Source organism: Gadus macrocephalus, chromosome 18, assembly GCF_031168955.1.
Source record: "Gadus macrocephalus chromosome 18, ASM3116895v1".
Classification (NCBI taxonomy): Eukaryota; Metazoa; Chordata; class Actinopteri; order Gadiformes; family Gadidae; genus Gadus; species Gadus macrocephalus.
In genome coordinates, this window is record NC_082399.1 from 1231483 (window position 1) to 1291482 (window position 60000).

General features: G+C 45.5%; 6 protein-coding genes across 8 annotated transcripts in view; all 6 read right to left on the bottom strand.

The window, feature by feature from the left end:
- plekhm1 (pleckstrin homology domain containing, family M (with RUN domain) member 1) overlaps window positions 1-939 on the bottom strand; it is a 14146-nt gene extending 13207 nt beyond the window's left edge. Inside the window, exons 1-2 of one of the 2 annotated variants that reach the window (XM_060037408.1) lie at window positions 766-939; window positions 6-95 (exon numbers count right to left, since the gene is read on the bottom strand). In XM_060037408.1, coding sequence (XP_059893391.1) covers window positions 6-59 — 54 coding nt within the window. In that variant the 5' untranslated portion in view covers window positions 60-95; window positions 766-939. Of the gene's footprint in view, window positions 1-5; window positions 96-734 lie in introns of both variants that reach the window. The other variant, XM_060037407.1, reaches the window with a different exon arrangement.
- Window positions 940-6088: 5149 nt separating this feature from the next.
- LOC132446928 (platelet-activating factor receptor-like) lies at window positions 6089-7256 on the bottom strand. The gene has a single exon (XM_060037533.1). The coding sequence runs from the start codon at window positions 7251-7253 to the stop codon at window positions 6204-6206; it is 1050 nt and encodes a 349-aa protein (XP_059893516.1). The 5' UTR covers window positions 7254-7256; the 3' UTR covers window positions 6089-6203.
- An 8740-nt stretch (window positions 7257-15996) lies between these two features.
- On the bottom strand, window positions 15997-23819 carry LOC132446958 (B-cell antigen receptor complex-associated protein beta chain-like). Its single transcript, XM_060037571.1, has 5 exons — window positions 23679-23819; window positions 23010-23318; window positions 17006-17124; window positions 16827-16880; window positions 15997-16369 (listed from the first exon to the last, which is right to left on the bottom strand). Exons 1-5 carry the CDS (start codon window positions 23728-23730, stop codon window positions 16277-16279), a joined length of 627 nt encoding a protein of 208 aa, XP_059893554.1. The 5' UTR covers window positions 23731-23819; the 3' UTR covers window positions 15997-16276.
- Window positions 23820-24436: 617 nt separating this feature from the next.
- LOC132446960 (uncharacterized) lies at window positions 24437-28737 on the bottom strand. The gene is made up of 5 exons (XM_060037572.1): window positions 27531-28737; window positions 26900-27208; window positions 25610-25728; window positions 25429-25482; window positions 24437-24758 (listed from the first exon to the last, which is right to left on the bottom strand). The coding sequence occupies exons 1-5, from the start codon at window positions 27580-27582 to the stop codon at window positions 24666-24668; spliced, it is 627 nt and encodes a 208-aa protein (XP_059893555.1). The 5' UTR covers window positions 27583-28737; the 3' UTR covers window positions 24437-24665.
- A 125-nt stretch (window positions 28738-28862) lies between these two features.
- On the bottom strand, window positions 28863-55711 carry scn4aa (sodium channel, voltage-gated, type IV, alpha, a). The gene is made up of 27 exons (XM_060037373.1): window positions 54914-55711; window positions 48817-49126; window positions 47653-47773; window positions 46705-46792; window positions 45931-46059; window positions 45005-45096; window positions 44272-44529; window positions 43379-43442; window positions 42970-43111; window positions 42490-42687; window positions 41817-41981; window positions 41305-41446; window positions 40197-40435; window positions 39394-39567; window positions 38827-39183; window positions 36226-36699; window positions 35918-35953; window positions 35606-35759; window positions 35068-35222; window positions 34422-34595; window positions 33978-34100; window positions 33071-33352; window positions 32488-32541; window positions 32237-32374; window positions 31935-32039; window positions 31457-31727; window positions 28863-31370 (listed from the first exon to the last, which is right to left on the bottom strand). Exons 2-27 carry the CDS (start codon window positions 49078-49080, stop codon window positions 30100-30102), a joined length of 5670 nt encoding a protein of 1889 aa, XP_059893356.1. The 5' UTR covers window positions 49081-49126; window positions 54914-55711; the 3' UTR covers window positions 28863-30099.
- A 3255-nt stretch (window positions 55712-58966) lies between these two features.
- LOC132446954 (LIM and SH3 domain protein 1-like) overlaps window positions 58967-60000 on the bottom strand; it is a 6156-nt gene continuing 5122 nt past the window's right edge. For both annotated transcript variants that reach the window (XM_060037566.1, XM_060037565.1), the window contains exons 5-7: window positions 59946-60000; window positions 59760-59842; window positions 58967-59450 (exon numbers count right to left, since the gene is read on the bottom strand). The exon at window positions 59946-60000 is cut by the window's right edge and continues 15 nt beyond it. In XM_060037566.1, the coding sequence (XP_059893549.1) occupies window positions 59274-59450; window positions 59760-59842; window positions 59946-60000 (315 nt within the window). In that variant the 3' untranslated portion in view covers window positions 58967-59273. The remainder of the gene's footprint in view (window positions 59451-59759; window positions 59843-59945) is intronic.

Below are 60000 nucleotides of genomic sequence, written 5' to 3' on the forward strand. Positions count from 1 at the left end.
TTTACCTGTCTGATGTCCTGGCCTTCTGCGGGCAGGTCTGGAGTCTGTGTGGCCAGCATGGCACCTCATGAGAGATACCAGTCCCCCGCAGCTTACTGGAAAATATAAAGAACTCACTATTCCCTCAGGAGGAAGGAATCACAGATAGTGATAAAAAAAGTAACATGCTGAAGACCTCTGACTAGCCACCGGACTTATCTGTCTGGAAACAGTATTTCATACAAAACGTGATTTTTCCGTTCGCTACTAAACACGCACACGCACGCTCGCATACACACTGTGCACTCTTTGTAATGCAGTCATGTGAGGGAGATGTTGCTGCTGTAACGACACGTTCAAGGGAAGTAGAGAGGACAGAACATGTACTTCCTCAACCTAATAGTGCAGGATCAAATGGACGTCACATGACACTTCCTGCAGTAGTGCTAAAGATACACGTTTATAAATACGCAACAACAAACCATTTATCACTAAACGACAAACACGAGATGAACCGTATACAGTATATACAAAACCAATCATAACTAACTGTAAGTCTGCTAACCCAAACAAGCTCACCTGTACCGTCTGACAGTAGCAGAAGCTGCTTGACCTCGGTGTTTAGACACAGAACAGAGAAAACCTCTTAAAGCTGTATCCAAATCAACCAAATTTGTTTAATTTAATCCTCGTTTCAATGTTTATTGTCACGCATGTTTACGTTAACTTGCTAGTTAGCAGTGATAACTACTCACCATGCGAGCTACATATCTTGTCATTACACACCTCAAACAGCGACACGGCTTCTGTCAGGGTGAACAGATACCCGAATCCTTATCTGGAACACGGTATTCATTAATCCGAATTAAAAGTCAAATCCAGGAGTTTGTGTTCCTCGACAAGCGAGCCGATTGACATAAGGGAGGAGCGGTGCATCATGGTAGTTTGAGTGAAAGGTGTGCCAACCAAACCCGGACCACAAAGAGGTGCATCCTGGGACTTGTAGTGAAAGGTACCAATTCAAAGCCAAACCAGTTGAATCAAGTTTAAATTAGTTTAAATATATGTAGGCCTACAAATATTACGCATACATATTAACTGTGAGGGTGACATTCTCAGGTTGAACCGTTGGAAGTCAAGACATGCCAGATCATGGAATAACTTTATTAAGGGCCTTTTTCTCTAAAATTAAGATTTTATTCATATCATATATATTGTACAGAAAACATTACATGATGCAAGCCACGTATATAACAAACATCCCCAACACCACATCAATGCAGAAAAATATTGTAATCAAATCCAAATAAGCCACAAATAACTTACTTACACACCTTTTTATATTATATATATCGATATTTTATAATTGCTTATATTGAGTATATCGCTATTTATTTTTTGGACAACTTTGGGTAGTCCTTGAACTTGTAATGAAAGGAACTAATTTAATTTCTGCGGAACCTCACGGCCTCCGAGCAGCCAGACCCACCGGAGGAACCGGAGAGCTCCCCCTCACTGAGTTCCTGGACTCCTTACCAGGGGGAGGGGGAAGGCTCGTCCCGACCCGGCCGTTTCCCCATCGCCCAGCTCCAGGATGAGGCCCTCAAACACGCCTGGAGCCACGTCCTGGTCCACGACGGACAGGCCCGAGACTCGGTGAGTCACACACCACACCCACACTTCAGCACCAGGGGGGGTCTGTTGTACCGAGTAGCCACCGGAGAGGGGTGATGAAAGAGGTCCTCAGGCTCCTACAGGTGAAGCAGCTCCGGACCTCGGTCTACCACCCCCAGACGGACGGCCTGGTCGAGCGCTTCAACAAGACGCTGAAGCAGATGCATGCAAGCAGTCACGCAGCGCCTGGTGCAGCCCGGTGGTCCTCGTGCCCAAGCCAGACGGTACCTATCGTTTTTGTAATGATTTCAGGCGGCTGAACGAGGCGTCGGAGTTTGACGCCTACCCCATTTCCCGCGTTGATGAACTAATCGAGCGCCTGGGGCCGGCGCGGTAGCTTTCGACCATGGACCTGACCAAGGGGTACTGGCAGGTGCCGTTGACCCGGGCGGCCCGGGAAAAGACAGCGTTCTCCACCCCTGGGGGACTTTACCAGTACACCGTCCTCCCTTTCGGGGTACACGGCGCCCCGGCCACCTTTCAGCGTAGGATGGACCAGCTCCGGAGGCCCCACCAGGACTACGCGGCGCCCCGGCCACCTTTCAGCGTAGGATGGACCAGCTCCTGAGGCCCCACCAGGACTACGCGGCGGCCTATATCCACGACATTATCATTTACAGCCCCAGCTGGGATGTCCACGTCCGCCAGCTAAGGGCCGTGCTGGGGGAACTACGAAAGGCGGGCCTCACCGCCAACCCGGCCAAATGTCGCCTCGGGAGGGAGGAGACGACGTACCTGGGGTACCGGGTCGGGAGGGGAACCGTGCGGCCGCAGGAAGGTAAGGTAGCCGCCATACGGGCCTGGCCTCAACCCGGCACCAAGAAGCAAGTAAAGGCGTTCTTGGGGCTGGTGGGCTACTACCAGCGCTTCATACCCGGGTTCGCCACGCTGGCCAGCCCCATGAACGACCTGACCCGTAAGGCCCTGCCAGACCGAGTCACCTGGTCGGAGGCGGGCGGACCGGGCTTTCAGGACGCTTCGGGAGGCCCTGTGTTCCGAGCCAGTTTTAATAATCCCTGACTTTAATCTCCCCATGACTGTGCACACAGACGCCTCGGAGGTGGGACTCGGGGGGGTCTTGTCCCAGGTCCGGGCCGGAGAGGAGCACCCCATAACCTACGTCAGCCGGAAGCTCCTCCCCAACGAGCGCAACTGCTCCACCGTGGAGGAGGCCCTGGCCATCAAGTGGAGCCTTGAGAAGCTACGGTACTACCTCCTGGGGAGGGAGTTCACCTTGGTCACCGACCACACCCCCCTGAAGTGGATGGCGGGGGCCAAGGATACGAACGCCCGGGTGACGTGGTGGTTCCTGGCTCTCCAGAATTTCAGGTTCCGGGTGGACCACCGACCGGGCAGAGAGCACGCCAACGCCGACGCCCTGTCACGCCGGGATGCCTGCCTGGGAGGGTTCCCCGGAGACCAGGAGCTTGAGCAAGCGGGGGAGGAGTGTGGCATCCCACCCCTGAAACCTCGGCCCGGACGGGTCCGAGGGACTGTGGAGGACGGGGTATACCACCCCCACCCACTGTTGGGCAAAATAACCTGCTGAGTACATCACATGTACATTATAAATATAGCTAACTCCTACCCTAGCCTGATGAGCACATCACATGGACACATTATAATATAGTCAACTCTTGCTCTAACCCAACGAACACAAACATGATAATATATAGTCAGGTCAAGGCCGGAGCCGAAGGCCCCATTTCTCAGCCAGGCAGATGGTGGACACCAGTCATCCTCAAGAACGGGAGAGCCACATTAATTTAACACACAAGAGATACTTCGAGGACACAGGTGACACAAAGGAGCTCTCCCCCGTTAGGAGGAACACAAGAGATACACATGGATATACTAGGGCCTGAGAGCCAAGGTCAAGCAAAAACACACAGAACCACACACACCTCAAACGCACACACCTCATCGAGAGGAGGATACAGCATAAGACTGTATCACTCTGGGACTCTTCACCTTCTTCTGAAGCAGACCTTCCACGGAGGCGAAGCTCTGGACGAACCATCAGCGCTGATTAGGGACTTAGACATATTCGATCTCTCACGCTTTATGACTCTGTATAACCGTTGCCACTTTACTTAATAAATCCAAGGTCCTCGTGCCGACAGACTTTATTACCTCTCCGTCTCATTTCATCTGGTCCAGTAACTAGACAGACCGTTTTTCCCCACATCACCAGCCGGCGACAGGGAGCACCTGGACCGTCCCCCCAATCAGCAGGATGGGGGACACCTGGCGGCTGGGAGGAGGAAGACACGGAACCGGCATAAAAGAGGCTACGGAGCGGGAGCAGGGGCAAGGCAGGATTACGCACCGAACGAGAGACCTAGAGGCTCACGGAGACCCTAGAGCGCCATTGTATTAAGAGAGACTCCTGAATAAACGCCGAAGACGGCTTAACCCATTGCTGCCTCGTGTTTAATCCTTGGAACCCGGCTCATTCACGGAGCCGGTTACCACAATATGTACGCATATATATGTTTGTATATACACTGTTTATAGCAATGAACCTTTGGCTCAAACCTTTGCTCTGTCCTGATTTATTTCTCTCGTCACAAATTATTGTAAATTTGCTCAGCTTCATTCTCACTATTTGAGGTCAAAATGTGCTCAGCAGCCATCCAACAGCAGCAGGACCTCAGGTAGCAATACAGGTAGGAATAAAAGACTGCAGAAACACAGGTAGACCTACAAGTAGGAATACAGAGGACATCAGAACTACAGATATGATCAAGAGTAGGACTACAGGTAGGTCTGCAGGTAGAACAATATGACAACACGGGTAGGACTAAATGTAAAACTATGAGACTACAGGTAGAATTATAGGACAGTCACAAGTTGACTTTGAAAGAAAGCTTGGCTTTACAATTCTACATCAACGGCGCTATTCAGCTTTATTAAATTCAATTATTTATTTGAAAGCTTTATAAAACGAAAGAAAATTATTGGGTTCAAGGCTTACTTTACTGTGCTTTATTTCACCGGATGAACAAGTAATAATAATGCTATTATACAGTTCAACTCACATTTAGAGCTAGCACATAGACCTTATTCTTTGTTGATTGAGACAGTTGAGATTTTACCCCCAAAAAATCGATATGTATTTTGTAGGAAATAAAATAGTGACTGATTTGTTCTGGTTTTTGCCACGATGTACAAGCCCTGTCCTCATAGAGCGCTCCCTCACACACACACACACACACACACACACACACACACACACACACACACACACACACAGAGAGAAACATGCAAAGTAATAGATTTGAATATGGTGAAGTTTTCACAAAGGCATCTCTAAACTGTTGTGGAAGGTTTTGACAAGCTGTGTGTGTGTGTGTGTGTGTGTGTGTGTGTGTGTGTGTGTGTGTGTGTGTGTGTGTGTGTGCTACAGGTGTGAGAGAAGGCGGTTTCCAATTTATCTAAACAATGATCACATGGTCATAAGCCATGTGACTTTCTAATTATGAACACTGTTAATACAAACTAGAAGATGCATTCCCTGCAGATAATGCAAGGAGCGCTGCAGTGCAAAGTGAGTTTGTAGATATGTTTTAGGAAAGCCACATCGTTTACGACGTAAAGAAATGTTAAATGGCTGAAATCAAGGGATCTGAACAGTCTAAATGGAGTAAACAATGTGAACATGCACACCATTTGAAAAATGTAATATGGGGGAAATAAATAAAGTGACGAGTTAAACAAATAGCTAATGCGATAAAGTTTGAATACATTTTAGATCAAATATAGAATGGCTGAGCTGTTCTGTGTGTGCGCGTGTTTGGGGTTGTTTTTGTGTGGTTTGCTAGTAACTTGGAAAGTTATGTTATTGGCCTTATTCCTTCACATCTAGTTAATCTAAATAAGAAAAATATGATGAGGCCCATACCGTTGGACTCCTTTGAGTCTCAGCTTTAATGTGGCATATTGTTTGTGTAGATAGCATGCGTTGCCAGATCGGTTGGGCAATTTCCAGCCCAACTATAGACTAAAAACCATCCAATCACTCGAGGCATGTAAAAGACCAATGGCGAGCACATTTAACACCGGAATATGACCTCATTGACTTAATAGCTTTTACGTTGCACACATATTATTAACTCTGTGGATGTGAACTTCTGATTTTGGACCTTTTGAAGTCAAAACACGTCAGATCAATTGGTATTGCGAGGAATCACTTTATTAATGGCTTTTTCCTCTAAAATTAAGATTTTATTCATAATTCTAACATTACGCTGGCTTTCAATCCTGCATTGTACAGAAATTACATGATGCAAACCACGTATATAACAAACATCCCCACCACCACATCCATACAGAAAACATTGTAATTGAAACCAAATAAGCCATAAATAACTAAAACACATTTTTATATTAAATATATCGACACTATATATTTGCTAATAATGTGAAATGTAGTGAAAGGCACTCATTTAACTTCTGCTGTGACACCAACAGTTTACCTCCTCAGATAATGTAGCAACCAATTTAAAAGGCAAATCCTTTTTTTGTAATTTAAAAGAGTACCGCTTGCTTCATACACGTGTAGTGACCAACTCCACTGCCTGGGATAATGGTTTAAATATTGTTGCAAAATTGAGTTTCCCCACTTTCATCAGATAGAGGGCGGGCATGAAGACAGACGTTGACTCTAAGAGAATCAGGGCGAGTGAGTTGATGAGACAGAAGTAATTATTTTCAATCTGAAAAACTAAATATCTTCCGAAGGGGATCATGATCATCATAGGGAGGTAGTTGGCGACGGTGACAAGCAGGCTCGTGGAGATGATGTCGAGAGCTCTCTTCTTCAGTTGGTGAGGCTCACCTCGGGACGTCCTGGACCTACTCAGTGTCCACAGGAGGCAGCAGTCACAGTACACGATGACCGCCGCAGAGGAGAGGAACGGCCACCACATACCAGTCGCACCAACCAGTTCTTCGTTCATGCTGAATGCAGCTCCGTTCACCAAGGAAACGAGCCAGATTACAGCGGTGATTATCACCCTGCTGGAGAGCGTCTGAGAGCGGTAGCGGAGCGGCTGGTGGACGGCCACGTAGCAGTCCAGGCACATACAGGCCATAAGCAGGGGACGCCCCGTCAAATTGAGACTGATCGTCACAAAGCTGATTTTCATTAGGATCTTGTTTTTTAAAAAAATAATGTTGACAACATTGACCGGCAGGTAGGCCAGGAACACCAAGTCCATCACGGTGACATTCAGGGTGAACACGGTGTTGGGGGTCCAGGGCTGACCTCCTCTGCAGTGTTTGTCGACCAGGTCCCACAGAACCCAGATGGATATTGGGAAGCCCAAAAGAACCACCACAATGCTGAAGCAGACCCAGAAACCTTCGAGCATCTCCGAACAGTCGGAAACAGAGCTGTTTAAGGCTGGGAGGGTAGCGTTCAGATCCAGAAAATCCATGTCCAGTACCACCTGAATGCCAGGAAGCAGTCGTGCCAGGTAGAGAACGTAGAGTAGGACTGATTTGCTGGACCGACCCCTGCTGGTCTCAACTCTCTCTCCCTTTATCTTTCTCCTTTTCTCTCTCACCCTCCCCTTCTCTCTGTTCTCTATTTGCATGCTATTGGCAGTGATGGATCCCGACCAGGTGCATATATGTGTCTATATGTATGTATATAGTAATGAACTTTGGCAGTTTTGAATCAAACTTTTGCTATTTTTGATTAATTTCTCTCATCACAAATTTTGAGAATCTGCTGATATCCATTCAACCTATTTGAGATCATAATTTGCTAAGAAACCATCCAAAATCTGCAGACCATAACTTGACCTCCAGTTTAACAGGACCTCAGGTAGCAATACAGGTAGGAATAAAAGACTACAGAACCACAGGTAGACCTACAAGTAGAAATACAGAGAGGACAGGAGAACTATAGATATGATGGACTACATAACTACAGGTAGGTTTTCAGGAACAATATTACAACACGGGCAGGACTATATTTAGAACTATGAGACTACAGGTAGATATAGGACAGTGACAAATTACCATGAGAATTTTGCCTGTGATATTAACAATGAAGGCGTTCCAAAGAGAGCTTTGTTTGTATGGTTCTAGATCAATGGCACTATTCAGTTACAAAACGCAACCTAATTATTAACTATGACGTTATGTGGTATACAAGGAACATCTTATATATCTCCTGCACACACAAACCTCACAAGGTCTGTGCAAAGAACCCACTGCCAAAAGCAGAAAATGGGTCTTCAATGAGATGACATTCATACACAACACACAAAATGGCATGTAAAAGACCGATGGTGAGCACAATTAACACCTGAATGCGACCTAATTGACTTAAAGGACAATTCCGGTATTTTGAACATTGAGCCCCCTTTCTGGTTTGTTTAGGATGAAATAGAGTGGGTGACACCGAAATTTGAACTATTAGTCCTTTCTCGGGTATTTGGCTCATTTTGAATCGCTCCTGCCTGCTTCACAATGGTTGTCTGTGTGCATACACAAACCTGTCAACCCAGCAACCCTAAACGTTCGTTTTAAAAAATGTGCAAGTAACCGAGTGGTTAGTGGCATTCGTGAAGTTTAAAAAAAAAAATATCGGCGCAATATATGGTTTCTGTCGTGTTTTATTGCACATTTATCGCCAGTTGATTTCAGTTGCAAGACTCATTACTGCACGATGATATTACTCCGCCGAACCGGAAAGGTGGGCTGTTTACGTTGGTTTGAAGTCTTGTACCGTGAGCACTTCGGATTAGGGAAATCACATAGAAAATCACTGAAAATGGATTATGAAAGGTGGCTTCTGGAGGACGCACTCGATTTCGACGGCAGAGGATATCGTTTTGAACCAGAATTCACCCAAGAGGAGCTACGTGAGATGGAGGCTAGGGCTACGGAGGCGCCTGAAGCTCCGGCTGAAGCGGTCCGCCCAGGATCACGGGCGGGTGGTGTGCCTGTGGGAAGTGCAGGCAGATGCCGACGGAAGTCGAAAGTAGGTGCTGCACGGAGTGGGACCTTGTGCGGAAGTTTATATGCGGTTGTGAGGTATCTGAAAAAATAGTTCAATTTAGCAACTAACACGGGTGTAAAACATATATTGCGCCGATAATTTTTTTTTAAACTTCACGAATGCCACTAACCACTCGGTTACTTGCACATTTTTGAAAACGAACGTTTAGGGTTGCTGGGTTGACAGGTTTGTGTATGCACACAGACAACCATTGTGAAGCAGGCAGGAGCGATTCAAAATGAGCCAAATACCCGAGAAAGGACTAATAGTTCAAATTTCGGTGTCACACACTCTATTTCATCCTAAACAAACCAGAAAGGGGGCTCAATGTTCAAAATACCGGAATTGTCCTTTAACGTTGCACACATTAAATCTATGAGCGAGACATTCTGAGGTTGGACCTTTTGAAGTCAAGACACGTTAGATAAATTGGAATTGCACGGAATAACTTAATTAATGCCTTTTTTTCTATATCTCTCACATTACACTGGCTTCCAATCCTGCATTGTACAGAAATGACAATACATTACATGATGCAAACCAAGTATAACAAACATCCCCTCCACCACATCCATACAGAAAAACATTGTAATGAAATCCAAATATGCCACACATAACTAAAACACAGCTTTCTATTATATATACATCAACACTATATATTTGCTATTATTATGTATAGATTATTTTATATACAATTTCGGGTACTCCTGGGACCTGTAGTGAAAGACACAAATTAAACTTTCTGTTTTGACACCAACAGTTTATCTCCTTAGATATTGTAGCAACCAATTTAAAGGCAAAATAATATTTTGTGGTTTAACAGAGTAAAGCTTGCCTCATACACGTGTAGTGATCAACTCCATTGCCTGGGATAAAGGTTTAAATATTGTTGCGAAATTTACTTTCCCCACTTTCATCAGGTGGAGGGTGGCCATGAAGACAGACGTTAACTCTAAGGGAATCAGGGCTGGGAAGAAGATGAGACAGAAGTGCTCCTTGAAACCAATAAAAAAAAATATATCTTCCGAAGACGATCATGATCATCGTAGGGAGGTAGTTGGCGACGGTGACAAGCAGGCTCGTGGAGATGATGTCGAGAGCTCTCTTCTTCAGTTGGTGAGGCTCACCTCGGGACGTCCTGGGCCTACTCAGTGTCCACAGGAGGCAGCAGTCACAGTACACGATGACCGCCGCAGAGGAGAGGAACGGCCACCACATACCAGCCGCACCAACCAGGTATTCGTTCATTATGAGTGCAGCTCCGTTCACCAAGGAAACGAGCCAGATTACAGCGGTGATTATCACCCTGCTGGAGAGTGTCTGAGAGCGATAGCGGAGGGGGTGGTGGACGGCCACGTAGCAGTCCAGGCACATACAGGCCATAACCAGGGGACGCCCGGTGCAATTAAGACTGAAAGTCACAAGGCTGATATTCAGGAGAATCTTGTTGTCAATAAAAAGAACGTTGAGAACATCAACCGGCAGGTAGGCCAGGAACACCAAGTCCATCACGGTGACATTCAGGGTGAACACGGTGTTGGGGGTCCAGGGCTGACCTCCTCTGTAGTGTTTGTCGACCAGGTCCCACAGAACCCAGATGGATAATGGGAAGCCCAAAAGAAACACCAGTATGGTGAAGAAGGCCCATGAGATTGAGCCTTCGGGCATCTCTGAACAGTCGTACACAGAGATGATGTTTAAGGCTGGGAGGGTAGCGTTCAGAGCCGGAGAGTCCATGTCCAGTACCACCTGAATGCCAGGAGAACAGACGCTGCCAGGTAGAGAACGTAGAGTAGCACTGATCTGGTGGGCTGGCCACTGCACACTACTCTCTCTTTCTCTCCTTATCTCTCTAGCATTTGCATGCTTTTGGCAGTGATGGATTCCGACCAGGTGCATATATACATATACGTGTATTTTTGTATGTACACCGTATATACAGAACAGAACATTTATCTGAATCCCAGACCATCAGCAGCGGATCCCCCCCAAGGCTGTGTTCTTTCCCCTCTGCTCTTCTCCCTGTACACAAACAGCTGCACCTCCAGTCACCAGTCTGTCAAGCTCCTGAAGTTCGCGGACGACACCACGCTCATTGGGCTCATCTCTGGCGGGGATGAGTCCGCCTACAGGTGGGAGATTGACCATCTGGTGTCCTGGTGCAGCCAGAACAACCTGGAGCTTAACCCTTTAAAAACAGGGGAGATTATTATGGATTACAGGAAGAACCCAGCCCCATCCACCCCCATCATCCTGTGTGGCTCCCCAGTCGACTCTGTGGAGTCCTGCCGCTTCCTGGGCACCATCATCTCCCAGGACCTAAAATGGGAGCTCAACATCAGGTCTCTCACCAAAAAAGGCCAGCAGAGGATGTTCTTCCTGCGCCAGCTGAAGAAGTTCAACTTGCCAAAGACTATGATGGTGCACTTCTACACTGCCATCATTGAGTCCATCCTCACCTCATCCATCACTGTCTGGTACACTGCTGCTACGGCTAAGGACAAGAGCAGACTGCAGCGTATCATACGCTCTGCGGAGAAGGTGATTGGCTGCAACCTTCCATCCCTCCAGGACCTGCACAGCTCCAGGGCTCTGAGGCGGGCAGGCAGGATTATGGCCGACACCTCCCATCCTGGTCACAGTTTATTTGGAACTCTCCCCTCTGGCAGGAGGCTGCGGTCCATCAGGACCAAAACCTCCCGCCACTTGAACAGTTTCTTCCCCTCTTCAGTTGGGTTCCTTAACAAGTCCCAGGACCACCACCCCCACTGACTGACACTGACACTCATACTCCCACAATATAAACAGGCACATCATTTAAAAAGAAGTAAATGGTTGGAAACAAATAAAGTGACCACTGAAAGAAAAGCGCAAGGCATTGCTAAAAATACAGAAATGTAAAATGAAACGTCAAATTTATTGCCCTGCACTGTGTGTGTGTGTGTGTGTGTGTCTTTAAAGGGAAACTTCACCCATTTCCATTAAGCTTTGTATCGTTAGAAACCCACTCATATTTTTGAATGGTCGTGCATCATTCCCTTATTTTCTGGAGAGACTGGAGGGATCCGTATCGATCTCCAACACTTCCTGTTTAAGATGACGCAATATGACGATATTTGAGTAGAATTAAATAGGAAGTGTAAGAGGGGAGGATTCTCATAAGACTACAAGCAATAGTCCCACCCGGCGGGGATCTAGATAAGCGGGAGTGGCCAGCGAAGCTGGGCATCGTGGTGCATGGTGGGAGTTGTTGTCTTCAATCCACAAGCGCCGAAAAGTCACTGTCTGCCTTTTCTCGGTCAAGACGGTACCAAATTAGAATTGCATTTTATTATTCGACTACATATAGGACCCAATTTCAATACATATGCATGCCTCCACCGGTGAAATGCTCCTTTAAGAGAATAGCGAGCCGATTCGTGATTAAAAGTAGCTCAATATAGTGGGAAAACAGCCCAATCTGGCAACACTGCCCAAACGTCCTCAGAAAGTAGCCCAATCTGGCGGGAAAAGCCGCCCAATCTGGCAACACTGAACGTGATCACGCTCCAGCTTCAACATAAATCAATGAGACCAACTGAAAATGGTATGAAACCAAAACTGTGATTCTGAATAAAGTTTAAATGATATCGAAATTCCGTTGGATATTATTGAAGATACAAGTGTGTATATTTGTTAAATGGTTTGAACGAAGGTAAACGGTTGAAATTTGACCGATGTCTTAAGTAATGCAAGTGTCAGAATGGGCAGACGGCTTCAATGGGACTAACTGTAGAATATGACGGTTTGAAACTAAAACTGTGATTCTGAAGAAAGTTCAAATGATATCGAAATTCCGTTTAGATATTATTGAAGTTACAAGTGTGTAGATTTGTTAAATGGTTTGAACTAAGATAAACGGTTGAAAATGTTGAAAATGTATTTAGTTACGTCTTTAACAGTTGAAGTACAAGAGGACGTCTCTGCTTTCCTCCCATTGATACCCATGTTAAAAATAAGATAACATTTTAAAAGTTGAATATCTTACAAAGTATTAAATATTAAAAAAATCGGAAAAGAAGTGCGTTATTCCAAGTGTAACACCTTTATGGATTAGCAGATTAAGAATTCTTTATACAACAATATTCTGGGCCAGATTACTAGGTTCAACTACTGGAGCAAGATGGATAATTAATGAGACGACACAGCTTAGTTTGACGACTTATTATTTAAAAGTTGTTTCTTTAAACAGTACAAAACAAACATAACCTTATACTTTATAAATCCCATAAATCACATTAACGACATAACCTTGGGCCCAAGTAGGAAATAAAAGAGAACGAAAGAAAATGTAACCCGGGATTGTAATTGTCTCTTGTGTGTGGTGATTGTTCCGTGTTGGATTCTCGCACGATATGCTGAATAGTAGTGGCCTTGCGGAGCCTACCATTCAGTCGATAACTCACAACCGGTCCAAAGAATTTCAAATGTTCATCTCAGTGGATCCTGGTTCAATGGTAGCTCGCCATCTTTGGACGGAATCGGTCAGTGTGGAATCAATCAAGCGTCAAAAGGAAAAACCTGACCTGCATAACACAGTCTGAATAATATTCAAAAACCTGCATTCTCAAATTACTCATTCAACAGTCAGAATAAATCTATACATTTAAATCTACATTCAAAAGGTCCTCGTTATACATGTTGCATGAAACTCTTTACCAGTGCAAACATTGATAAACCAACAAGAGAAACCAAAATATCAATGAGGCATTTCTCTAACCAAAGGTTAAATAACTTGCTGCGGCCCTCCCGCGGCATCAAAACGGCGCCCGCGTGGCGGCGCGAGGCAACGGTAAAGAAGGGAAAACCCTCTCTTTAGTTCATCACACAATTCAATAAAATAACCCTCAATGCACTTCGAAATGTACACAGCCTCTTTAACATCAGTATAACTTATATTTTTCTCATAATAAAGTGTGCAGAACTAGTCAACTACGTCGACGTGTAGAAACCGCATTCCTTACAGACCCTCACGTAGACAGGCTTAATGAGCGGCGCTAGCCGTTAGCATATGTTTAGCTTCACACGTTCACGAGTCAGACCACAGTTAAACTCACCGAAAGTATTTTCACAAAGGAACTGCGTCGCTCTGACGGTTCATCTGTTTGTATCTGCGTTCGGTTATCTGACTAAAGGAATAGCACAGTGGCTTGTTCTGGCTCGGAGCATAAACACATGCGTTCCTCTCCCCTGTCATCTTCCTACGTGCGCATTGCGCAACTCACGGCACTCTCACGCGACCAACTCCTCCCGCAAACAACAGTTCACACTTCAAAATAAAAGTAACTTATATTGAACTTCAATCGAAAACCAACGTAACGTCATACACTTCAAACTAAATAGTTAGATCAATACAACATTTTAACCAAGTATATGCCTTCAATAGCCCTCCAATTAATGCTTTAGTAGCCCTTATATTGACAGGGGGTTACACAAGCTATTCTGAATATTAATTTGAATGGAGTCTCTAGGTAAAAAAATTAGGAAGGAGATAGGTCCCAAAGTTTGTAGAGAAGTTTGTGGCCCAATTGTTGAAAAACACGTGCTAAAGTGCCCTCTCAGGAGCCAAAACGCGTATTAAAGGGGCCCCTTGGGAGCCAAAACGCGTTCTAAACTGCCCTCAAGTGTCCTTTCGGGAACCAAAACGTGTGCTAAACTGCCCCCTTTGAAGCCAAAACGCGTGCTAGAGTGCCCTCATTTGTATAACATATAAAACGTGTCTTCAGTGGTGAGAACGCGCTATATGTGCCCTTTTTTTCTCTTTCCACCCCTGCCCTTCAAAAAGTCTGTGCACGCCACTGTATAATTGATATCGAAATCCCAAATATGCGGAAAAAAACACAGAGGAAAACCATTGAGTCGAATGAAGACGCACAAGGACGATTTTGGTCATTTAATTCTCATTTAATTCTTGCCGTCGGCTTTCAAGTTTTGGTGACATTGGGTCAGCAGTTAACAACCAAAAGCACCCAAAAAGCGTTGATTGATCTGCTGAAGAAGGCCCAGAAGCCTTCAAGCATTTCCGGACAGTCGAACACAGAGCTGTTGTTTAAGGCTGGGAGGGTAGCGTTCAGAGCCGGAGAGTTCATGTCCAGTACCACCTGAATGCCAGGAAGCAGTCGTGCCAGGTAGAGAACGTAGAGTAGCACTGATCTGCTGGACTGACCACTGCTGGACTCACTCTCTCTCGTCTCTCCCTTTATCTTTCTCATTTTCTCTCTCTTCCTCCCCTTCTCTATTCTCTATTTGCATGCTATTGGCAGTGATGGATCCCGACCAGGTGCATATATGTGTCTCTATGTATATAGTAATGAACTTTGGCAGTTTTGAATCAAACTTTTGCTATTTTTGATTAATTTCTCTCATCACAAATTTTGAGAATTTGCTGATATCCATTCAACCTATTTGAGATCATATATATATATATATATATATATATATATATATATATATATATATATACATATATATATATATACATACATATATATATATATACATACATATATAGTTGGACCTTTTGCCGTTTTGGCTCAAACTTTTGCTGTTTTCAGATTTATTTATCTAGACACAAATGATTGTGAATTTGCTGATATCCATTCACCCTATTTGAGGTCATAATGTGCTCAGAAACCATCCAACCACTGCAGACCAGAACTTGACCTCTAGTTTAACCGGAACTCAGGTAGCAATAAAGGTAGGAGAAAAAAAAAAAAAAAAAGACAACAGAACCACAGGTAGACCTACAAGAAGGAATACAGGGGACAGCAGAACTACAGATATGATCAAGAGAAGGACTACAGAACTCTTAAGGTAGAACAATATGACAACACGGGTAGGACTAAATGTAAAACTATGAGACTACCGGTAGAATCATAGGACATTCACAAGTTTCCGTAAGAATTATGCCTGTGAAATTTACAATGAAGGGGTTCCAAAGAAAGCTTGGTTTGTACTGTTCTTCATGTTTGATTTCGGACGAAAGCACTATTCAGCGCTATAAATTTTGATTTTGGAAGCTATGAAAAACTCAAGAAAAGTATGTAGTAGCAATGGTCTATATATAATAGTAAAAAAATGACCTTCTACGTTCTTTCCGAACCACTTTTTTTATTATAATGGGGTTTAACATCGGGAGAATTTGGGAAATCCAACTGCCCAGGACTATGGGGAAGACGACAGCAGGTCGCACTAAAACCTGCCCGGTCTCCAGGGTCAAACAGACGGCTCTGTCGAAGCACGGCACGCTCAACTCTAGGAAACTAGGAATTCAACTCTCTACTCATTCATGTGTTCAAAGGTTTATTTGTTATTTTGCATCCAAATATAATCAACCAACCGGCAAGAAGATATCGCCGTTACAGGACTGGATGTTATCTGAGAAGCTATGGGTCGCCGTGGAGATGACGGTCATGATGATTGTGTATTGTTGTCACGGCGACGGGGGAAGGGTTGCAACGGCCACGGTTGAAGGCTAGTCCCGGCGCCCTAGGACGGTCACCGTGACGACGCCTGCGGGTGGTTGTAATGACAGCAACCGAGGGGGGGGGGCTAGTTGTCAGGGCAACGTCAGTCTTCCCAGGGGGCCTCGGGCCCCCCTGTCTGGGCGTAGGCCGAGATGTCCTCGTAGAGCGCCCCCTCACACGTCTCCACCACCAGGCCCTGGGAGAGAGAGCACCACACCATTACACACACACACACACACACACAGAGAGAAACATGCAAAGAGATATATTTGAATACAATGCAGTTTCCATTGAGGCATCTCTAAATAGTTTTGACAAGCTGTGTCTGTGTGTGTGTGTCTGTGTGTGTGTGTTCTGTTCGTGTGTGTGTGTGTGTGTCTGTGTGTTCTGTTCGTGTCTGTGTGTGTGTGTGTGTGTGTGTGTGTGTGTGTGTGTGTGTGTGTGTGTGTGTGTGTGTGTGTGTGTGTGTGTGTGTGTGTGTGTGTGTGCGCTACGGGTTATAATGACCATGTGATAATGATCACATGGTCATAAACCATGTGACTGTTTCTAATTATGAGCAATATTAATACAAATAATAACTAATAAAGTAATAAATTATTTCGTCCCTTCAGTGAAAACCAAAGTGCTATCAGAACAAAAATAACAGAAACCTCGTAGGTATGGTCTTGTTGTGGATCCTCATAAATTGCATCTTCTTTTTTAACCTGAGAGAATAGCAGGAAAACAGCATTTAAATTATACATGTAACCACTATCTTCATATCAGTAATGATAATTAGCTAACTATATATCGCATGATATGTAACAAAACAAGTGTTTTCGCGGCTCACTAGAATGTATCTCTGCACCAGCGGCGCAGCGACGCAGATCGCCAACATCAAGGTCTGCAGGATGATGAACGCATCTTTCATCATGCTCCTCTTCTCCGCCTTGGAGACGTTGAGAGGTGCTGCATGGGATAAACCAAGTTACATCGCAGTAGGCCTACTTCCAAGACAACTAGTTTGGCGTTTGCCTGACAGTGTTCCTGCTAAAGGCCTCGTAGGTTTGTTCATAGATCAATGATGCGAGGGTGACTTTGATATTTGATTTCTCTATTCTTTTTTTTTCCCGTTGAATTTGAAAAACACTTTTCAGAACTATCCTCGTCCAGCAACGAGTGAAAATGTTGGAATAAGTATGCAAGGCCAGTAGGTGGTGGTGTTACCCTTCTGCTATAATATGCGAAAAAAACAGAAGAGAACCACAAGTCTGCGTACAACGCCTTCTTCTCCACCACGTCGTCATAATTTTCAAACACACCGTTTTTTGGCCAACTAAACCTCTGTTGTCATGTGGACGCAACTACTAACTAAGGTGGCAATGGAGCACAAAAACTGCAGCAAAACCAATTTTCTGGAAAAACTAAGAGGAAATATTGCAAAACTATTTCAAAATCGGTATCTACCACATCCAACCCAGTAACACCACCTGGGTGGAGTTAAGCGGCCACCTGGGTGGAGTTAAGCGGCCACCTGGGTGGAGTTAAGGCTCCTCCCAGCCAGGGCCAGGTGGGGCTGCTTAAACCAGCCATTCATCCAGCACATTAATTAAACGTTGTCAAACCAACAACCACATTTTCGGGATAGCCTTCTTTATCTAAACTTGTATACCTCCTATAAGTTGGCCCAACTTGGTACCTCCGTTGAGCAATAAGCCCTCATCCTTACCTGCTCCTAAATGACCTGTCTCTGTGCTGTGTAACCTTCTAGACCAGAGGTCTTCAACAGGGGGTCCGCGACCCCTAGGGGGTCCGCGGAGGTACTGCAGGGGGGTCGCGAAAGTTTTGGTAGATAGACATTTGTTTTATATTCCCCCCCCCCCGCAATTTCTTCCACAAATTGAAATGCCTTTAAATACACATTAACATGATTCCAACACACTGTGTATTGTGTATTTAACACTAGGAACGCCGGGCCATTTTTACTTACTACTAGCGCCACAGAGGGGTCAAATGACCCCTAAGTCATTTGAATGAGAGGCTGTGCATTGGCACATAATGATCAATAGGTGGCGCCAATGAGCTACGACCGCGCGAGCGCCACATGTGTGTGTGGGTCGCAAGCCTAGTCCTCACGATTTTGGTCATTTAATTCTCATTTAATTCTTGCCGTCGGCTTTCAAGTTTTGGTGACATTTTTATGTATTTGATTTTAATGAAAGCCCAGCAGGAGAGAGCTTTTCTCTGCCTGCTCCTTCAATTAAGAAGAAGGAGGACAGCAAAGCAACGTCAGTTTCTCGTCTGGTCTTTATATCTAGGCCTACCCCTTTCTCCGCCGCAAACAATACGTATTTGGATGAGAGTGCGCAGCCAAGACTGTTGGTAGAGAGAGAGTGCTGTTATGTAAGCGGATAATGTACAGAACGCCGGTCATTATCTGAAAAATAAGCCCCGACAGGGCGAACCGGACCCTGACGCGAAGCGGAGGTGTCTTGCTTCGCCCTGAAGGGTATTACTTTCGATAATGACCGGCGACGTTCTATTATCCCGCTTATTACACGGCTATTTGCAAAAACGAAAATATATCTTCACACGGTGTGCCTTTTTTTATTTTTTTATTTTTACCATTCGTAGTGAAAGCAGAGAAATATTCCGCCAAAGACCTTGACGTCACTCGCCAGGGTTGATAAATTACCGGACTGCAGAGTGATAAGAAAGACGTGAATGAGGCAAAAAATCGACTTTCCTTGAAAGCGGTCGATGTGCATAAAAGTAGCCTATAGGCCGACGCCGACCAATTGCGAACTACTGAAGCTGCTTATGCCATCTCTAGGTTAAAAAATAGCCGCACCCACCCCAAACCGAGAGAGAATTGTATTCCGATTGAGGCGTATATATGATCCTTTTCTATTCCGATGAGCTGTTCTTCCACTTCTAATTGTCTCAGTATTTAATGCAAGATAGCAGGTATGTTTATGCATGCCAGTGGCACTAACAAGCATCACTAATTTTCCTTTCCACATTTATGTTTTAAAAATGTCTGTTATGTTTACAGTTTACTTACTGTACCTTGCACATGTTTCAAATAAAAACATGAACATATGAACCTACGTATTATTTGAATATCTTAGTATTGAATGCACAATAACAAGGTTAATTTTGTACATGGCACCATAGGACCAGTTTAATATAAAACACAATTTTATATAGGCCTAATATATAAGTAGGGGGTCCCCGCTCCATCTCTCCATCAGTTTGGGGGTCCGTGGCCTGAAAAACGTTGAAGACCCCTGTTCTAGACACTTCGAAACGCTTGATCATTGTGTGGTGGTTACTCGGTTCAACGCTTCCAACGCGTCAATGCGCCAACGCAGCTAGATGAGTCCATGTCCATGCAAGTGAACAGAGCGTTCCCTCTTCGTCATAACTATCAAACCAAACATCCTTCACATTCACCGAGCAAACATTATGAAAGTAAAATGCAAATTTCTCGCTAAAAATGTTTCCATAAACGCATTTAATGGCGTAACTATGTTACTATTTCCACCCAGAATAAAGATAGTTGTCGGCCGTGGCTGCGCTGGAGTCCGAGGTAGGAACCCCAAACGCCGCCGTGTTTGGCTCATAGAGTTTAGATCGCGTTAGATTAAATAATCTCTGATATAAATAACAATAATCGGGTTAAATAATTTCACATGGTGTGTCTGGTGTGTTTCCAGCATTCGTAGTGTTGATCAGCAGAGAATAGTCCGCCAAGACGTTGAGGTTCCAGACACTCTGTCCATGCAAGTGAACGGAGAAGGGTCCAGCTGCAGGCAACGCCCATTTGTGTCTGCAGTCGGATGATATTGAGTGAACGGAGCGTTCCCTCTTCGTCATAACTATCAAACCAAACATCCTTTACATTCACCGAGCGAACATTATGAAAGTAAAATGCACATTTCTCGCTAAAAATGTTTCCATAAACGCATTTAATGGCGTAACTATGTTACTATTTCCACCCAGAATAAAGATAGTTGTCGGCCGTGGCTGCGCTGGAGTCCGAGGTAGGAACCCCAAACGCCGCCGTGTTTGGGTGATAGAGTTTAGATCGGGTTAGATTAAATAATCGCTGATATAAATAACAATAATCGGGTGAAATAACTTCACATGGTGTGTCTGGTGTGTTTCCACCATTCGTAGTGTTGATCAGCAGAGAAATAGTCCGCCAAGACGTTGAGGTTGCTTAGCATCCAGACACTCTGTCCATGCAAGTGAACGGAGCGTTCCCTCTTCGTCATAACTATCAAACCAAACATCCTTCACATTCACCGAGCGAACATTATGAAAGTAAAATGCACATTTCTCGCTAAAAATGTTTCCATAAACGCATTTAATAGCGTAACTATGTTACTATTTCCACCCAGAATAAAGAAAGATGTCGGCCGTATGCTTCTGTCCAAGCTCACAACTCTCTGCCAGTGACGTCGGGTCAAGCTCCACGCTGATTGGCTATCGCGGCTAAGCGCCACGCGCTGGAGCGTTGAAAGTTCAGATTTCTGAACTCCGGGCGTTGGTGCGTTGGGCGCGTTACTGCGTTTACGTGCGTAATTACGTGCGTCTGTCGCGCCTAAAGGCCGATACATACCTCCGGATACGGACAGTTTCGTCCGGTCCCGGAGGTGTTTCGTCCGTAAATGGGTCCGTCGCCTCTGAGCTTACGAATCCGGAGTGCTCCGGGAGAACCGGAGCAATACCACCGGAAATCGAGGCGGCAGTATATGGTCAAAAGTCAGACCAATCGCGAATATAAACCAAACAAAGAAGAGAGAACGGGACATTTAAAAAAATGGCTCAAAACTTAGAGGAGAGGATCTGCGAGTTGGTGAGGGGGTATCCCCACCTGTTTGATTGTAGCCTACAACTCATTGCCAAAGCAGGGGAACAATAACAATAAAATAAAAATTTCAGGTATAGGCCTATAGTATAATATAAGTACAAAACGTCAGATATTATACTACTCTATCTATTTTCGCAAATTGTCTGACTTTTGACTCTATACTGCCGCCTCGAATTCCGGTGGTATTGCTCCGGTTCTCCCGGAGCACTCCGGATTCGTAAGCTCAGAGGTGACGGACCCATTTACGGACGAAACACCTCCGGGACCGGACGAAACTGTCCGTATCCGGAGGTATGTATCGGCCTTTACGCCCCTAACGTGACGCTTCATCGCATGTAACGCGTCTACGCGCCTATACCAATGGTTCCCTATGCAAAAATGCAGAGTTTGGACGCCCCTAACGCGAGTAACGCGTTTGGTGTGGCCGTACCATTACGGTGCGGCCACACCAAACGCGTTACTCGCGTTGGATTACGCGAGTAACGCGCCTAACCTGACGCTTGATCATTGTGTGGTGGTTACTCGGTTCAACGCTTCCAACGCGTCAATGCGCCAACGCAGCTAGATGAGTCCATGTCCATGCAAGTGAACAGAGCGTTCCCTCTTCGTCATAACTATCAAACCAAACATCCTTCACATTCACCGAGCGAACATTATGAAAGTAAAATGCACATTTCTCGCTAAAAATGTTTCCATAAACGCATTTAATGGCGTAACTATGTTACTATTTCCACCCAGAATAAAGATAGTTGTCGGCCGTGGCTGCGCTGGAGTCCGAGGTAGGAACCCCAAACGCCGCCGTGTTTGGGTGATAGAGTTTAGATCGGGTTAGATTAAATAATCGCTGATATAAATAACAATAATCGGGTTAAATAACTTCACATGGTGTGTCTGGTGTGTTTCCAGCATTCGTAGTGTTGATCAGCAGAGAAATAGTCCGCCAAGACGTTGAGGTTCCAGACACTCTGTCCATGCAAGTGAACGGAGAAGGGTCCAGCTGCAGGCAACGCCCATTTGTGTCTGCAGTCGGATGATATTGAGTGAACGGAGCGTTCCCTCTTCGTCATAACTATCAAACCAAACATCCTTCACATTCACCGAGCGAACATTATGAAACTCTCTGCCAGTGACGTCGGGTCAAGCTCCACGCTGATTGGCTATCGCGGCTAAGCGCCACGCGTTGGAGCGTTGAAAGTTCAGATTTCTGAACTCCGGGCGTTGGTGCGTTTACGTGCGTAATTACATGCGTCTGTCGCGCGTAACGCCCCTAACGCGACGCTTCAACGCATGTACCGCGTCTACGCGCCTATACCAATGGTTCCCTATGCAAAAATGCCGAGTTTGGACGCCCCTAACGCGAGTAACGCATTTGGTGTGGCCGTACCGTTATGCCGCGTTTCCACTGCAGGGTGCGGTACGCTTCGGTTCGCCTCAGTCCGTTAGGGAGGGGGCGGTATAGCCCAGCTCAGTTCCGAGCTCACGTTTCCACCGCCGACAGTACCCTTTATGGTAGGCCGGATGTCGATCGCCGCGGCAGCTACGTCAACATCGTGACATCATAGCAGCGCAACACAGTGTAAAACGCGACATGTTCTTTGTAAATAATAATACCTCGAGGCAACTGTTTGTTTGTTTTTATCCCCACGTCGCTCGGAAGTGACGGTTCTGTCGACCAATCAACGGAGGGGGTGTGTAGCTCGAATCCTCCGGCACCCTTTCAGGCGTCTCAGTACCCCAACGGAGGAGTAGGCCTACTGAAGACGAGAGCAAAACGAGTACGGCTCAGTCCGGGTCACGCCCACTTTTGGCGGTGGAAACGCAATCCGTACCGCACCTTTGCGAACCAAACCATACCGCACCCTGCAGTGGAAATGCGGCATTAGTCTCTCTGGATAAAAGCGTCTGATGAATGACTAATTAGAAAACGGGTCGGCCAGGCTGGGTCCTCCTGGCACCAGAACCCAGAGAGACTCACACATGACCTGCAGGCCGGTCCCGGCTCCCCTGGTGCCGTTGACCTGGCAGTAGTAGACGCCGCTGTCCAAGAGGTTCACGTTCTTGATTAAAAGAAAGGCGCTGTGCCAACTTGTCTTCCCCTGCATGACCACCTTGCCGGTTGGCCTCATCGGCCTCTGGGCCACCGGGTCTGAATCCTTGGCAAAGAACCAGTCCACCAGCAGGGGCGGCTCCAGCGGACACTCGCAGTAGAATTTGACCGCTCTGTGTCTCTCCATCACGCCGTAGAACCGAGGCTTCTGGGTAATAGCGGCCTGGGGGAGGGGGGCTGGGGGAGGATAAGAGAAAACGTCATTCACCGCAGAAGGGAAACCGCTTGGTAGTTTGTTGAAGCGTGGAGAGAGGCGGTTCCCCTTCATAGCTATTGGAGCGTTTCAGTTTTTAAGACAACATGTAAAACAAAATGAACTCAAAATATTATCTTCACCTGAGTAATCGCCGTACTACATGAAGAGGTCAAAAACAAAAAGGATTCTCCTAATATACAGTTTCTCTAAAATAACATTAGAGAATTACCAGTTTGACCACATTGAGTAGCTTTGGAAGAAATGGCTTGAAATAAACTACCATAATGTGCTGAGTATTTATATTATATATTTATAATATAGTTTTACTTAGGAATATTTACCTGATAGGTTGACCAAAGCCAGTCCGCCAAGTCCAACCAAGAGCCAGAGCATGTCGGATGTCCGGAGGATTCTGTAGAGATCTTCTTTCGTTCAGGAGTTGTCTGTGAGGCTGGTGAGTGGGAGGGGTTGTATAGAGAGTAGGCCTATCAACACAGACCGGCGCACACAGCTGGGTATGTGCGGAACATTTCCACCGCTAGGGGGAGCCACACCCACGCAGGAGGGCGGTAGCTTGAGACACCTGCAGAGTTGTGATAGCATAATGCTAAGATGCTTATGTTGTTTAATTGTCCTATTTTGTCTCACTGCCGTCAATAACAGCCGTTTGTAGTTCATCTATCGAATATGACCGTTAAACAAAACAGTTGTAAGTGAACCATTGCAGATTGCAACCAGAACAGTGAAGAAGTTCAAACAACAGAAAAGTATCTGGTTTGTCTCAAAAATCTAAATCTGTTAAAGAGAAGCGGCTTTTGCATCGAACTAGACAATGTTTCAATCTTTATAAGTTTTAATTTTACAAAATAAATTTGCTTGTGTGCTGCTTAAGTTTTATCCCTTCCCTTGACAACGATTGTGAACATAAGTGATATGCTTTGGCCGTATTACTGATGGAAGGATTTTGAAGTGGGTTTGGCTAAGTTTAACATGTTTAAATTGGCTAAACGGCTCTGTTGAAGCAAAGGGATGAGGAACTCTGCTTTGAAAGTGGATTCAGAGAGGTAAACACGTCAACACATCCAGGAAATCCCCTCTCTGCTCATTCACCAGTTCAAAGTGTGTTTATTATTTTACTCAAAAACATGAACAAAGCGGCTATGCCATGGAGACAATAGTCATGATGAATGTGTATTGTCATGGCGATGGGTCGAAGGTCGTCATGGTGATGTTGATGGTGGATGGTCGTCATGGCGATGGTCAGGTCGAAGGGTTTGTCATGACAACCAAGGGGATGGTTGTCATGACGGCAGGTTGCCAGAGCAAAGTCAGCTTGACCAGAGGGCCTGGGCCTCACTGGGTTTAGCGTAGGCTGAGATGTCCTCATAGAGCGCTCCCTCACACATCTCCACCATCAGGCCCTGGGAGAGAGAGCACCACACCATTACAGACACACACACACACACACACACACACACACACACAGACAGACAGACAGACAGACAGACAGACAGACAGACAGACAGACAGACAGACAGACAGACAGACAGACAGACAGACAGAGAAAACTATCACAGAGAGAGAGAGAGTCCAAACCATTACAGAGGGAGAGAAAGTGTGTGAGAGAGAGATATTTAACCATTACATACATTGAGAGAGTGAGAGACCAAACCATTACAGAGAGAGAGAGACTTCCATTACACAGAGAGAGAGAGAGAGAGGAATTTGCATATACTGCAGTCTTCAACGAAGGCTTCTCCAAACTGTTGAAGCATGGAAAGTGTCGGCCAGCTAATAGTGTGTGTGTGTGTGTGTGTGTGTGTGTGTGTGTGTGTGTGTGTGTGTGTGTGTGTGTGTGTGTGTGTGTGTGTGTGTGTGTGTGTGTGTGTGTGTGTGTGTGCGTGCGCGTGTGTGACAGGTGCACGGGGCAAGCTGTTTCCTGTTTATCCAGATTATGGTGATCAAATGGCCATAAACCATGTGCCTTTCTATTACTATGAAATGTATACATTAAAATAATACCAATACTAATAAACAATGTCACCACTTCACCACAAACAACATTACTAGCAACACAAAAATATCACAAACCTCGTAGATGTGTTCTTTTGGTGGTTCCTCATAAATGGCTTCTTCCTTTTTACCCTTAAATAGTAGCAAGAAAACAGCCTTGAAACTACATATATCTATCCACAAACTATATGTAAGCAATCATATTAAACTTACTATAAATAGCATAACATGTTACAAAACCAGTGTTGTCGCGGCTCACCAGAGTGTATCTCCGAAGCAGTTGCGCAACCACGCAGATCGCCAACATCAGAGTCTGCAGGATGATGAGCGCATCTTTTACTTTGCTCCTCTGCTGCACCTTGTGGACGTTGATATGTCCTGCAGGGGACAAACGGCATATAGCTTTACTTACAGGATAATTAGTAAGTTAGACTTAAACTATAAGTTCTGTATTCATGTTAAAGGCTTTGTCCTACCAGGGAATCAGTCAGTTTGTTCAGCGATTAATGATGTGATTGTGACATTGATATTTTATTTAGCCAACATTAAGACTTTCTTTTACTGTTGGCATTGTAAAATAACATAAATGTGGTTAGACCAACAGAAATAATAGGTTGATCAAGTTTTACAGCTGAACTTTCGTACTTCGAATAAGTAGGCTTTATTCATAGGTAGTCCTTATCTCTTATGAGTTTACCCCCATACAGGTTTTGTTTATTTTTCTCCCAGTAGGCAAGATGTCCAAATACCTAGCATCTCATTTATCACCTGTCTTTGTATTACCGTCAAACTGCTCCTTGATGTCTCTAAACAGTTTGAACCCTATCTGCTCCTTAAATGTGAAGTGAGTAGGATTCAGTGGCATCTAGTGGCTGGGTTGCAGATGCAACCTGCTGAACACCGGGATAATGTTATCGTCTATCGAATTGCAGGTGTTAAGGGATGAGGTTCTCTGATAGATTTATAAATTGTATTTAGTTATTTAAGTAAGATAACGACTGTTATAAAAAATGTAGACGCGTCCTCTCCAGAGCCTAGGCCATTCAGTAGGCCATTCTGGGCTACTCTAGAAACATGGCAGTGCATGACGGCGGGGTCCATGGAAGAGGACACGCCCCCTATGTAGATATAAAAGGCTAAATCTGAGGTAACAAAAAACACAACTCTTATTTTCATTGGATGACACACGAATCAAAACATAGTGCAAATTCAATTCAATTTCATACAAATCACTTCCGTCAGATGCTACAAAATTCTACACATGGCACCTTTAAGGACCTGTCTCATTCTCTATCCAACCACCACCATCTCCTCAATTCTCTGTCTCCGTATTTACTTGCACCTTAATAACCTGTCCCTGCACTCAGTGTCTAGCCTCTACCTGTGTCTTGATGACCTGTATTTGTACTGTCCGACCCCCCCACTCTTTGTTGATATTTCTCGTATTCCCTGTAAGCCCCCCATGATAAAGGTGTCTGATGAATGACTAATTATCAAACGGGTCGGCAAGGCTTGGGTCCTCCTGGCAACAGAACCCAGAGAGACTCACTCATGACCTGCAGGCCGGTCCCGGCTCCCCTGGTGCCGTTGACCTGGCAGTAGTAGAAGCCGCTGTCCGAGGGGCTCACGTGCTTGAGTAAAAGAAAGGCGTGTTTCCGCTCCGTCTTCCCCTGCATGACCACATTGTCGTTTGGCATGATCGGGCCCTCGGTCTCCTGGTTCCATTCCGTGGCCCGGAACCAGTCCACCTGCAGAGGTGGCTCCAGCTGACACACACAGTAGATGACCAAGCTGCGGCTGGCCTTCACGCCGTAGAACCGAGGCTTCTGGGAAATACGAGGGGCCTGGGGGAGGGCGGCTGGGGGGGATAAAGTTGGAACAACTTCATTCAAACCAGAAGGGAAATCTCAGTTGAGTTTGTTGAGGCGTGGGGAGAGGCAGTTCCTCTTAACAGTTTCAAGACATCTAAAGCAAAACTTAATTACCTTCACCTCAGCAATAAACTTTCTACAAGAAGAGGTCAAAAACAAACATGATTCTTCTAATCTACAGTTTCTATAAAATATTAATAGAGAATTAAAGTTGTACCACATTGAATAGACTTGAAAGAAACTACCATAATATCCTTCATTTTTATATAACATATTTATAATGTTTAATATAGTTAGGTTTATATTTACCTGATAGATTGACCAAAGCCAGTCCACAAAGTCCAACCAAAAGCAAGAGCATGTCTGATATTGATATTAGGAGTGATATTAGGAGGATTCTGCAGAGATCTTCAGTTAAGGAGATGTCTATGAGGCTAGGTTAGGGTGGTGGGGGAGGATTGAATCATCGCTAGGCAAATGCAGAAGAGTAGGCCTATCACCACGGACCGCTACACACAGCTGGGTATGCGCGGAACATCTCCACCGCTAGGGGGAGACACACCCAGGCAAGAGGGCGGTAGCTTGAGACACCTGCAGAGTTGTGATAGCAGAATGCTAAGATGCTAATGTTTAATTTTCTCATTTTGTCTAACTACCGTCCATAACAGCAGTTTGTAGTACATCTATCGAATATGACCTTTAATCATTACAATTTTAAGTGAGCCATTGGATCAAGGACAGGCAAGAAGTTCAAACAGACAAATCAAGGGGTTCAAGAGAGGAGGCTTTTGCTTCTACATAGGCCTATGCAACGTTTCAATCTTCAAACCTTAAAATTTTACAAAATGTGTTCGAAAATAAATAAATCCTCCACCATGACAAAGTTAAAAGAGAGTAGAACCTTTAAAAGTTTCTAAACAACGTCAACACAGCAATGCCGTTCAGACGGTATGGTAAAACTATCCAATTGATACTAATATAAAAGCGATCTTCTTTTGTTCAGGAGGGCCCTGGGAGACTGGTGAGGGGCTGGTGAAGGTTATGATTGTATCTCATCGGTAGGCAAATCTAGGCGAGTAGGCCTATCACCACAGACCGCTGGGCATGTGCGGACCATTTCCACCACTAGGGGGAAACACACCGACGCAGGAGTGTGGTAGCTTGAGGCACCTGCAGAGTTTTGTTAGCAGAATGCTAAGACGCTAATGTTATATTATCTCATGCTACACCCCTGCCTTCAGTAACATATGTTTGTACTTAATATATGTTATATAACCTATAATCAATACAAAAATATATATATTTGGACTCAAACATTGGGCTATGTGAAGTTGACGTTTAGAGGTCGCTGCCTCAGTTGGTCAATTGAATATTAAGTAGAGGAGTCTGCAGAATTGTTTTGATAGATTCAAGTACTAGTTTCTAAGTACTTATTGTTTTAAAAGCACTTTTCTCCACCCTTATACTGCAGCCTCCTCTATTGCAGTAACCTACTCCTTATGTAGGTTCTGTCTCACAAGAGGGCACCCTGTGCAATGTCACTATTAATTTAAAATATAAAATTAATACCGTTAGAAATTTAAAAAAACATTAAGACCATGTTGCTGTAGACCTTACGTTTCTGAAACGTCAACACAGCAATACCGTTCATACTGTTTTATTCTAACAACTTCATTTTGTAAACAATAATAAGTGTATAAATATACAATACCGAAAAAACTCAAAAAAATACATTTACCAACTCTGTGTATCGTTATATACAAGGCATAGTGACGGTGTACTCTTTTTTCATTCAATCTCTATCAAAAATGTAAACAGGTGTATGCTAACTCTATTGTACAAAGAAGACTAAACGCTCATCATTAGCTTACACATTTGAGTAGAGTTTAAGACTTAAGAAGAGTGTGGATCAACTGTCGAGATGAGTTTCTTAGATCCAGAAAGGTCCAGTGAGTGTCCAAAAATAAAAAGGTGTATCTTTAACACTTTCCCATCCAATAAAAACAGCAGCAGATGAATTGGGCAACCAAATAAAATATGTCTGTTTCTGTTGCCTCATTAAGCAATGTAAACATTAAATATAGAGTTCACATTCAGACAAATGTATCAGTAATACTAATAACCCGTAGGCCTAATAATCACTGCAATTTAGTTGACGTATATATAATCAATTTGGAGGATAGAACCTTAGTCTATTTATTTTTTGCAATATAAGGACCTTATGTATTCAGACAATTTGTATTCAGAAAAGTGACCCAAACTAAGCAGGAAAAGGAATTTGCCCAGTTTTGGCAATTTTTCTAAAATATTAAATGAAGTAACGTCTCTTTCTGAGACAGGTTTAACTTTGTAAGGCCGAGAACAGAGTTCAGCAAAAATATTCTAGCCCAGATACCGTGACTCCTGAAATACATAAATTCCTCGAGGTTAAGTACTTTGGCAATACAATATTTTAGCTTTTTTTTTATTGTGGTTTGAAAACTGGGCTGCATATCTCATGTACAAGTCTCAGGTTTAAATACCGATTGAACCTACTGCTGTGAGTGATTTGGATCTGGGTATTAGCATCTTAATTAACACCACAATATATTTTCTTACCTTGACTTAATTAAAATGTGAGTGTGTAGCCCCCAAAAGCCAAAGCCTTAAGACGCTTCTCATTCGTTATTTTTGCGTGACAATATAGCATAACAAAACATAAAATATGTTTTACATGGGCAAGTGATTCAATCTTCATGACTTTGGATCAATCTCTCAGTGATGTCAACAACTTACAACTTATGCTAAAACCACCAGCGCTGCGAACGCCGCCAACGCCGCCAACGCCGCTGACCATGACTCATGGGAACTAAGATGGACGGAGGTGAAGCACTGTTTGTTATACCACAGATTCATGAAGGACCTCATAGAAGTCCAAGGCCTTGCGGTGGGGGGCCGAGTGCAACACCACCTCGCTGGTCACCTCCACGGGGACCACCAGGAGGTTGGGCCCGTTTGGGGGCCCAACATGAACGGGTTCTTGGCTCGGAGGAGCCTCTAGATCCACCTGCTCCAGCTGCTCCACCTCCTGATCGGCCAGGTCCACCTCGCTACCATAGAACACAGCCATCCGCCTGGCCAGCAACCCCTCCTTCTCACCGAGGTCCTCCTCCTGGACCTTCATCCTCTTGTGGCGCCACATGGAGGAGGCGTGGCGGATGGCACGCCTGAGGAGGTGCCTGCGGTATGCACGCTGAACGACCGCGGCAGCCAGCTCCTCCTCCTTGTGGCGGAAGGTGCTGGTGATGGGGGCGAATGAGTCAGAGGTGGGGTTGCTCATGACGAACTTCGCCTTGATGCTCTCGCGCATGGCGGCCATCTCCACTGTCTCTCCCAGCACCATCTGCGTGACCGCCAGCAGGACGTCCAGGCAGTGGATGCGGTCTCCGATCACCAGCGGAAGATCCATCTCGATCAGCTGCAGGCGGTTCGGCTTTACCACCCGCAGCGGCATCTGCAGCGCGTCACAGAAGTCCGACAGGCGGGCGTACTCTAGGAACTGGGTCCCTTCCAGGTCAAACTTCTCCCAGGTCTCGTTGAACATCTCGAAGTCTTCCTCGCACAGCGCGTCCCCGCTCTCCTCCTGCGCCACGTTGAAGTTCTCCAGGATGATGGCGATGTACATGTTGACCACCACCAGGAAGGAGACGATGATGTAGCTGCAGAAGAACATGATGGCCATGCCGGGGTTCCCGCAGTTCCCCTGCACGTCCGTGCCTGGGTTCTCGAAGTCGGGGTCGCAGTCCGGCGCCTCCCGGTTCAGGATGGGCAGCAGCAGGCTGTCCCAACCCGCGGAGGTGGTGATCTCGAACAGACACACGATGCTGCCCCCGAACGTCTCAAAGTTGAACATGTCGTCGATACCGGCCTGCTTTTTGACATAGGCGAAGTTGGACATGCCAAATATAGAAAAGATGAACATGATGAGAAACAGCAGCAGGCCAATGTTGAAGAGGGCAGGAAGTGACATCATGAGGGCAAACAGCAGGGTGCGGATGCCCTTGGCTCCTTTGATGAGGCGCAGGATCCTGCCGATTCTGGCCAATCGGATGACTCGGAACAGAGTGGGTGACACAAAGTACTTCTCTATGATGTCAGAAAGCATCGTGCCTGAAAAATAAAACGCATGATAGTTAGAGGTAAACACATTATTTAAAAGAAGAGTTTCAATAAGTTATAGTCAGAGCTCAACACACCGGCTATGGACAAGATGACGACGACAAAGTCAAAAACGTTCCACCCATTCTTGAAGAAGTACTGCCGCAAAGCAAACAGCTTCAGGGTACACTCCCCGGTGAAGACAACGATGAAGGCCACGTTGAGCTTGAAGAGGAAGTCACTCTTTTCAGGACTCTGGTCGTCTGTCTCCACCATCATGGTTACCATATTGAGGCAGATCAGCACCATGATAAAGATGTCAAAGACCTGCTGGCTAATGAAGTCGAACACCAAACCTTGGATCAGGTTCTGTTGAGGGTCAAAGGTCCCGGGGGGGTTGAGGGTGGGAAATGAGAGGGGAGGGGGGAGAACATGAACCCCATTAGTGTGTTTGTTAACACCTGCAGAGGTCAAGGCTAAAGATCAGGGGTCAAAGGCTCTGGAAGCATTCCTGCTTGTTGGCTCAGAGCCGGTATGATGTACGATGTACGATGAGGTGTTACCGAGGGAACGTACCGCGGGTCGGGGGGTCGGTTTCTGAGGTTTCTTGGACCCTAGTTTCTTCATGGCTTCATAGTATTTCTTCTGTTCCTCAGTCATGAAGATGTCCTTGTCTCCAAAGTGCACAAACCCAACAGAGGCATGAACATATACATCTTATCTAGTTTAGCTAGCAGTTTAATGAATTAATGGATGGATGGTTGGATTACAAAACATTTGGAAGTGCATCATGCAAAGCCTTTGGAACTAAACGTTAGCACTAATTAACAACGTCAAAGCTACATTTGCAGGTCGAGTGAACAGGTGAGGAGACTTATCTTCTTTTTCTGCTGGTTGAAGTTGTCAATAATCACACCGATGAAAAGGTTGAGAGTGAAAAAGGATCCGAAGATGATGAATATGACAAAATATATGTACATGTAGAGGTTGATTTCATAGGAAGGCTGTTCATCCACCTGCATCATAGATCAGCATGAAACCAAAGGAAGTCCTGATATACATTCAAGTCATTTATTATTTGAAGTAATGTTTAATTTAGATATGAAAAATTTCCAATAGCGATTGTTACCTCTCGCGAGTCCACAGCAGCATACATTATGTCCATCCAACCTTTGAACGTGGCCTGAAGAGAGAAAAAAACATTTTAATCTTAGCTGGGGACTAAAGATAAAAATGTGCTTTTTTTGCTAGCTCTGGCACATTTACATTTTGAGTGTAAACAAAAAATTGAAATAGTTGTGCATTCTCCCTGTTAAATAAACTAATAATTAATGATAAGATGAAAACACAAATGCATTAAAATCCTCACTAATCATATATTATAAGGCTATTAAACTTGTTGTTATGGTCACCAAGTCTGAACAGGCAGCCCAATCAGTTCAGAGGCCTACAACAACACTTTGTGCCAACCCCAAGTCCTGTCTCATTCACATTGAAAACCTATTCAAACACATTTAAAACTCATTTCAAATGTTACCAATTCAAATTCTAGACGTGAGCGTGAGCTCCTCTGCACTCTACTAAAGCATGCAAAACCACGCGGTCGTACGCGTGGTTTGGTAATGGTCTGAAACGGGCGGTTGAACTTGGCCACAGAAACGGTCGGTTGAACGGCGGCACGCGGTCCGTCGGTTTGCAACGGGGTCTCTCACCACTTGCAGCAGGGACAGGTAACCCGTGGCGACGTTGTCGTAGTTGACCTTGACGTTGACCCAGCGGGCCTCTCCGGTGGCCTGCTGCAGGGCCAGGCAGTCGCTGTGGTTGTTGACCTGGTCGAGGAGGAACAGCTCGTCCGACGTGGTGTTGATGCAGCGGTAGAACTTGCCGGCAAACAAGTTGACGCCCATGATGCTGAAGATCAGCCAGAAGATCAGACACACCAGCAGCACGTTGAAGATGGACGGGATGGCCCCCACCAGGGCGTTCACCACCACCTGTCAGAAGACCGGTGGGAGGACAGACAGGTTGACAGACAGACAGACAGACAGAGAGATATCAAATGGTCAGGTAGACAGAGACACAGGAAAGCAGACAGGATATCATGGATTGATATAAAGACAGCTTATCAGGTGGATTGACGGGACAGACAGAGACACAGCTAAAAACACAGACAGAAAGACAGACAGGATATCAGACTGATCGATTGATAGAAATACAGGTTACAGATGGATCGATGGTGTTTCACCAAGTGGTTCACCACCACTTAGACACCCTACACACCTCCTGTCAGAGATCAGCTTCCTAGACCTTCATCTACTGTTAGGGCATTCTACCAGGCAGGTTTCACCTTGACCAGCCATGTTCTTTTAGTTTTAATACAGCCACGCGTAACAGTAGCTCATGAACGTTGCCCAATTTGCCATAGTTTTAAGGGTTGATAGTTCCAGTTCCCCCATGGATACCAAAACCTCCGTATTGACTCCTACCTCTGTTCCATCAGCCCTGGCAGCCATGTTAGGAGGCATTGGGAGACATCAGTTAGTAGAGTTAGTGGAAGACAACTTTCATACGTTTGGCAACATGGATAACATGAGACAGTGTACCATGTGAGCAACTCACCCTCATCCCCTCGAATCTGGAGAGGGCACGGAGCGGCCTGAGCGCCCTCAAGGTCCTCAGGGACTTGATTGGTCCCAGGTCTGAGAAGCCCATCAAATTAGCACCCATGCTAATCAGAGACACCTGTGGTGGGACCAAGACATATCCTAGTCACATGTTACAATCAGCGTGTCAAATTAACATTCCTTGCATTAGCAACCCCGTCTGGTGGACTGTAAACTTCAACAGGCCACCCATCTTTCTTACGCTTTAAAGAAGCTCTAATCAAAAATACACCCCATTTGTCGACATTGTAAATTCATACCATTGATAAAAGTCTGCCACATTTTTGTGGTGGTGGGTTGTCTGTTTACTTCCCGGTTTCGTTGGGGAACAACGATCCCACAAAGATCATATATAGCGTTTATATTTTCACAATCGGTAACTCCAGGTGATGGAACTCACATCCACGATGAAGAAGTCCAGCCAGCACCACGCGTTGGTGAAGTAGGTCTTGAAGCCGTACGCCACCCACTTGAGGACCATCTCTATGATGAAGACGTAGGTAAAGATCTTGTCGGCGTACTCCAGGATTATCTTGATGGTCCGACGGCGCTCTATGTAGATGTCCTCAAACGCCTGAGACAGTAGATCAGTAGATCATTACCGTAGGTAAATCGTGGGTCTCCAAGTCACTGTGGACCCCTACGACACCAACGGCGTAGCCGCAGTAACATAGAGAACGACGTGTAGCCACGGTAACCTAGAGACCGAAGCTGTGCTCAGAACAGTAGCTGGATGTCTCGGAGGTCAACGATTCAAGACCAACCGTCCGAGTCCAGACTGCAGATCTGTTCGCTCCCTATAGCATCAACCACTGAGATGGATGGTGACATTTAGCATAGATTGAACCTCTTATTATTTGATATACATTACAATTTATAGAGAACATATTTTAGCACTGATTATTGGTTAGTGACTCAGGGTTATGGATGAAGGATTATTGGTTATAGGTTAAGGGTTATAGTTAACTGATTACTGGTTATTATTAAAGGTTATAGAGAACGGATTATCATTAGTGAGGATTATAGATTATTTGTAAAAGGCTGACCAGCGCTCCGCTACTGAGCAGGATCATGAAGATGATGAAGGTCTCGAAATAGTCGTGTTCCACGATGGTGAAGCAGGTTCTCCGGATGTTCCACCAGGTTTTGCCCCGGCCCTGGTGGATGTCCACGCTCAGACAGGGCCACCGCCGCACGCAGTCTGAGGGGGGAGGAGCCAACAACAGCCAATCACAAACACACTGACTGGGAAACTACGTTGAGGGATTAATCAGTGTAGTAAAAGGGGACATTATATACCACCAGGTGTGAGTGTGATTGGCTGTTACAAGCCCTTTTGAAAATCTGCCTCTTCTGACATCACAAGTGGGCGTGTCCACCTACTGGATAGATCGGTCTACCAGCCTACCCAGTGGACTGTAGCGTTGCTCATCTCGCTGTCATACTTCTAGGTGGACACGCCCACTAGTGATGTCAGAAGAGGCCGTTTTTCAAAAGGGCTTGGACCGGCGAATCACACTCGCACCCAGTGGTATCATATGCCACCTTTAAGGGTTACGTTGTCTTAAATAGTAGTAGACGTACCGTCAGTGAAGCAGGACTCCGGATCAACCGGTTCTGGCTCCTCCTCTTCCTCCAGCTCGGGTTCGGGTTCGGGGGGCTGGTAGTCGACGGTACTGCAGTCCGAAGAGTCTCCGTCGTCCTTGGTTACGCGCATCAGCTGCCAGGGCGATGGAAGCTGAGGTCAGAAAAATCAGAAGACAGAGGTTGAGTTACTTAAGGATGCTAACAATTTGAGCGTCGCCAAGCTGAGCGTCTGTGGAAGCGCTGCGCTAACATGCTTTGCTCACTATGCTAGCAGGAGCTTTGGTACGCTTTAAGCCATCACTTACTCACTTTGAAAGGTTCATGTACATGAGAATGTAGTTTTCCCTGGAAAGGGGTGAGAATATTACGATACAATTATTATTTGTCTACATATAGAGAGAGAAAGAGTAAGGTAGATCAGGTTACACACAGCAGGACGTTTTACACACCACACAGGAAGTTACATCTGGTTATTAATGGTTATTTCTACTGGTATAAATTACTATCTGGAATTGCTTCAAATCCATTTATGAAACAAGGTAGCTAAAAATAACCCCAACATTTATATCCACACCTATAGTCCAACGTCTAGTCTCTCTGGAACTTCTGGCTCTTACATTGGAACGCACATTCTGCCCTCGATCATCCTCATCATCCTCATCAGCCTCTTCATCGTCCTCATCGTCCTCATCGTCCTCATCGTCCTCATCGTCCTCATCCATGTTCTCGAGGTCTGACTCCCCCTGGGCCATGGGGACGGTGAGGACCACATCGTAGTCCATCAGTCGCCCCCGCCGGCCCTCCACCAGACAGTGAGACATCCCATCATCCTCGCTGGCTGCCGGACCCTCGCCGGCGTCCAGGTGGTTCATCTCCACCGCCCCGCCCCCCTTGGGTCCCTCCAGGCGGCTGGTGACGCGCAGGAACAGCGGAGCGAGCAGGCGCCGGAGGCGGGTCTTCACCCAGGCCACGCCCCCGGAGATCCGGTTGATGGCGATCTGCAGGTTGTTGAGCTCGCCGTCCTCGTCCGCGGTCGACAGGTTGTCCCCGCTGAACGAGCTGAGCAGCAGCGCCAGGAACAGGTTCAGCACCTGCACACGCACGCTACTGTTATACACGCTATAACATGCTAATAACATACTCCTAAAACATACTATCGACACACACTATAACACACTATAACATACTACTGTTACATGCTATAACATACTACTGTTACATGCTATAACATACTACTGTTACATACTATAACATACTACTGTTACATGCTATAACATACTACTGTTACATAACATAACATACTACTGTTACATGCTATGACATACTACTGTTATATGCTATGACATACTACTGTTATATGCTATGACATACTACTGTTACATAACATAACATACTACTGTTAAAAACTATAACATATTACTGTTACAATATATAACTTACTGTTACATACTATAACATACTACCGTTATAACAAACTATAACATACTTCTGTTACATACTATATCATACGGTAACCTACGACTGTTACATACAATAACATACTACTGTTACATGTTATAACATTCTACTGTTACATACTATAACATACTACTGTTACATGCTATAACATACTACTGTTACATGCTATAACATACTACTGTTACATGCTATAACATACTACTGTTACATGCTATAACATACTACTGTTACATGCTATAACATACTACTGTTACATGCTATAACATACTACTGTTACATGCTATAACATACTACTGTTACATGCTATAACATACAACTGTTACATGCTATAACATACTACTGTTACATGCTATAACATACTACTGTTACATGCTATAACATACTACTGTTACATGCTATAACATACTACTGTTACATGCTATAACATACTACTGTTACATACAATAACAAAATACTGTTACATACTAAAACATACTACCGTTATAACAAACTATAACATACTATGCTACCTTTTCGGAGGTCGTGCCCCTATAATCAATCATTTAAACATTTTGCATGTGTCTATAATAAATAATAAAATGACATTTAACGAACATCTCTTTCATACACACTATCTCGTGACCAGCTCAGAATGACATGACCGCCGTAAGAAGCGGATCTTTATTCGAAGGTGCATACTGTTTAAGGATGTGGTAATAAGGCGGTTTAATAATGTGGTAATAAGTCTGTATTCAAAGTCTGTAGCACCTACAAGCCTATTAGGTTAAGCCCCGACTGCTAACGTGTGTGCTTGGTCTCGGATACTCATCACATATCAAGTGGTTCTGATGAGGAGACGCCAATAAATATTGTGGTGCGTTGCAGTGGCGAGGGGTCTATCTTTAGTCGCCGCTGGTTTCCTGGTTCCCTAGGTTCAGACGGGGATCGGGTTCTCTCTGCCTGTGATTCAGCAGCGTCGCTTCCACACCCAGAGCGTCGCGGCCGGATCACAATATATCATATAGGATGTTTGTCATATGTATCATATCCTATGTCCAATGCTTGTCGTATTATATTGCTTTTAAAGTACATATCATGCATTTTACATAACATATTTAGCATCAATGGGATCAATATAAGTATATATTATGGCATAACGAATTTGTATTATAATTAGGCTATATATAATTATAATTATGATTAATTGTAATTAATTACATAACACAAAATCAAATAACATATTATAATATTATATTTAAATTAATATTATAACATATTATATATTTATTTAATATACCACTTTATATGTAATGTGTGCATGTAATACGAATTCTATATATATAATACAATGTAATGCAATATTATATATATGTTACTATATACATACAGCATATATATGTGTACTAATGCAGTAGCTATATGCTGCTGGCGTCGTGGCTGATTTAGCAGACCTCAGATCACGCTGACGGGTCGTCAGAAGCTCTGGCCCTCACTCATCAGTAAGTCATTACCACTAGTCCTTCCTCTAGGCTCCCTCAGCTGTTTAGGACCTCAGTTCACACCCCTGCTTGACCCTTCACCTCAACCACTATACATAGAACGCACTTGAGAAACATGCTCTTGGATTTTATTGTCGTTAGGCCCCTCGTTAGGCCCCTCGTTAGGCCCCTCGTTAGGCCCCCCGTTAGGCCCCTCGTTAGGCCCCTCGTTAGGCCCCTCGTTAGGCCCCTCGTTAGGCCCCTCGTTAGGCCCCTCGTTCCCTAGATCTGTTCTCTACTCACCACCAGGTTTCCGATCACCATGACCATCATGAAGACGATGAGGCACATGCCGGTGCCCGCCACCTCCATGCAGTCCCACATGGTCTCGATCCACTCGCCGCACAGGATGCGGAACACGATGAGGAACGAGTGGAAGAAGTCGTGCATGTGCCAGCGCGGCAGCACGCAGTCCACGGCGATCTTGCACACGCACTCCTTGTAGCTCTTCCCGAAGAGCTGCATGCCCACCACCGCGAAGATGAAGACGATGATGGCCAGCACCAGGGTCAGGTTGCCCAGAGCCCCCACCGAGTTACCGATGATCTTGATCAGCATGTTGAGGGTGGGCCACGACTTGGCCAGCTTGAAGACACGCAGCTACACAGCACCGCAGTCACACGCACACACACACACGCACACACACAGGTCACTGGGGTAAGGTAACTATGGTAACCAGAGGAAGAGTGATGCTTCTGTGTTGTTGGGGTAACTATGGTTACAGTGATAACAGTTTTTTTGCTATGGTTACTGTAGTCAAGGCGGGTGGCCCATGGTAACCAGAGCGGAGTGACGGCCGGTCTCTCTCACCAGACGGAAGGAGCGGAGCACGGACAGACCCTGGACGTTGGCCAGGCCCAGCTCCACCAGGCTCATGGTCACGATGATGCTGTCGAAGATGTTCCAGCCCACCTGGAAGTAGTAGTAGGGGTCCATGGCGATCAGCTTGAAGAACATCTCGGCCGTGAAGATCCCAGTGAACACCTGGATAAAAGAGACCCCCGTGAACACATGAACCCCCACGACCCCCTCCATCCAACATATGAATACACAAGAGATCCCGTGAACACATGAATAACCCAGACTCTGTAAACACATGTGCAACCAAGACTCTCATGAATACATAAATAAACAAGACCCCTGTGAACACATAAATCACTATGACCCCCGGACCGGTGAACACATTAATCACGAGACCCACTGTGAACATGTGAATAACAGAGACCCTCGTGAACACATGAATGACAAAGATCCGTGAACACCTGAATAACAGCAGCCATAAACCGACACACACACACACCACCACTCTCCCCACCAAGACCAGCAGCTGAACCTCCCAGTCTAACCCAGTCGAACCTAGTTGAAGCCAGTTGAAGCCAGTTGAAGCCAGTTGAAGCCAGTTGAAGCCAGTTGAACCCAGTCTAACCCAGTCTAACCCAGTTGAAGCCAGTTGAAGCCAGTTGTACCCACTTGAACCCAGTTTAACCCAGTTGAACCAGTCTAACCCAGTATAACCAAGTTGAACCCAGTTGAAGCCAGTATAACCCAGTATAACCCGGTTGAAGCCAGTATAACCCAGTTGAAGCCAGTTGAAGCCCAGCTCAGGGACCCACCAGGTTCCCCACGGACAGCATGTGGTCGAACTGAGGCGTCATGGGGTAGTGCTCCATGGCCATGAACAGGGTGTTGAGGACGATGCAGATGGTGATGGCCAGGTCCACAAAGGGGTCCATCACCACGAAGTTGACCCAGTTCTTGGACGTCACCCAGACGTCGCAGCAGTCCCACTTCAGGAAGAGGTCGGCGAACCGGTACCAGCCGGAGGGGCAGGGTCTCTGGGCCTCCTCCAGCTCTAAACAACACACAGCAGGACGTTTTACACACCACACAGGAAGTTACGCACACTGGACAGGAAGTCACAGGTCTGTTGGTGTGTTGATGTTTCAGATCAATTATCGTCATTGGTACTTAGTATTGGTATTCACATCCTATAATCCGTTCAATCAAAATCCAATCATCAGAGTCTGATCAATGGAGCTTCCTCCTCTCCTAAAAGTTATTTATGATGATCATGTCCGAAAAGGTAGGTTCAACATATCGCTTCCTTTGGCCGGGCAGTGCTTAACGCTTCTTTAAAACGCTGACTGTTGGAAAAATGATGGCTATGCTGGATGTGTGTGGAAGGGTAGTGCTAGTTGAACATAAGCCTATGTCTTATCAGCAACATGGGTATCTAAGTCTGTGTTTAGGTTTGGGCCCGGCTTAGCACCAGGAGGGTCGAAGGTCTATGAGTCCGACTTGAACACAATGTCATTAGCACTGCTGTGAAGCTAGTGCCAGACATTGCGACTGTCCTGACCTTGGTCCTCTGGGTGTACAGTGTCAGTAGCCGCATGCTAAGCTTAGCAATTACAGCCCACAGTAGTGTAGCCTGAAGGGGCTTGGGACGGAGCCAAGAGAGCCTCTATAGACGCCGCTTGGCTCTGCACTTCATTTGACCTATGGTCACGCTACCACAGGCTTAGCATTGCAGCTATCGGGTCGAATGTAGCTGCACTACCACTGGCTTAGCATAACACACGCGTTGGTCTCATGTGGCTACGCTACAGGCTTAGCGTAGCCAACTCGTTGTTCTGATGTAGCTTGGTGACAACAGGCTGCAATTATATTTCATGCAAGCTTTTTTTCTGCTTTTTCTGTCGGCTTTTTCCCGGGCGATACCTTCCATGGCGGCGACCGTGGCAACGGTGAGAACGCTGGCAGTTCGGTGTTTGAGGCCCGGCGCCTCCAGGTGCACCCCACTGAGGGCGGAGCCTCGAGACCCCCCCTCTTCGTCCTGCTTCACCTCCTCTTCACAATACGGCTGAGGAACATTTTGAAACCCAGGTGGTGACAGGGTCGGGTGTAAAACAGGAATAACCAGGTGTTAATCAGACGTAAGACAGGTGTCGGAAGGTCTGAACCAGATGTCAACCACATGTTAATAAGATGAGCTATAAACCAGGTGAGAACCAGGTATAAACCATATTTTAACAGGATGAGGTACAAACCTGGTATCAAATATGCGCAAGCAAGATATAAGCCAGGTTTAGGCCAGGTATATCCAGGCGTTAACAGGATGGGTTGTAAACCAGGTGTAAACCAGGTGTTAACAGGATGGGTTGTAAACCAGGTGTTAACAGGATGGGTTGTAAACCAGGTGTAAGGGGTTGTGAGCAGCAGCAGATCCTCACCTGGGTCATTGTGGGCACCCTGATGAGAAGTCGCGGGATGATTCGACCGTTACAGTCCTTCAGTACGTCTTCGCTGCCGTCACCTTCCTCGTCAAACTCAAAATCTGTGTGGTGACTCAGGGACTTCTTACTGGTCAGAGTCGCTTGGCTGCCTACGAAAGCTTCCTGTCAAACAAAACAATAGCTTCCTGTTGTCGACCGTGGACCAACAAATACTACAGCAGAGGGCAGCATGGGACACGTGTGGCTGTATGTGTCTTACTGTACATTTACACTTGGATCGAATGCGACTTATGACTGTTGATACACACACAATGGCGGAGTGAACCATGCAAGGCGACAGCCAGCACGTCGGGATCAGTGATGGTTAGGTCTTGTCTTGCTCAGGGACACCTCATTACAAATTAACCCGCTCTACCTCCTGAACTAAGCAGACACTGTGAGCACCTCAGGAGAGAGAGAGAGAGAGAGAGAGAGAGAGAGAGAGAGAGAGAGAGAGAGAGAGAGAGAGAGAGAGAGAGAGAGAGAGAGAGAGAGAGAGAGAGAGAGAGAGAGAGAGAGAGAGAGAGAGAGAGAACGAGAACGAGAACGAGAACGAGAGAGAGAGAGAACGAGAGAGAGAGCGAGAGCATCGATATGTAGGGTTAGGGTGTGTGTAACAGCAGACCATCACCTGGTCTTGGTTCCTCAGCTGCTCTAGCATCCGCTGGAACTCCTCCTCCTTCTCCCGAGCCTCCCGCAGTGTGGCCTCGTTCTGCTCCTCGTACGCCATGGCCACCACGGCCAGGATGAGGTTGATGAGGTAGAAGGAGCCCAGGAAGATGATCACCACGAAGAACAGCATGTAGGTCTTCCCCGCCGCGCGCAAGAGCTACACAAACACACACACACGACCGGTTTACCATGTGGAGGAGCCAGATGAGGCGGAGAAGGATAATAAGTGGGTCAAGAAGAGGAGCAGGAGGAGGAGCAGGAGGAAAAGGAAGAACAGGAGGACGAGAGGGAGGAGCAGGAGGAGGAGGAATAATAAGAGGATCCAGAAGAGGAGGAGGAGCAAAAGGAGCAGAAGGAGGAGATGGAAGAACAGGAGGACGAGAAGGAGGAATAAGAAGAGGAGAAGGAGCAGGAGGAGCAGAATGAGAAGGTGGCCGACCAGCTGAAAGAGGTTCTCCCAGTAGTCCTGGGTCATGAGCCTGAAGAGAGCGAGGAAGGCCCAGCCGAAGGAGTCAAAGCTGGTGTAGCCGTAGTTGGGGTTCCTCCCCGCCTTTATACACTGGTAGCCCTCAGGACACTTCCTGTTGACACCACACCCACCGGCCAATCAGAGACAAGGTCAACCCTGTCCCATTTACTACCTGATAAACTACTCAACAATCCACAATTAAAAAGAAAGATTCAATGTTAACAAATCAAAGCAAAATTACCCCTTTGGTGTACGAGTGTAGTGGCATAGTAGAATATGAGTGTAGTACTCTAGTACTGTATGAGTGTAGTACTCTAGTACTGTATGAGTGTAGTACTCTAGTACTGTATGAGTGTGGTACTGTGGTCGGAGTACTCACCCAGCGTCCGAGCTGTTACCGCAGAGCAGAGCGTCTAAACTGCCCTCAAGATAGTATTGGTTATCTACGAATAGAACGACATCATCCATCAAAAACGACAACATCATCATCGTCGCCTCTCAATAAGTAATGGATAATGTATAGCAGGGCGGTCATAATAGGGATATAATCCAAGACAGGGGGGTGATGCAAGAATCTGACGTGTAGCGGATTATTAATTGCCTTGAATCACCCACTGAATGAGCATGGCTTGCGTGGCTATTTACTGAAGAAAAAAATACAAAGAAAAAAAGGGTTGAATTGATTTATAAAATATTGTATTGCTTGTATTGCTAAAGAAATCATTAGATGGCTTGAACTGCATCCCTAGCAATGCTTTCTTAGGATTAGCCCTGTTACATCATCAACCATATCCCAGTCCCTGATTTGCCTCGATGACATTTTAACTTCCGGAACTCTATGTGGGCGACAGTAGGATCAGGCTGATGCTTGTCGTGAAACCGAATGTGAGGTCACATGATCAGGATGTTCTCCAGCACGGCCTAATTGCTATGTGGCAATGGAGGATGTTTTTCCCTTTTTGAACAGATGAGCACCTGATTGAGGTTTTCTGCCCATAACTGCAAAAGTATGTTGACATTGTCCTCAAACAACGTCATAGCCCATATTTAGTGTTAATTTCATGCCTGTCTTCTTCAATTTTGTAGACCAGCTCCTTGAGTCTTTTAATCTCTCTTACGTTTACACTTTTTTTTTTCTTCACTGGGGATATTCCAGCCATTAACCATGACTCCAAATATGATCAAATAAGTATTAAGATCCATGGTATTTTCAGACGGAGCAACGTTTTATGTTACTCAACGTAACGTTTAAGTCGTACATACAAAACCTACCGGTATTTTCGATATATTCCACAAAGTTGAAGGTGTGGTTGGAGGCGAGCGAGCCGTTGAGGGCCGTGGCGTTGCTGAAGTCCCCCAGCAGCGTGTCGTTGGAGGGGGGAGGCCAGCGGATGCACTTCTGCCGGAGGTTCCCCATGAAGAGCTGGAGGCCGACCAGGGCGAAGACGGCCAGCGCGAACACCGTCAGGATCATGACGTCCACCATCTTCTTCACCGACTGGATCAGAGCGCCCACGATGGTCTTCAGACCTGGGGACACGGCGGGGGTCAGACGGTACTCAGACGATACTCAGACGATGCACCGGGGCCCCAGAACAAGTGGTTACCCGGTCGGACCTAGGGCTGGGCCATTAATCACATTCTGATCGTGATTTCGTTTTTTGTGTCAAACGATATCCAAACTAATTTAATCAAGTTGAAAAAACGTATTTGTACATTATTTTTCTATCTATTCTGAAATTTCAAATGATTTTTTGGAAAGAAATGCTGAATAAAGTCATAATTTTTTTAAACTCGAAGATAATCGTTTCAATAATCATGATTTCAATATTAACCAAAACAATCGTGCTTATGATTTTCCATAATCCAGCAGCCCTAGCTGGACCTGTTGTTGCAGAGAACAATAGTTGTCTCTCCTAAACTTTTAAACATTATAAGCATATTAAGTGAAACTATTATTGATTCTACATGTAAATCCATTTCCGCTGCAGAATGAAAGCAGTACCAGGAATCACAGTGATGGTTTTGAGCGCTCGCAGGACCCTGAAGGTTCTCAGTGCTGAGACGTTTCCCATGTCCACAAACTCAGTGAGGTACCTGGAGAGAGAACCACACGTTAACCAACACCAACCACCGCCAGCAAATACACACACACACCACCATACAAGACCACAAGCACCACTCATGAACAGACCAGAATATTTCATTGGTTGTCAAAATTGATCCCACTTTGATTGTAATATTTGTCATTTGGAAGTTGCTTTGGATAAAGGTGTCTGAATATTAATATTCCTATTCCTATTCATTCAGCCTTTCATGAATATATAATATTACACATTTATGTGACGTAGGTCCTATCGCTTGGCTTAGTTCTATTTTTAATTTGCTGCTCTGAAGAATTGGAGTGGCGTTGGTGTAACAGAGTCGTCCGAGGGCCGCAGACGACACAGACTAACAATGTGTTGACTTCCTCAGCTCGTCCGGTCCGGACGTTGTTACCATGACATGCTCCTGCCGGCCCTGGCATGTACGCACATATCGCCTCCCTGGCTTCAATTGTAAGGCTGGGTCGATAAGATACCGTACTTGAACTTCTCGAATGTTCTAACAGGGATTTTCTAGCATCCCCTTTAGCAAAGAAAAACCCAAAGCATCTTCAATTCAGCTGCATGTCCTTAAGGAGCAGCTAGGGGTTCAGACCTCTTACTCTACGATGTCGACAGGTCGAATGTTGACATTCGAACCCGGGACCATTTGGCTGTCAGTCAAGTAACCTAACTACCAATACCATCCCTCCCTGTTACCACAGAGATGTTCTGTCTGTTTGGCAATGTTGTGCCAGTCCTATGGTGCAACTAACTTATTACCTTTATGAAGCTAATAGCGATTTGAGGTAATAACTATATTTCTGTGTGTTGAATGTAAACTCACGCCATGCTGATGACCATGAAGTCCAGCCAGTTCCACGGGTCTCTTAGGAATGTGAAAGGTCCGATAACGAAGCCTCGTGCCAACACCTTTGTCGTCGCCTCAAACGTGTAAATTCCAGTAAAAACATACCTGGAACACACGTATAAATACCAGTAAAAACATACCTGGAACACACGTGTAAATACCAGTAAAAACATACCTGGAACACACGTATAAATACCAGTAAAAACATACCTGGAACACATGTGTAAATACCAGTAAAAACATACCTGGAACACACGTATAAATACCAGTAAAAACATACCTTGAACACCCATGTTGTCAACAGACTTCATCTGATTAAAAACCATATAAGATTAGACTACACTACACTTGAAAAGAATAGATGAGATTTGGATTAGATTCGGATTAGATAATGAATATGATTAGAACAGGATTCAATTGGAATTAGATCAAATTAGATTAGTGATAGTTTATACTATGACTACGTAAGGAATAAATAATGATTATAACAGGATTAGATAACATTATATCAGAATAGTCTACTCTTGTTTTGATCAGATACAATCTGGATAACACTATTCTAGATTATATTATATTAGACTAGATTATACATGACTAGATTAGGACTATATTCAGTTAGATTTTACCAAGGCAGACTAAATTAGATCTAACTAAATTATTTTAAATCAGGATTAGATTACATTAGACCAGATTATGCAGGATTATATGAGGTCAGATTACATTAGATTACGTTTGATTAGCCGTACTCACTCTACGGTTTTGCTCCAGGGAGGAGGGTTGCTCATCGTCATGAAGACACAGTTGGCAAGAATAGTTAACATGATGAACAAGCTGAACAATATGATATAGGAGTTAAGGACCATGGCAATCACGGTAAACAGCTAACTAATCTGATCATCTGGGTTAAGGTATGACCTCATCCATTATGATAAACATGATCAAATATTTGATAATCTGTGTAACATTACCCATGATAAATCACCTGATCACATTATCTGATCTGTGCTTTTAAAAGGTAATCAATGGATGAGGATGTTGATCAATAGCTGTGGCGAATGTGTGCACGTTGGCTGGTTAGAGCGGCCTCACCTGGCCCGAGTCACTCTGATTGGACTCTGGGGCGGGTTGAGGTTGCACACCTGTTGCACATTGAGCAATCAATGTGCAAGGGTTGAGCAAGCCATCACCACTCACTCTCCTGCATGGCAACACAGAGCACAATGCCCACGTACATAACCATGCAGGTTATTATCTGTATCGGAAGGATATGAAAGAATGAGGATGCTAACCATGCTGTTTATGGGGTGGATCAGAAATGAATGGATGACTATGTCGATGGATTGTGTCTGAAGGATATGAAGGGATGATTTTAACCATGCTTTATATGCGGTGCATCAGGAGGATATGAATGGATGATTTTAACCATGCTTTATATGCGGTGCATCAGGAGGATATGAATGGATGATTTTAACCATGCTTTATATGCGGTGCATCAGGAGGATATGAATGGATGATTTTAACCATGCTTTATACGAGGTGCGTCAGAAGGATATGAATGGATGATTTTAACCATGCTTTATACGAGGTGCGTCAGAAGGATATGAATGGATGATTTTAACCATGCTTTATACGAGGTGCGTCAGAAGGATATGAATGGATGATTTTAACCATGCTTTATACGAGGTGCGTCAGAAGGATATGAATGGATGAGGATCTTGATGGCGCCCCTGCGGACCCGACTGAAGGGCGTGAGGGAGTAGCAGGCCGGCTCAGCGTTGAAGCGGAAGATGGTGTTACCTCTGCTGACCACAATGAACGTCTGGGAACGCACACACACACACACACACACACACACACACACACACACACACACACACACAAAAAGGATACTAAGGATGCTCCAAATAAATTGTGTAGTATTAATCTGAGCTCAGTAGAAGGGTGTAACTGTACTGGTAGAGTATTGTAGTACTAGTAGAGTATTGTAGTTCTGGTAGAGTATTGTAGTACTGATAGAGTACTGCAGTACTGATAGTACTGGTAGAGTATTGTAGTACTAGTAGAGTATTGCAGTACTGGTAGAGTATTGCAGTACTGGTAGAGTATTGCAGTACTGGTAGTACTGGTAGAGTACTGCAGTACTCCACCAGTACTGCAGTACTGGTAGAGTACTGGTAGAGTACTGCAGTACTGGTGGTACTGGTACTGGTACTGGTAGAGTACTGCAGTACTGGTAGAGTACTGGTAGAGTACTGCAGTACTGGTGGTACTGGTACTGGTACTGGTAGAGTACTGCAGTCCTGGTAGTACTGGTGGAGTACTGCAGTACTGGTAGAGTACTGCAGTACTGGTGGTACTGGTGGAGTACTGCAGTACTGGTGGTACTGGTGGAGTACTGCAGTACTGGTGGTACTGGTGGAGTACTGCAGTACTGGTGGTACTGGTACTGGTAGTGTACTGCAGTACTCTACCAGTACTGCAGTACTGGTAGAGTACTGCAGTACTGGTGGTACTGGTACTGGTAGAGTACTGCAGTACTGGTAGAGTACTGCAGTACTGGTAGAGTACTGCAGTACTGGTGGTACTGGTACTGGTAGAGTACTGCAGTACTGGTGGTACTGGTACTGGTGGAGTACTGCAGTACTGGTACTGGTAGAGTACTGCAGTACTGGTAGAGTACTGCAGTACTGGGGGTACTGGTAGAGTACTGCAGTACTGGTAGAGTACTGCAGTACTGGGGGTACTGGTACTGGTAGAGTACTGCAGTACTGGGGGTACTGGTACTGGTAGAGTACTGCAGTACTGAGTACTGCAGTACTGGTAGAGTACTGCAGTACTGGTAGAGTACTGCAGTACTGGTACCTTCTGGGCTCGGTAGAAGGGGTCGGGGTCCTCCAGGGGCGTGTTGAGCATGTCCCCCGGGGGGTCCCCGTAGATCATGGGGATGTTCTTTCCCGCCTCCAGGTGTACGTTGGGGGCCTCGGGGGCCCGCCCCTCTACTTCCTGCCCGTGCCCCACTGCTTCCTGGGCCCGCCCCTCCTCCTCCGCCAGCCTCTCGATCTGCGCCAGGGAGTCGGCCGTGAAGAGGCGGAACGTGGCCATGCCCGAGGGAGGGTGCACGGCCATCTGGGCATGGCGAACCCCGACCACACCGGGGGTACGCTACTGACACCTGGAGGGGGGGGGGGGAGGGAGGGAGGGGGGGGAGCGGGAGGGAGGAGGGGGAGGGGGGGAGGGAGAGCGAGAGCGTGAGAGAGCGAGAGGGGGACAGAGCTTTCCACAATGCTAACATTTTTGATTTGCTCGAGGGTATGTTGTACAAATTGTTAGAAAGTGGTGTTGGTCCGAGCACACAAACACAAAGTGTGCAGATTAAATTGACCTGTTATTGGGTCCAAATCAATGAACTGGCATAAACCCTAGAACAGTCTGCAGGACCCCATCCGTGTTATTATTGTGTACCCTACCTCCAACGGAAATACCAAATAACGAATTAGGACTACATCCATTTGTAATTACTACTGCAAAGAAAGTGATGGCGACAGCCTCCAATACGAAGGCCTTACTACCAGAGCAAACCCTCTCCGCCTGCTGGTTCTGGAACCAAGTAAAGTCATAAAAGGATGCTCCCTGGATGCTTCTCCTTCTACAGCCTCCAAGTTACACACACACACACACACACACACGCACACACGCAGACAGACACTGAACGATGTATGTGTGTCTGTCTGTGTCTAAGTAAGTCATAAATGCAAACTCTATGGATGCATGCCCTACACCACCCTCCCAACACACACACACACACACACACAGACACACACATCGTGCACATGTGTGTGTCTAAGTGTGTGTCTAAGTGTTCGCCAGGCCCCTTCCCGACATCATGTTACTTATTAGCTTAGCAGACGTGTCCCCTCCGCGTTTAACATCCCCTGGTTATTTTGGTTCTTAGTTTTCATTTCCGCAAATTTCGCCCCGGTGTTAGAGAACCAGCCTCTGGAGGAGGTGAGCTGGGGTAACCTCCTCCACTAATCACATGACTGACGGCCCAACGGAAGACAAGGGTCCATCTGCAGGCTTGGGCGTTTCCGTCATGACACAAGAACACCCTTTAGGCGTTCCTGGTAGCGTTTCATCGACCAATCACGAGGTGTTTCGAAAGGCATACTGGGTTTCGCAAGGCATACTGCGAAGCACAGTCGCGAGGCATACTATGCTTTCCTTCCTTAATGGCAATTTTACCTCTCTCATTAGATTTAGCAATCATGGAGCCCCCTTGGCTAACATTAGTTCTATGCTACCCGTACTTACTACTAGAAAATCTAACTAGCGAATGTTCCGGATGTTGACAGCCGTGCGAAGAAGAAGGGGGTCAGTGTTGACGGTGAAAGTTAGGCCGCTTTATAGTCCTCCGTAAAGTGCTGTACGTAGACATGGAGAGCCCTCTCCATAGCCTGTCGGAGACCCTCTCTGTAGCTTAAGGGCGCATCCAATATTTTTTAACTATCCGTCGGCAGAAAGCTCTGTGATTGGTCCTCTTAACAAAATCTTTTCTGGAATCACTTCTCCGGTTTGACTTTGCACCTTATTTACTTTGTACATTGTTTTCAAAGACCAAATACGAAAATCAACCTCTATCCCAATACAACACCAAATAAGATTTGAAAAGCTTTGGAAGTTTATTTACAACACTATTTAGATGGTTTCGGAGTAGTACACTTTGACATTTTAATACAGTTCAGCGAGAAAGGCGACGAAGAATAAGAAGGGGGCGTTCCAGTCTGCGTAAACGGGAAAACCCACCACACGAGAATGCCCATTGTGCAGTGGGACAACCACTCACATCATGGCACCCTCTGATGACATCCCCGACCCTGATCGAACTTGAAAGCTATAAGATGCTGTCTCACTGCAGTGGCCTCCATACAGGACCTGGTCCGAAGCATTCTGCAGGATGGCAGCAGAGGACCAACACAGAGAGGAGAGATACAAAAAGACCTTAGTAGGTAGCAGACTAGGAGGTAGGAGACGGTAGGAGGTGGGAGAGTAAGACAGTAGGAGGTGGGAGCGAAGAAGGTAGGAGAGGAGGAGACCAAAAGAAGATAGGAGTTGGGAGAGAAGGAGGTAGGAGAGTAGGAGTTAGGAGACCAAAAGACGGTAGGAGGTGGGAGAGGAGGAGAGTAGGAGACCAAAAGATGGTAGGATAGGGGGTAGAAGGAGGAAGGAAAGTAGGAGATGTTGCCAGCTGCTGATCATCTATACGCCTCCAGTTACATCAGAGCCATGAGGCTGCACATTCCACCAACACATATATACACACACACACACACACACACACACACACACACACACACACACACACTCTCTTTCACTCGATGGCACACGCCAACACTTAACACCACCAACAAGCAACACACACAGACACACACACAAACAGACACACACACACACACGGACATGCACAGAAACACACACGAACAAACACACACAGCGTTTCATGACATGCACACAAGGACTCACGCACAGACTCACAAGCCCCGTCTAACACCCGTCTCGGTGCTACTACACTCAACCCTTGATCACTGCATTGATCCTATCTCCGCCCGCCCCCTGGGGTGAGGTGGGGGAGGGAGGAGGGTACTAGGGGAGGAAGGGGCAAGAGGGGGGGGTTGTCGGTGCTTCTGAAGTGATCCGAACCTAAAATACCCCGGCAGAGGATGGATAAGTTTCAGTCCGTCTCCGTGCGAACGATCTGCGTACCCGACATTAACGCTATGACTACGAGACCGACACAAAAACGTCAGGTTTTTATTGTCCACAATAAATCAATATCCATGGAATATAAGGTCTAAAGTAGATCGTAAAGAGTTTAGCGAACACAGAATGTCTGGACCCAAAATGGTAGCCCTTTGAGTTGGTTATAAACCATTTCCTGTTCCTTTGCTGTTACAAAATATTAATTTCGGAAGGACAATTTAAGTCTGAAAGTGTCAGAAAGAAGACGCACGTGGCGCGCATAACGCACACACAGCCAAATCCACAGATGTGGAGCTGCGACGCAAGTAACGAAAATATTCCTAAACAAACTTTTTTAACAATCTTTGATATGCTTAAATTACATAAGCTTTAGTCAATAATAAACATGTAATCTTCAGTGTCAGTGAATCTCGTCCAAACTGCCACACTATACGCTACATGAGACGACCTGATTGGTGGAGGAGCAGAGAGCTGGTGCCACAGCTGCTGCAGCTGCCAGAACTACATTCTTCTCCTGAAGCTAGGCTAACAGCTGGCGGCAGTTTACCCAGCTAACCGCGGCTACATACTGTGCTTACCACAGCTACATACCCAGCTAGCGACAGCTACACAGTGAGCTATAACCACAATGCCTAGCTTAATGCATCTAACTGCGGCTACATACAGAGCTAAGCTCCGCTACACATTGAAGTATAGCCACAGCTATGTGCACAAGCTTAAAAAAAGCTAGCCGCTAAAGACCTAGCTACCAACAACTACATACCTACATGCCACATACCTAACAGGATCTACGTACCACACTAATCAGCACTACAGACCTAGTTAACCACAGCTATATACCTAGCCCTATAGACTTAACTAGTTACTTAGCTAATACTATTGTGCTGGCAAAAATTATACTGTTAACGTCATAGTTATATTTAGCATAATGATGCTTGCTAATGTCTTAGTGCTAGCTCAGATTTGTGTGAGCATCTCCTCACTCCAGTGTCCAGCATATCAGAAGTTATAGACAGAAGAGTTACAGGGAAACAAGGCTTCCAACTCCTCCATATGGGTGGTGTTCTTCTGGCTGGCTCCACTCAGAGTGGTACCTCAGGCCTGTGCTTCACTCTTCAACATCCTGCTGTTCAGCACAGATAAGGGTCTCACTGAGCGACTCTCCACCTGCTAGGACCCCTCCACCTGCTCTTCACTTGATCTAGATTACCATCCCCAAGAACCACTGGAGAACAACCTTATGACCTCAAAACGTGTTGATACTGCCCAGAAAAAACTCACCTTACCTGAATCATCAGAACTTTAACCTCTCACGATACCTGACCCATCTGAGCTCAAACATCGGACCGTACCTTTGCTATCAGAACTATAACATCTCACTTTACCTTAGCTATCAGAGAACTTTAACAGCTTACAGTGCCTTAGCTATCAGAACTATATCATTTGACTTTGTCTGACCCACTAGAACTTTAACATCTTGCCGTAGCTTAGCTATCAAAACTTGAACATCTCACGCGGCCCGAGCGAGGTATTATAACTTTGTGATGCGTCTCTTTCTACAAGAGATGTGCACATCAGGGTTATGAAATAGTGATCAAAAGGAGCATCTCCATTCAATACAGTCAATCCTCTTGAATCCATGATATATTGTGTACCAATGAGAACGTCCCCAGTGTCTCGCACCTGAGAAGCTTCACCTGGGGCAGGTGAGAGGATAAGTCCAATGCACGAAAAATCTGAGAGCAGAGAGGAATCATATTACTTTAAGTTATCACAGCAACACATCTCCCTCACCATCTCCTCAAAACCAGCGAACCCATCGTGTGTAGACCACAGCGTCAATCCGACCGGCACAGAATATTACTCCCATTCAAAACGGCGGGCCAGAAGTTTATATAAAACAAGAACAATGCAGCTGGTAAGAGGGTTAAGGGAATAATGAAACGATGAGTGGGATGTGTTTGACCTGGTTTCCCCCTGTGTGACACCTTGCCAGGCTGTCACATGGTTTGAGTTGGTGAAAGAAACCCAAAACCAACACCTTCTTGGTCCAAGAACCTGTGACCCGAGACTCTGCCTGTACCACACACTCCGACATGCCTTCCAACACTGCCCTGCTGCTTCAGTGTACAGGGAGAGAGCCACCAAACATGGCTGTGATAAGACATGGAATATCGTTTGTTTGGTTCTTAACTTTGCCCCCCCCCCCCCCCCACCGAATTTCCCGTCTGGGACGTATAAGGCACCATCTCATCTTATGGTAATAGTGGCCAACATTGTGCTTTTCTAAACTGAAACAGCAAGAAGAAGAAAAAGTCAGAAGCACCGATGTCCTGGTCGTAGGATCACAGACGAGACCACACAAATAAATGTTTGAGTGTCAACATTTGAGAACCTTGTCCACATGGAGGGAAGCTATAAATAGGGGCCAAGAGACCCTGGCCTGCACCAAACACACGTGCCTTTTCTGACAAGCTCACACCTGGCAGGTGAGGGCAAGAGCTGGTTGGGACTCTCCTGGGGGCCGCTGCGTCACAAAAGGGCGGCAATGACGCAACGCATCGGAAAACAAAGCGCGGAGCAACGTCAGATGAATATGAAACCTGCAGAATGCCAATCCAAAGCTCTAGTCGATCTACTAATATACATCTCAAACCAATGACAAGTCGATGAGACATTATTGGGTTGATCGATGATGAGGTGGAGCGTAAACTCGACTCAACTAAAAATGTAGGCTGCATAAAAGTTCACTCATACAATTTTAAGGCATACAATTTTAATTAGGTCTCCTTAATTAGAATACTATATATATATATATATATATATTAAGTAGCCTATATTTAATTTTTAAAAACAAACGTTTTGAATGCTGCTGCAGGCATGTATTGCCTTGTAGTCGATCAATGGGGCACGTTATTTTGCCTGCTAAAAACTGTAATATATATAATGTAATCTCAGTGTAGGCCTACTTAATGCTCTATATAATAAAACCAATGTCATCAAGATTATTCTAAAACCAAGCAACCTCCCCATTAAACGAAACCAGCAGGGTCATCAGACCACAAGGTCTAACGACTTTAACCTCAACACGGACATAAAGCCGAGCCCTCACAAAACAATTTTGTACACTATTATTAAACTTTATTGGCCTGTGAGTTTGTGCGCCACTAAAGTCTGACCGTTGAACAGCCCAACGTCTTACCTTGCGCCGCAAAACAAACTCCAGAAGTCTAGAGTCCTTTCTCCGGAACCAGGACCTTTCTCAATAACCAGGACCTTTCTCCGGAACCAGTACGTGGGGGCGAGACTTGAAGTTCGGTAGATACTTGGATTGAGCAGTCGGTTCCTCGCGGGCCGGACAGTCCAAGGGGCAGCTGAGAGTTGGAGGTGAAACCGGAGATTTGCGGCAGGTAGGATCAACGCGTTAAGCCATTCCGACGCTTGGACTGAGAAACCCGTCGCTGCCCAGCTGTCGGCGATCCGGGTTTTCCATCTTTTTATATTTAATCCATATGCAGTGCAGTAGTCTTCAGTCTTCTGTGAAGTAGGCCACCTGTGCAGTGGGCCTACCTGTGTAATCGTCCACACGCGTGTTGTAGCCTACCTATGTGATACTTGCGCAATGATTACGCATTCTCCGCGACTCGTGCAACCCAGTGCGCAGAGACGCTATACACTAAAACAATACCAACTCTTAATCGTGGCCTGAATAAACAAAAGTACGAGGCCGTGGAACAATAGTCATCACGGGGAATCATTCCTTTATGTAATGAGTGGATTGGTGTAAAAGGTCGTCTGTGCACTGTGACTTCAGCGAAGCGGGACGAACAGAGTGACTTAAGTGAAGGGAGTTGGGGTGGGTGGGGGGACTCTGGCGGATCCAGCTCCCTCTGCAAAGTTCTTTCTGCGCAGGTCGTTTCCAGTTTTGCTCTGGTTCAAAGGAGCGGAGCACGAAGAGACAAGGAAGACGATCCATGTGATTACAAACGCAAACCGGTGTCATCTTATTCTCGGAAAGTCCGAGCTGAGATTTCCCCTCGACCCCCTCCTCCTCCTTCTATCCCCTCCGGCTGTGATTGGTCAGGACGCGGCTCTGAGAGGTCACTCATCAAATCAAAAGTCATCAGAACCTCAACGGGGCTTTTTATCCACATGATAAATCGGCAATATAAACACACTGCTCAAATAAATGCAACATATATAACCTAGAGCCTTTTTAACTGGCCATTTCCACCATCCTCATTTTAGGCAAACATTAAGGAATTAATTTCCTCCACATAATAAATAGTTTTAATGGTGAAGGAAGAAAACTAGCGACTCCATCTGGTGAAAGGAGGAACGGAATGTGTCTACAAATTAATAACAGCAAAATGAAAACGAGACATAACATCTAGGCTAGTAGAAAACGGAAATCTGCTGACTCTTTTTTCATTTGTGCAGCATCTTCTTCAGTTGAAAGGTCTTTGACCAATCCTTTTGATTTCAGTTCGGACCTCTAAGAACGTCAAACATAAAAAAGAAAGAAAAAGAAATGATCCACCCAACAAATAGCGTGACCAAGAAACTTCTTTCAGTCACCTCACCCATCCATGCATCCACAACACATCGATTTAGTCATTCATTCATTCATTCATCCATTTCGTAAACCATTTAATCCATCCATCAATCATCCCTCAATGTATCCATCCATTTATACATCGATCCAGACAGGTGATTAATGATTGATTAAGGAGCAGGTAGGGGACAGAGAGTGTTAACCTGAAGAGGAGGAAGCGAATGGTGCAGATGAGGAGGGCGGCCAGGTCACGGCATACCGGCGCTTCAGGGGACCCATACCGGCCGCTAGCTGGAAGCAGAGATCAAAGCGTTTCCTGCGGTTGAACTCCGGCGACTTCTGACCCCGGGGGTCCAGATCTCCCCGCACCTGTTCTCCCGGCTCCTCGAGGTCTCCGTCGCCATGGTAACAGGCGATGAGTAACGGCCGCTTAGCCCGTCCCATCCACAACCAAGAGACAACCCGTGAGAACCATCGCGTTGCATTACATTTATTTTGCTGACGCTTTCATCCAACGCAATTTAGAATAAGTGCATTCATACAGAGCCCCCCGGGGTCACATCAAATAACAACGACATGAAGACATAAACTACAAATTGCAAGAATCTTCATGCGAGTAGAATAAAGCCACTGCTACAAGTGCTTCATTTTAGAAACTTTTTTTTAACGGGATGCAGTCTGAGCAGAGGATTTTCAGTCTGCGTCGAAAGACGTGCAGTTTCTGCTGTCCGGATTTCGGCGGGGAACTCGTTCCGCCCTCGTGGGCCCAGGAAAGCAAACTATCGGGATTAAGTGGATCAGCAATTGGCTGACCCTCATATTTAGAGAGCAGCGAGACGTTTACAGAGCACAAATGTAGGCTACGCAGTAGGCCTATAGGCACCCACAGGTCCCCACCGAAAACTCCATGGATCTTCGACGACCATGGTTGATGAAGACGATCAAATAGACGTCGTGCCATGACGTGACCTAATTAATTTTAACAACGCCAATTTGGCCGTATATTAATTGAATATACTAACTAGAAAATATGTCAATTATATACCAATATTTAAAAATTAAGGCCATGCACATATTTTTATAAACTGGTTGCATCTCTCGAATCCAGGTAAAAAAGATCTGTCTATAGGCCCATTGTGCGAAATGGTAGGCCTAAATAAGCCACGCCAACATGGTCTGATATACTCAGGTAAATCATTAGTCTGTTGGATAAGCGTCTGCTAAATGCAGCTATGTATGTGAGTGTGTGTGTAATTAAAGGAGAAATCCGGTGTAAAATGGATCTGGGATATGTTTAGTATGATATCGAGTTGGAATGTTCGTTTGGGAGCAAAAAAGCACATCTAGATGCATTCTTAAGTTGGCTGTTTTTAGCCAATTCTACCAAAACGCTATAAACTTGGAACGATGGGGGCATGTGTTATGGTAAAAACAAAATTGCTATTTTAAAGCACTTAAAAGGGTAGAAGTAGCCTGACACTTCTTTGGTAGTATAACAAGGGTCTTAACAGATAAAACGAGGCATTGATAACTTTGTAAGTCTACAGATTGTTTATTAAAAAGGACATTTTATACACAGAATACCATCAGTATTTCACCCGTCAACGCCATTTTGTTTTTAAGACTCGATAAGTAGATTGGCGAACACAAAGCTTGCGTGTTGTTGACGGATGTCACAATCTCTGTTGTCAATGCTTCGTTTTTTATGTTAAGACCCTTATTATATTATTTACCATAGCACATGCCCCTATCATTTCAAGTTTATAGCGTTTTGATAGAATCGGCAAAAAACAGCCAACTGAAGAATACGTCTATATGCGCTGTTTTGCTCCAAAACGAACATTCCAACTCCTTATCATACCAAATCTTTCCGAATTTTTCTCTTAGTAGTAATGTCGGAGATCTTTGTGCCGTCCTCTTGGCGCCACCTATGGCATAAAGAAGACTGCGAACTGCTTCACACACCAGTGAGTTGAAGAGCGGGTCTGTTGCGGTGGCTCGACCCAAACCCTCTCTGGCAGAACTAACACTGCTGGGTGATAGGTAGTCTATCAATAACTGCGCCGCTTGTGATTTGAATCCATGATTGGATAGGCGCCACCGAAGCCTAGTTCGTAACATTCTTATTAGGCTACTGCCAATGCACGCCCGGTCAGGTGTCACCAGGCGCCGTTGTGATCCCGAATTCGGCGGAGGATAGTGACTGAACTGACATTTATCAAATGTCAGATCTTTGGAGATCTTCGAGATTACCACTTTAAATTCGGACATCTGATTTGTCAAAAAAAATTCACTACAGATCCATTTATGCTAACAATATGAGTTTTTAATGTAGGCTAGTGGCTAACAATATGGATGCAATTGATCCCAACTAACGGCGGACAGCATGAGGACGAAGGCCGGTAATGTAACCTAAATATATCACATTAAAGGCAGTTCAGTAAAAGCAGTTGATGCAGACTATTGGCTAACTACATGACCACGAAAGCAGTTAACGTATGACTGTGGTTGGTGCTGTGCGTAAGATTTGAGAGTTGTAAAGAGAGGCATACTTTTAATTTATAAACCTTTTCCAAAAAGAATAACCCCACCCTCTCTGTTCCCCCCCCTCCCTGTGTTTCTCTGCCATTGCAAAGGACTGAAATCATGCAACAGCCTCAAATCGAAATGGTCTCGTACAAAGGTCCACTCAAACAGATATTCTCAAAGAGCATTTTTACTCCGGTGAAAAAATTAGACAACAAATTACACCAAAATCCTTGCTCTTCTCAGTTCTTCAAAAGCCAACCGAATTACAGCAATCGCAGTTGCTGTAGGCCAACAGTTAATGGCATGAAGGTAAAGGTAGTTGCTGTAAGGTATACGGCGAATGGGATTACAGTAAAGGTAGTTGCTGTCGGCCAACGGCTAAGGCCATGAATTTAAAGATAATTGCTTTAGGCTAACGGCTAAGGCTATGAATTGAAAGGTAGTTGCTTTGGGCTAACGGCCTGCGGCATTAGGCGCTTCAGATGAGCTTGACGTAGTTAGCGGGCAACATGCCACGCTGGCCGGTGCGCTGGTTCAGCCCGAACATCCAGCCCTGGTCAATGGACTGGGGCTCCACGATGATATCCCCCGCCTGAAGGCTCACCTCGTCAGCATCGGCTGGAGCATAGCTGTACAGCGCCTGGAACCGCGGCCTCTGTGTAGAGGTACACAACGATAGATACGCACGGGTACATAACTGTTACATAGACGTTATGTAGACAACACATAGATACACTACTGGAGAAAAGCTGCGCATTGCTCGGAACCTCCTCATATACACAATTTAAAAAAAATACGATGAATATGTGTATAAATATGTATGTATATATCTATATATATATAGATGGATAGATATATATGTGTGTGTGTATGCACATTGTGCTCTGGTAATGTAAATATTTTTTTTCCATGCCAATGAAGCAGTTGGAATTGTACTGTGGATCACAAGGTACACTGTCCCTACCGGTCCACCAGAGGGCGCTGTGGCAGCAGGAGCTGCGGGCCCGGGAGTGGGGCGGAACATCTGCTGTTGCTGCTCCTCGCATTCTACGGAATTACACAGAAGGGAAAGAATCCCGCAACGAAACTAAAAATACAGAAAAATACCAACGTTTTCTTTGTAAGAAACAATAAAAAAGAGACGTCAGACCTTGCCTGTTTTCGGGTGGCGGTGCGTCACTTCTAACCTTACTCTTCTCAAACTC

Bases quoted from the DNA above. Each gene is read 5' to 3' on its own strand.
- LOC132446928 (XM_060037533.1), bottom strand. From the start codon at position 7,253: ATGCAAATAGAGAACAGAGAGAAGGGGAGGGTGAGAGAGAAAAGGAGA.
- LOC132446958 (XM_060037571.1), bottom strand. From the start codon at position 23,730: ATGCTCTGGCTCTTGGTTGGACTTGGCGGACTGGCTTTGGTCAACCTA. The intron at 17,125-23,009 runs GTGAGTCTCTCT...TATCCCATGCAG, and splicing joins GACCGGCCTGCAGGTCATGT to CACCTCTCAACGTCTCCAAG. The intron at 16,881-17,005 runs GTGAGCCGCGAA...CTATTCTCTCAG, and splicing joins TGGTGCAGAGATACATTCTA to GTTAAAAAAGAAGATGCAAT.
- LOC132446960 (XM_060037572.1), bottom strand. From the start codon at position 27,582: ATGCTCTTGCTTTTGGTTGGACTTTGTGGACTGGCTTTGGTCAATCTA. The intron at 27,209-27,530 runs GTAAATATAAAC...TATCCCCCCCAG, and splicing joins GGCTTTGGTCAATCTATCAG to CCGCCCTCCCCCAGGCCCCT. The intron at 25,483-25,609 runs GTGAGCCGCGAC...CTACTATTTAAG, and splicing joins TGCTTCGGAGATACACTCTG to GGTAAAAAGGAAGAAGCCAT.
- scn4aa (XM_060037373.1), bottom strand. From the start codon at position 49,080: ATGGCCGTGCACCCTCCCTCGGGCATGGCCACGTTCCGCCTCTTCACG. The intron at 35,223-35,605 runs GTACGTCTACTA...CTCCCCCCTCAG, and splicing joins GGAGTCCTGCTTCACTGACG to ACTGCGTGCGGCGGTGGCCC. The intron at 31,728-31,934 runs GTACGTTCCCTC...GACCCTCAACAG, and splicing joins AACCGACCCCCCGACCCGCG to AACCTGATCCAAGGTTTGGT.